Genomic DNA, 72,089 nt, shown 5'->3' with positions numbered 1-72,089 from the left:
GCACTGAGATTATCACAGAACAATGTCATGACATTTTGAGTGACATTGTACTCAGTGAGCATCTGTTTCATCCAAACCGGTTGGGAACAACTGCTTCCAGCAGCTATGTATTCAGCCTCTGCAGTGGACAGAGAAACACAATTCTGCTTCTTGCTGAACCAAGATATGAGGTTGTCTCCTAAGAAGAAGCATCCACCTAATGTGCTTTTTTTGTCATCAGCACTCCCAGCCCAGTCAGCATCACAGTACCCAGATAGGACAGGCTCAGACCCATGTGAATACAGCATCCCATAGTCACAGGTCCCATTGATGTACTTGAGAATCCGTTTGACTTGATTCAAGTGGCTCACCTTAGGCTCTGCTTGATATCTGGCACACACTCCAACTACATAAGAAATGTCAGGTCTACTTGCAGTTAGGTACAGCAGACTACCTATCATGCTTCTATACAAGCATTGATCAACACTAGGCCCTCCATCATCTTTGGTCAACTTCAGGTGAGTGGGAGCAGGAGTCCTCTTGTGCCTGGCATTATCCATACCAAACTTCTTAACTATGTTCTTGGCATACTTGCTTTGGGAGAGAAACATAGAGTCCTCCATTTGGTTTACTTGCATTCCAAGGAAATAGGTCAGTTCTCCCACTAGACTCATTTCAAACTCAGACTGCATCTGGTGAACAAATTTTTGAACCATTTGTTCTGACATTCCACCAAAGACTATATCATCAACATAGATTTGAGCTATCATGATTTTGCCTTCTTCATCCTTCACAAACAAGGTTTTATCTATGCCACCCTTTCTGTATCCATTTGAGGTCAGAAATTCGGTTAACCTTTCATACCATGCTCTAGGAGCTTGTTTCAACCCATACAAGGCTTTCCTCAACTTGTATACATGCTCAGGTTGGTTAGGATCACAGAACCCTTTAGGTTGTTCCACATAGACTTCCTCATTTAGGTAGCCATTCAAGAATGCACTCTTCACATCCATTTGGAATAGCTTAAACTTCAGGATGCATGCTACCCCCAACAACAATCTGATGGACTCAAGCCTAGCCACAGGAGCAAATGTCTCATCAAAATCTACCCCTTCAACTTGAGTGTATCCTTGAGCTACTAGTCTTGCTTTATTCCTAGTAATTACTCCTTTCTCATCAGATTTGTTTTTGTAGATCCACTTGGTACCAATGATGTTGGTCCCTTCAGGTCTTGGAACTAGTTCCCAGACTTCATTCCTTTTGAACTGCTCAAGTTCCTCTTGCATGGCAGTGATCCAGTATTCATCAGTCAGGGCTTCTTTCACATTCTTTGGTTCAACCTTGGATACAAAGCAGGAATTTGAGTTTATTCCTCTTGACCTGGTAGTTACACCACTGGTGGGATCCCCTATGATAAGATCCTTAGGGTGGTCTTTCTGAATTCTGATAGATGGCACTTTGGTGGTTACATCTACTTCACATTCAGGAGGAGGTTCCTGTACTTCTTCAGACTTGACTGGACTGTCAGTTGAACTGTCAAGGAATGTTTCAACATCCTCCATGACATCGGTTCCTTCCTCTTTGTCGTCCACAATGACATTTATGGATTCCATCAGGACATTGGTCCTGTAGTTGAACACTCTGTAGGCTCTGCTGTTAGTGGAGTATCCCAGAAATATACCTTCATCACTTTTGGGATCTAGCTTCCTTCTCTGTTCACGATCTGTGAGAATGTAGCATTTACTTCCAAAGATATGAAAGTACTTCACAGTGGGTTTTCTGCCTTTCCATATTTCATATAGAGTGGAGGAGGTTCCTTTTCTCAAGGTGACTCTGTTGTGAACATAGCATGCGGTATTCATTGCTTCAGCCCAGAAGTGCATGGGGAGCTTCTTTGCATGAATCATTGCTCTGGCAGATTCTTGAATAGTTCTATTTTTTCTTTCAACTATTCCATTCTGCTGAGGAGTTATAGGGGAGGAGAACTCATGACTTATTCCTTCAGACGAGCAAAACTCATCAAACTTGGAATTCTTGAACTCCGTACCATGATCACTTCTAATCCGGACCACACAACTGTCCTTTTCCCTTTGAAGTCTTATGCACAGGTCTTTGAAGACATCAAATGTATCTGACTTCTCTCTAATGAAGCTTATCCACGTGTATCTGGAATGGTCATCCACCACCACGTATGCATATTTCTTCCCACCAAGACTTTCAACCTGCATAGGTCCCATTAGGTCCATGTGCAATAGTTCCAGAACTCTGGAGGTTGTGGGATGTCCCAGCTTCGGATGTGACATCTTGGTTTGCTTGCCCACCTGGCATTCTCCACAGACTCTTCCTTCATCAATCAGAAGCTTTGGAATTCCTCTGACTGCTTCCTTGGATATAATCTTCTTCATTCCCCGTAAGTGGAGATGTCCAAGACGTCTATGCCACAGCTTCACATCCTGTTCTTCCTTGGCTGAGGAGCATGTTGTGGAAAAGTTAGAGACTTCAGGTTCCCACAGGTAGCAGTTATCTTTGGACCTGGTTCCTCTCATAACTTCCTGATTGTCACCATTTGTCACAATGCATAGCTCCTTAGTAAACTGAACATGAAACCCTTGATCACACAGCTGACTTATGCTGATGAGGTTTGCAGTTAGTCCTCTTACTAACAGCACATTATTCAGTTTTGGCACTCCAGAACAGTCCAGTTTGCCCACACCTTTTATTTTTCCTTTGGCACCATCACCAAAGGTCACATAGCTGGTAGTGTGAGGTTGAATATCTACCAGTAGATTTTCCATACCAGTCATATGTCTTGAGCATCCACTGTCAAAGTACCAGTCTTCTCTGGTAGAAGCCCTTAGAGCAGTGTGTGCTATCCTAGCATACCATTGTTGCTTCTTAATGGGAACATAGCGCTTATGTGTTTTATGCTTAGGCTTAACATGCAAGGCTTGGTTAGGGAAACCATGAATCCAGTAGCAGAAGGCTTTTATATGCCCAAGCCTACCACAGTGGTGACACCTCCACTCCTGGTATTTCCTCTTCTGATGATCATTCATCCTAGTTCCTCGATGTTGAGACATTGGCTTTGACTTCTGCTTGAACTTCTGAACTTTAGCCTTTGGGCGTTTGTGTTCAGTTGAGGATCTTTTCCCAAATCCAAGGCCAGATTTGGTTCCAGACTGCTGTCCCACCTTTAGAATCTCTTCCAAGGTGTCAGTTCCCTTATTCATCATTCTGATGGATTTAGTCATCTGATTCAGCTTGGAGGTCAGCAGGGTTATCTCACCATTTAGACCCTCTATGACAGACAGTTGCTTCTGTCTCTCATCTTCCAGTTCCTTGATGAGTTTCTTTTGCTTTTCTCCTTGTGCACGCACTTCTGCACTGGTGGAACACAGCTTCTTATAGGCTGCTGCAAGTTCATCAAAGGTCAGTTCATCTGCACTTGAGTCATCTTCAGAGGCACAAACACTGGTTAGTGCAGTGACATGTTTGGCAGATTCTCCTTCAGATTCACTTTCAGAGTCTCCTTCAGACCATGTGATAGCTAACCCCTTATTTTGCAATTTGAGGTAAGTAGGGCATTCAGCTCTGACGTGTCCATACCCTTCACAACCATGACACTGGATTCCCTTGCCGTGATTGAACTTCTCATCAGAAGTTGATCTTTTCTTAATGTCAGACGGGATGTTCTTGACATTGGGTCTACCTCTTTGATCAATCTTCTTCACGAACTTGTTGAACTGTCTCCCAAGCATGGCTAAGGCTTCTGATATACTTTCATCACCTCCAGTATATCCTGCTTCTGACTCCTCTTCAGCATTAGATACAAAAGCTATGCTTTTGTTCTTCTTCTCAGCATACTCACCCAAGCCCATTTCAAAGGTTTGGAGGGAACCAATGAGCTCATCCACCTTCATGTTGCAGATGTCTTGCGCCTCCTCTATGGTTGTGACCTTCATAGCAAATCTCTTAGGCAAGGACCTGAGAATCTTTCTTACAAGTTTCTCTTCAGCCATTTTCTCACCTAGTCCACCAGAGGTGTTTGCAATTTCAAGAATATTCATGTGAAAGTCATGAATAGTCTCATCCTCTTTCATCCTCAGATTTTCAAACTTGGTGGTCAGCATCTGAAGTTTGGACATCTTCACCTTGGAAGTACCTTCATGAGTTACCTTGAGGGTATCCCAAACTTCCTTAGCTAGTTCACAGTGGTGTACCAGCCTGAAGATGTTCCTGCTGATTCCATTGAACAATGCATTCAAGGCCTTGGAATTTCCAAGAGCTAATGCCTCTTGCTCCTTGTCCCACTCTTCTTCAGGAATCTGCACACTGACTCCATCTTCACTTGTCCTCATTGGATGTTCCCATCCTTTGTTGACAGCTCTCCAGACTTTGCTGTCTAGAGACCTTAAGAAGGCTATCATACGAGGCTTCCAGTCATCATAGTTAGAGCCATCCAACATGGGTGGTCTGTTTGAGTGTCCTAAATCCTTGTCCATGGTACTAGAAAGTAACTTCCCTAGATCTCACCCAGAAATTCACAGGCAGGGTGCCTGCTCTGATACCAATTGAAATTCTAGTTATCAGACTTTGAATGTCACACTGGTTGTTATGACATCCAATTCTGCACAGACAGGAATTATGCAGAACTTAACAGTAAGTGCAGTAAATAACACAAGTAATTGTTTACCCAGTTCAGTCCAACATGACCTACATCTGGGGGCTACCAAGCCAGGGAGGAAATCCACTATTAGTAGTATCAATTCAAAGCTAAACTCACCCGTTTACAACTTATCACTTAATCACTACCCAATGCAATTTCAATCTTAACCTAAGATCAGAGTTCCTACTCACTCCCCCTCAATCACCTCAGTGATTACTATCTTTAAACACTATTAAAGACAAGTTGAAGTCACACTTCAAACAACTCTTGATTGTGCTTCACAGCTTTAATCAAGATACACAGCACTCACGCTTAAAAGCTTTGAGTGACACAACACTTACAACTCAATGAACACCCTATGCCAAAGCTATCATCTACTTGATAATGGCTTGGCTTACAAGATACGTCTAATACAAGACTCACAAAAATACAGCAGTGAAGTATGATGGACACACAAAATCTTCACGCCTCAAAATCCCCGAAACTGAATGAAGGAACGCCTTCCTTTTATATTGCAGTATCCTGGGCTTTTTCACCTGTATTCTCCTGAATTTAAGGTCACACGAGTTCCCATAAATTCAACATTTAGGTTACTAACAAATAGGCTATTTGTTAGGTTCATTGAATATAGCTTGGTTGTTGATTTCCTGGATTTTCTCTCAGTAGTTGAATCCCTGAAGAATAGCCTGAGAAAAAGCTGAAACAGAAAACTGAACAACCTACAATATAGCATATGCTGTCAGACATGAATGTCACGACATTCAGCTTGACATCAAGGTCCATATGCTGAGTCTGTTTTTCCAGAAAACAGACTGTACAATTTTGCTGACCTGTACATGATCAAAATGACCATACTACAGTAACAGCTTACATTAATAAATGTCAAAGTGTCCAACTTAACATTTACACATTTGGCCTTAAGTTAGTTCTGTTATTCTCTTGAAGAACAAACTAAGTTACATGCTGAATTATAACAGAACACCACTCTGTCTAATGTTCAGTAGCTGCTGTCAATGATGAATGTCATAACATCCAGTTTGACATTCAGTCAGTAGGCCTTATGCCAGGTCTGGTCTTTCCTTGATAACCAGACTGGAAATAAATACTAAGTTCTAACAGAACACCTGCTGTTCTATTCCTTAGTATCTGTTGACAGGTATGAATGTCACAGCATCCAGTTTGACATTCAATAAATCCTGTGTTAGCTAGTCCTGCAGTAACTACAATGTAGTCACACATACATGTCATGACATCAGTCAAGACATTAGTACCCATCTAGTGTTTTACCATATAATGCAGCCAATTAAGCACCTACAATAAGTCACGGGTCGAGAGATGCTAAGAAAGGAAAATAAAGCATAAAGTCAAAAGGAAAAATAAAAACAAGCATAAATAATAAATAATGGGAAATAAGTAAAGCAAACGGCATCTCTCAGTCGGTGACATCATCAATGCCCAGGGAATAATGGAGTCTCCTTAACTTCGGATCCTCTGAGCTCTGCAATCTGGTGTCTAAGGTCAGCGATCTAATTGTTCAGTATATCGGCTTCAGTGGCATGTGTGGCATCTGACACTTCGACCTGGAAAGCAACGTCAGCAAGCTCCTGGCGGAGCTGGGCTATCTCCATACGAAGCTTAACAAGCTTAGAATGCATGCTTGGACTCTGAAGATTTGGATTATTGGTGAGGATTTTGATTCTGGTAGGTGGGATTCTCTGCTCATCTACTGTCTCGCCTTGGCCTTCTATGGCATAGGCCCAGTTGGCCTGATTATAAACACAAGTTACCTGAGGGTCTGGTAAAGTAAAGTAGTGGATAGTCTCACCCTCGATTAGGAGCTTGTATTGGTCTGGGTGGAAAGAAGATCTCCTCGTGAGGCCACGGTCCAGACAGAAGTCAATATCCATCAAAGTATAACTGCAGTAAGATGTTAGGTGAAATAGATTTCTATCAAGTCCTAGGGAGGAGGCTATATGGGTTACCGTGCTTCCAACATGTATAGGACTTACAGCGGAGCGAGCATTAAGATAGAGACTCTCGATCATAAAATCTCCGCAAGCTACTGGGTGTGACTGAGTGGTACAGTACATGAAGAAAATCTCTTCAGCACTTACATGTGTATCAGTGTCACTCTTCCCCGGGAAGGTGTGAGCAATAATCATCTGAAAATATTTGAAAGTAAGATTATGGATCTTGTTAGAGATTTGGATGGAAGGGTCAGGGTTACCTCCACATGTAATGTCACTCAAGAACTTCTCAACGTCTCTACTCAGGAAATAGCTCATGGGGAGCTCAGATGAGGCATCATAAGTAGTCTGAAATCCAAGTAAGTCACCGAAACGCTTGTGGTTGAAGGTGTATTCTGTCCCAAACATCCTGAAATTAATGTAGCCGCCATCACTAGCGTGACCAACGTAGGGCTCGTAGTTCAGCGAGCTCAAGAACTCCAAAGTGAGGTTCCTATAAGTCACGTGCATCGCTTCAGTATAATCATCCCATTGCAGCTGACTGCATAAATGCCTGACACTAGGCTCAATGCCTAATGCTTCCATGCAGCTTGAATCAGGATATCTGGTGGGCAGCATTGGACGCTGGGAAAGCATGGCGTAGCGTTGCTTCTGTACTGGGTCACGAAAGAACACTGGCATAGTATCTAAATTCTCCATCCGGAAAAGTTAGGTTAAAAACAGAGGACACCTGAAATCGCAAATATTGCAACTGTTAGTCTAAACATATATATATATATATATATATATATATATATATATATATATATATATATATATATATATATATATATATATATATATATATATATATATATATATATATTATATATAATATATATATATATATATATATATATATATATATATATATATATATATATATATATATATATATATATATATATATATAACATATGAAAATAAAATTGAAATAGTAAAAGTGGAGTAAAGGAAAAAGATATCATAGGTTGCCTCCCATGCAGCGCTTTGTTTAACGTCGTTAGCTTGACGATTTGAATTTTATATATCAGAGGTAGGAACCAGAGGGTCGATCAGAGTATGGCCAGGGCAATTTATGGGGATGTCACCTCCTTGATATTGCTTCAGTCTTTGTCCATTTACCACAAACGGATTACAGGAATTGTTCCGGATTTCAACTGCTCCAGATTTGAGGATTTTGGAAACCTCAAAGGGGCCTGTCCATCTCGAACACAGCTTACTTGGAAAAAGTCGTAATCTGGAATTGAAAAGGAGAACAGAGTCGCCTATATTAAAGTCCTTTTTCACAATCCTTTTGTCATGCCATGCTTTGGTTCTTTCTTTGTCTATAATGGCATTCTCGTAAGCGTTCTGGCGGAGTTCCTCCAATTTATGGATATCGAAGATTCGCTTCTCGCCGGATGCTAGGTAATCCAAATTCAGGGTCTTTATGGCCCAATATGCTTTGTGATTAAGTTCAAAAGGTAAGTGGCATGACTTTCCATAGAGTAATCGGTATGGTGTAGTTCTAATAGGGGTTTTGTAAGCAGTTTTGTAAGCCCACAATGCTTCTGTTAGCTTTTCAGACCAATCTTTTCTGGATATTGAAACAGTTTTTTCCAAGATTTGCTTAATCTCTCTGTTTGATACTTCGACTTGACCATTAGTCTGGGGATGATATGGTGTTCCTACTCTGTGTTTTACTCCATACTTTCTTAAGAGTTTATCGAATATCCTGGATATAAAATGTGATCCACCGTCACTTATGACAAGTCATGGTACTCCAAATTTGGGGAAAATATTGTTTTTAAACAACTTGATGACTACTCTGGTGTCGTTAGTGGGTGAGGCTATAGCTTCTATCCATTTGGACACATAGTCGACAGCTACCAAAATATACTTGTTTCCCATCGAAGAAGGGAAAGGTCCCATGAAATCAATACCCCAAACATCAAATAATTCCACTTCTTGGATGTTCTTCAAAGGCATTTCATCGTGTCTTGAGATGTTTCCAGCGTGCTGGCACCGGTCACACTGGACAATATAAGTATGGACATCACGCCATAGTGTTGGCCAATAAATACCAGCTTGAAGGATTTTAATGTATGTCTTGGATGTGCTTGAATGTCCACCATAGGGTGAAGAGTGACAATGCTCTATGATATTTCTAACTTCTTCTTCCGGGACGCAACGTCGGAAGATGTTATTTGTTCCTCTTTTAAAAAGGAGTGGTTCGTCCCAATAGAAATGTCTTACATCTTTAAAGAACTTCTTCTTTTGTTGATAATTGAGGTCAGGTGGTATGATATCAGCGGCTAGATAATTCACAAAATCAGCGTACCATGGTACTCTGCTAATCTGAGAAACTGTTCCAAGGTTGTCTCTATCAGGTTCAAGGGGAACGGTATCTAACTTAGCTATCAATCTGTCATAGGTGAAATTATTATTTATAGGTAAACGGTTTGGCTTCAAATGCTCTAGTCTGGAAAGATGGTCAGCAACTACGTTTTCTGTTCCTTTTTTGTCTCAGATATCTAAGTGGAACTCTTGTAGCAAAAGGATCCATCTGAGTAACCTAGGTTTTGCATCCTTTTTGCTTAGAAGGTAACGGATAGTTGCATGGTCTGTATAGACTATAATCTTAGATCCGACAAGATAAGACCTAAATTTATCAATTGCAAAAGCTACAGCTAAGAGTTCCTTCTTTGTTGTCGTATAATTGAGTTGAGCGGCATCTAGGGTTCTACTAGCATAATATATCACATGTAATTTCTTATTTTTTCTCTGTCCTAAAACAGCTCCTACGGCGAAATTGCTAGCATCACACATTATTTCAAAAGGTTGAGTCTAATCCAGAGTTTGTAAAATGGGTGCTGACATTAGTGCTTGTTTTAAATAATTAAAGGCTTCGATACATTTTTCATTGAAAATGAATTCAACGTCTTTCATCAGAAGGTCGGTCAGGGGTTTTGTTATTTTAGAGAAATCTTTGATAAAGCGTCGGTAAAAACCGGCGTGTCCAAGAAAACTTCGGACTTCTCTAACAGTCTTAGGAGGGTTAAGGTTTTCTATCACTTCTATCTTTGCTTTGTCGACCTCAATGCCTCTTTCAGATATTATATGTCCTAATACTATGCCTTCTTTAACCATAAAGTGGCACTTCTCCCAGCTTAATACAAGGTTAACTTCTACGCATCTTTCTAGGATTTTCTCAAGATTAATGAGGCAATTCTCAAAGTCAAACCCACATACCAAAAAATCATCCATGAACACTTCCATGATTCCGTCGAGATAATTTGCGAAGATTGACATCATACAAAGTTGGAAAGTAGTTGGCGTATTGCAGAGTCCAAACGGCATTCGTCTGTAAGTAAATGTTCCATAAGGACAGGTGAAGGTAGTTTTCTCTTGATCCTCGGGGTGTATGGGTATTTGGAAAAATCCAGAATATCCATCCAGATAACAAAAGTAAGAGTGTCTGGCAAGACGCTCAAGCATTTGATCTATGAATGGAATGGGGAAATGGTCTTTCCTAGTTGCCTTATTTAGTTTCCTATAGTATATGCACATACGCCATCCGCCTTCTATATGTTTAGCCACATGCTCGCCCTTCTCGTTCTGCACGACTGTGATGCCTCCCTTTTTGGGTACCACATGTATAGGACTTACCTATTTACTATCGGAGATCTGATAGATTATACCAGCTTCTAGCAGTTTAAGGACTTACTTCTTTACCACCTCACTCATTACAGGGTTGATTCTTCTCTGATGTTCTCTGGAAGGTTTTGAATCCTCCTCTAGCGAGATCTTGTGCATACACACGGATGGGCTTATACCTTTTAAATCAGAGATGTTGTATCCTAAGGCAGAGGGGTATCTTCGTAAAACATTCAAGAGTTGGTTTGTCTCGTCTTGGTTTAAGGTGGCACTAACTATTACTGGGTGGTTCATTTCTTTATCCAAAAACTCGTATCTTAGGTTCTTGGGCAATTCCTTAAGTTCTTGAGCTGGTTTTTGAAAGTTTGGTGAAAGGTCTGGAGTAAGGGCCAAACATTCGTTAGTGTGAAGTTCTATTTCCTTTAGCTCGTCATCCTTTTCATTCAGGTTTGAAAATGGTTCGATCATATGTTCTTCTTGATCGAATTCCCTTATGCATTCATCTATGATATCAATTGCGTAAGATGTGTCTCCTATGATTGGTGCCATTCGGAACTTTGAAAGAATAAACTATATCTTTTCATCTCCTACTTCGAAACTTAATTTTCCTCTTCTAACATCTATTATAGCTCCGGCTGTTGATAAAAATGGTCTACCTAAAAGGATAGGGATATCGTCGTCTTCCTTGATATCCATGACCACAAAGTCTGTCGGGATATAAAGTTGACCGATCCTAACGGGGATGTCTTCTAATATGCCTACAGGATACTTAACAGATCTATCGGCTAATTGGAGGGACATCTTAGTTGGTTGTAATTCTCCTAAGTTTAACCTTTTACACACAGCTAAGGGCATTAAACTCACACTAGCGCCTAAGTCTAGGAAAGCTTTATCGATCACATGACTCCCTAGAATGCAAGGTATAGAAAAACTCCCAGGGTCTTTCTCCTTCTTAGCAAGTTTATTCTCAGAAATAAAGTTGCATTCCAAGGGTTTGGGATCGTCAAGCCTACGCTTGTTGGTTAAGATGTCTTTGAGAAATTTGGCGTAAGATGGAATTTGGGTGATGGCTTCGGTGAAAGGAATCTCTACATGAAGCTTCTCTATTACTTTTATAAACTTTTGGTATTGGTTATCGATTTTGGTTTGTTTAAGTCTTTGCGGATATGGGATTGGTGGTTTGTACGGGGGTGGTGGTTTGCAAGTTTTATCCTTGGCTTCTCCTTCTTGGTCTGTTTGTTTTTCGGGTTCCACTGGTTCCTCTCCTTGGTTGGTAGGTATATTTTCTTTAGAAGCTTTGGACTCGCTCATTGCTGGGTTATAAGGCCCTTCGTAAGCGGTCCCACTTCGTAATGCGATAGCGTTAGCTTGCCCTCGAGGGTTGAGTTGAGGTTGTCCAGGGAATTGTCCTCCAGGTGTAGTTTGTGGGGCTTGGTTTAGTGCTACCTGTGAGATCTGGGTTTCAAGCATCTTATTGTGAGTAATTATCTGATCAACCTTAGTCCCTAATTGCGTTATCAATTCGTTTACGTGAATGTTCTGGTTTAGGAATTCTTTATTTTGCTGAGTCTGGCCTGATATAAAGTCTCCATGATCTTCTCAAGGTTAGGCTTCTGGGGCACAGCTTGCATAGGTTGATTCGGTTTTTGGGCTTGAAGACCTTGTGGTCTTTGAGGTGCAAAATTTTGGATAGGGTTCTGTTTTTTATAGGAAAAATTTGGGTGACTCTTCCGTCCAGGGTTGTAAGTCTTTGAAAATGGGTTACCTTGGGCGTAATTCACTTGGTCGGTGTTCAGGTCGTTTAAAAGGTTACATTCTTCCGATTCGTGTCTTTTAGATACACAAAGTTCACACTCTGTGTGGACTACCGCTGCGGTGTTAGAGTTTGTAGAAATATGTTCGACCTTAAGAGCTAAAGCGTCCATTTTCACTTGCATCATGTCCATAGAACTTATCTCATGTATTCCACCTTGGGTCTCCTTTTTCTCTACTGATGCTCGTTCAGTTCCCCATTGGTAATGGTTTTGGGCCATTTCCTCAATTAGGTCACAGGCTTCAGGGTAAGGTTTGTTCATCAGCGAGCCACCAACGGCAGTATCGATGCTCATCTTTGTGTTATAATGGAGTCCATTATAGAAGGTATGAATGATCAGCCATTGTTCTAGGCCATGGTGTGGACAAACTCTTAACAGCTCCTTGTATCTCTCCCAAGCTTCAAAAAGTGATTCTCCTTGGTTTTGACTAAATCTAGTTATTTGGTTTCGAAGAACAGCAGTCTTACTAGGGGGAAAATATCTAGCAAGGAATACTCTCCTAAGGTCTTCCCAGGTAATTATTGAGTTAGCTGGAAGTGAATCTAACCACGAACATGCTCTATCTCTGAGGGAGAAAGGAAATAAACTTAAATGAATCGCACCAGGTGAAGCACCATTGGATTTAAAGGTGTCAGCCAGTTGGATGAAGACTTTTAAATGTTGATTTGGGTTCTCAGTAGCGAGACCCGCGAATTGGTTCTGTTGCACTAATTGTAGTAAAGATGGTTTTAGTTCGAAATTGTTGGCAGGAATGAGGGGGTTTACTATACTAGAATTAGGTTCCTCGTCAGAGGGTTGGGCAAATTCCTTAAGAGGTCTCCGGTCGCGATTCTCGGCCATAACTTTCTTAATTCGGACGAGTAAAAGGCGTGTATGAGTGTAACGTTCGGGTTCCACTAAAGGATCTACTAAATTTCCGGTACTACGGGTTCTTCGCATTTACCGGCTAATAATGCCTTATTCTAGACAGTGTAACAACAGGGTACGAAATTTGACGAAGTTGGTCCCCGGCAACGGCGCCAAAAACTTGATCGCTGTATTCGCAAGTGCACGAATCACGTTAGAGTAATATAAAAGATTATTGATCCCACAGAGACCAAATCGTCAATCTATCTTACTATTGTTACGATGTTTATCTAAGGCGGTACAAATGAGATATTGATGTTGCAAAATAACTGTAAATAAAGAAAATGATAAATACATTGCAGATAAAGATAGGCTTGAATATATTTCACGTCAATTAAACGATGCTTCGATTGTCTAAATAGAACTACTTATGGGATGATATTTTCTACTCTTGAAAAGAATCCATTTAACAGGAACTGTCGCTTTCGCGTATTCAGAACCGAGTTTACCCTTAAATTAAGGTCTTTTATTGTCACTTATAAAAGGTGCGCAGAACGCTAAAGTAGTAAACCTATTTTTAAGAAATAAGACTCGTAAGCTTAGTTGAAAAGTGATTTTGATTCGGAATGTTTACCCAAGGGGTTTCCCAATTTTAAATCTATCAACGCGTCCGAAAACAGTTTCAAAAATCGTTTTTCCTTAAAGTGATAAAAATTCCTAGTTAACTAAGCCAGGGTGCTTTCTCACTCCTTGAGTAGTTAAAATTAACCAAGGTTGTTTCAGAAAACTCGAATTAAAAATCAAAACAGCCCCTAAAGCATTTCTACATATGTAATATGTGAAACATCTCTTTAACCGCGATCCTTACATTCTAACCTTTGAAAGATTTAGCTAGACATGGTAATACAAACAAATACATCGATGTTGAAAATGATGAAAAGAAGTTTAGAATGTAAGGCGTGAAGAACAAGTAAAGCGTGTAAAACAATTAAAACGAGCAATAAAGACAATGGCAGGAAATTAAATAAAGTAAAGACAATGGCAGGAAATTAAATAAAGTAAAGACAATGGCAAGGAATTAAATAAAGTAAAGCATGACAAGGAATTAATTAAAGTAAGGCATGGCAAGTAAAATAAAAAGGTGATTAAATTAGAACTTGCTCCAAACAGAGGCTTTAAATCTGGTACAAGGAAGTAAATAAACCTTTGACTTTGAAAATAAAGATGACGGCAAAATCAAAGTGCTCCAACTCAATTACACTAAGGTGCGATAACCCCTTGATGTGACGGATTACCGCTTTTACAGATGATATTTATAGTCTTAGTGCTGTAAACTAAGTTGGATGATTTGGAATTGAACTAGAATGACCTATTTATAGAGGAACTCAACAGCATGCAAAGACCGGGATGCCCTTCAACTTCTCTTTAGTGGGAACGTGGAATTTAAAGGTGGTGTCCGCCACCCCTCCATGGTGCACGCCATGTGAGTAAATGGAAGTTAATGGGATCGTGGCAGTTTCCTCCTGATTGAGGGTTGATGTGTCATGGCTTCTCCTATGGCGGCCGCCATGCAGAACGCCACGAGTACAATATTTGCCGAAAACCCTAATTTTTTGTTCTTTTTGCTTCGTTTCTTCTAAAAAGGTCCTGAAAGAGCTAAATACCTGAAAACAACAAAAAAGAAAGCATAACACAAGCAAAATAATAATAAAGACCTAATAAACATGTGCAATCCGAGTCAAATATGCGGTGTTTTTCAGTGTGATCAGCCACCCACCTTGAATAAAATGCAGAAAAATAGGCCCTGGAGTTGATGGTGTTCTCCATAGGGGCGTGGCATTTTCCATGTCCCCCAGTCAGCCCATGTTCACCAAGTTAACACTAATGGTGTTCACCATGAGGCCATGGCATCCTCCATGGGCTTTAGGAGCTGAAAATAGCACCTGCGTGGAATGAGTTTCTCCCACTTCCCATACTTTTCTCCCACTTCTTTAGCACGAATTCTAGATGTTTTCTACTAGTTTGGAGCACTATATATAGGTATAATATTTTGGTTTGAGGCATCCAAGTTCTATTGTAATATTGTGCAAGTTCTGGAAATTTAGTTTTAAGTTGAAAACTAACCATTTTAAAGTAGTAGCTTTCTCACATTGGGGAACTACTACACCTTAGTGATTTTAGGCTTTTGTTATGTGTTTGGATCAAACAATCTTGTTGGCATTTGAAGTTCAATTACATTCTACTTCTTAGTTTTAATTTCAGGTTCATTTAATCACTTTATTTTTCTGCACTTGTCTACTTAGAATCATAATAATATTGTTTCTTTTATTGGGTTTGTTGTTCTAAATTTTAAACGAATATCAATATCATCATTATGTTCATGTCTCTACTTTGTATGCATAGTAATTATAAAATGAGTTTTGTGTCAATTATGTCTGGCTAAGTTATTTGAGTCTGGTATGTGAGGATCTTCATTCCGATGGGACTCAGTAAATCATTTGGCATTTGTTTTAATTTTAATTTATATCGGTTCTAAACTTTTGTTTTTAAAGTAAAACGTTTTGCGCGATAGCGAGAGCATTCAGATACCGGTCAATAGCGCGACAGTGTGAGACCGGTATCCGATCAAAAAAGTTTGTATTTTTTATTTTTTTAAACAGTGACAGCGCTTTATCAATTATTATGGAATTATCGATTTTCAAAAAAATTGTCTCGAAATTGCAGTTTGCAGAGCGAGAGTATAGCAATTGTGGTTTTGAGGCATAACGCAGGTTGCGCGAGAGTGAGTAATGTTTTTAAATCCGTATTTCCTCCAAAAATTATTTTAAACCAAAACAGAACACCAAGATTTATCTGAGTCCCCGAAGTACGATTGAAAATTACATTTCGGTCTTGTTTTCATTCGATTTTTCGAACAAAGTCCATTTTTAATTTCAGTTTACTTAAATTTTTGTCTCCCTAAGAATTGTAGCCTTAGATTTACATAGCACATCTAGATAATGATAAGTTTGACTGTTGGTGTCTCTGGGTTCGATATCTTTAAAACTACAACTGATTCATGTACACTTGTGGATTATCCACATCACAACACAGCATCCTCAGTAGCAACAGGCTGCACCTCAGAGACAAGTTGTTGAGGAGATTTCAAATTGATTTGGTACTAATGTTGAAGCTGACAGTTGTGATCTTTCTGTTCAACCAAGATGGATCAAGGTAGAGGGTTGTTGTTCTTGTATACTTGTAAGTACTTATCCATTTTTTTTAAAATGTATTTTTGTTTGCTAGTTATGCAAAATGTGTGATTGTTACATTTTAGAATTCTAACTCGGGAAATGATTCGGATATAGATTCCTTCCCTTTATTTTATATTGTCTATTCAATTTCTTATATACTTTGTCAATATCGGTGCCATGTAATATCATTGAACTAGATATTGATTAGAATGGGAATGGGAAGAAGAAGAGTGTGTTTAAGAAATATAGAAATGTAAGTACATATCTCATTTGTATATTAAATCATCAAACATTAAGTGGCCTAGGGGTAAACGATCTTGAACCTCAACTTAGGTATTCTTGGTTTGAATCCTAACTTAAGGCAAAATATTGGAAATTTTATTGGATTTTTTATGACCTTGATAATGAACAGATGCCACGCATATGAATAAATTTCCATGTCAGATGCCACTCGTGCAAAAATTGACGTCATTTGCAAAAATTGGACGGAAAGGACTTAAATGACATTGTTTGAAGATATAAGGGACTATATTGGCACTTTTTAAAATAAAGGAACCAAAATGGATCCTGAGGTAAAGTTAAGGGACTAAAAAGAGTATTTTGCCAAAGGGAAATTATGAGAAGTGGAAGGGAGGAAGGGTAAGAGGGATAAGAGTTGGGTCAGAATTTTAATTCTAGAAAGATTACCCTAATGATATAATTTAAGAGTCAAACCTAGGTTTAGTAGCTTTTTGGATCAGTGCGTAGAAAATTAGAAAAAAGGAGAAAGAGGCAAGGGAGAATAGAGAGAAGACTAGGAGTTGAGAAAGAATGATCAATAAAACCTGAATTTTACCAAAATGCTACTAGGAATTAAGGTAAGTGGGAGATGTGCTTCTCTAATGAGTGTTAAAGTATGAGGGGTATAGTGGAGGTACCCTTAACCTCCCATATGGTTTGTTCTTCCTTTGAGTTATAATGAATGTGATGAATAACATGATTGCAGTTCTATTTTTATGATATGATTACTTGCAAATTTGTGTACTTTATTTGGGGTAATTATATTGTATGATATGTGTTCAAAAACATGAGTTTTGTTATGAAATTGGGTTTTTTAAAGTATGAACAATTCTGGGTTTTTTTAGTTAAATCAGTGTAATAACATGTTAGATTAATATGAATTAACATGCTATTGTATGGTATTCATGTGTTATAAGTTTATGGATGTTTGGGGATGTTTGGGATCGAATTTAGGAAGGTTTTGGAGGTTCTACATTGTAGAATCGCGTTTCTGGGTTCAGTCAGCTTCGTCGAGCGAGCCCCAAGCGAGCTGGTCTCGATGGGTCTTCACCAAGAGAGGACAGGGTGTTTCGCTACTGACTTGCTCGCCCCTAGCTCTCTCGGTGAGCATGATAGCAGAGAGTTGTTATTTGCGACTCAAATCATCGTAACTTGAGTTCTGGGACTCGAATTGAGACGAAGTTCGAAGTGTTAGAAAGCAAACGCAATTTACCATCAAATGGAATTAGTTTTAGTGGCTAATTGTGTCATGATAACATGAATAATTAATGAGATTTGTGTTTAATTGTTGATGTTATCTTTTGATGATGTTATGATGCTGAGAATGTTAATCACAATTGGTTAACAATGTAAGTGTTGAATATTGATGATGTTGTTATAGTGATGTGGTTATAATAACATTGTGTGGAAGATGTTTATATGTGTCTATAATGAATTGTTGAGCATGAATAAATGTGGTGATTGTTAAAGATGTTGCATATTTAATTATAAATATGATATGTTTATGTTGATTATGTTGTTGGTGGCATACATGGTCAAAATATGGGTCAATGTGTATGTGTTGTTGTTGCATGCTAAGAGTCCATGCATTCATGTTGTCATAACGTCGGTTCTTTTGGTGAGCCTCGATTCTATTATGATGGATCGGGTGTGAGTAGCCAATTCCTATTATGGGGGATTAGTGAAGCATTGCCTATGATGATGATAGCGATTTTGTGTGCTCTAGTTCCAAGAGAGAATCTGATCTTATGGTGGGGATCGGGGAGAGAAATGAACCTGAGTGTTCATATTTGGTACCATGTGCATAACGAGTCGGTGTTGAGTACATTGTATAAGTGTTACATTTGTATTGATTGTTGTTGATATGTTTTTTGATGGGACTACTTAATATGTGTATGTTGTTGTTATGTGATAATCTACTTCTGCTTGTTTTCACGTTAATTATTGAAGTGTATTCCCACCCCTTATGTTTGAATGTTGTCTTTACATGGGTATTATGCAGATACTCAGGAGTAGCATTATTGAAGTAAGTGGAAGATAGCTCTTGGAGTGGCTTCCATTAGTTTGTCGTTTTATTAGTAGGGTCTTGCTCTGATCATGTAACATCGGGCTAGGAACGTTTGCTTTCACTTGTTTTATTTTGTTGAAGTTACTATTTTGTTCTAATGATCACACTTTGGCTCAACTCCTCTTATAATTCTCACTACTCTTATTATTTCTTCTTAGTTTTTTTTTTCACCCAAAACCTTTATTTTCTATTTACTTTAATTAATTAAAAACAACAACTAATTCTAATTATTTTTAATTATTCTAATTATTCTACCAACCCACCAATACTCTCATTGTACCCCACCATATACCACATACCACTCATAATATATTTAATAAAAGTGTATAACATACGAAATAATTAAATAAAAACACTAATAATTTGATTAAATATATTAATCAAATTTCGAGGTGTTACACATGCCCATAGACTAAAATTCAGGAATAACTAAAGAGAAGCTTAAATATCATAATCTGAAGGATCAGAAGCTGAAGACCAGACTCTAAAGGAGTCTACTTCTGAAGATCAATCTCTGAAGAATTTAACGTCTGAAGACCAGACTCTAAAGAAGTCAACCTCTGAAGACAAGACTTTGAAGAAGTATGCTTCTAAAGCTCATAATCGGAAGCCAATCAAAGCGCAAAGATCAAGGTGACTCTGATAGATCATTGTCAGGCTCTATGGATAGTTTGTCTTCTTCTGATCACGTGAAGACTTACGAAAAATCTCAAAGACAACTGAGATGTAACATATAATTCCTTTTGTAGCAAAGGGATTTCAAATGAGCTTCAAAAGACATTAACCATTTGAAGAAACATCTCAATGTCTCTATTCAAGATTCTCAAAGACTCTCTTGTGCAAACTCTCCAACAAATCTTTTCCTTCTCTATTTAAGGAACTTAAGAATTGAATAACAACAATGAACAATTGACATTCAAAAAGGAGTTACTCTATTAAAACAAAAGCACAAGTAGACAATGGTATGAGAGATTGAGTAATTTTATATCAAAAAATGGTTTTCAAAAAGGTCAACTAGAAACTACACTCTTCCGAAAGACACTTAAAAATGTTATCTTAATTTTCCAAGTATATGTGGATGATATTATCTTTGGTTCTACTAATGTTTTCCTTTGCCAAGATTTTTCTAAGTCAATGCAGGCTGAGTTTGAGATGAGTATGATGGGAAAGGTGAAGTTCTTCCTTGGTATTCAAATCAATAAATGCAAAGATGGAGTTTATGTTCATCAGTCAAAATATACATAGGAGCTTCAGTAAAAATTCAAGCTAAATGATTGCAAGATCATGACAACTCCAATGCACCCAACCTACAATGTGAGCAAAGAGGAAAGTAGCACCAAAGTCCGTCCAAAGTTGTATAAAGGTATGACTGGCTCTTCACTTTATTTAACAATTTCTAGACCAGATATTATATTCAGTGTCTGATTGTATGCAAGATTTCAGTCAGATCCTAGAGAGACTCACTTAACTGCTATTAACAGGATCTTTAGGTATCTGAAGGGAATAACCAATCTAGGGTTTCTTTATAAAAAAATCCCTAGATTATAAGCTAGTTTGATTTTGTGATACTGACTATGTTGGGATAGAATTGAAATAAAATCCATTAGTGGAAACTGTTAATTCATAGGTGAAAACCTTATATCATGGGATAGTAAAAGACAAGCAAGTATTTCTTTGTCTACAGTAGAAGCAGAATAAATCTCAGATGCAAGTTGTTGTACACAACTACTCTGGATGAAATATTAGTTGGAAGACTATCAAATATGTGGAAGCAGTATTCCTATTTTATGTGATAATACTGCTACTATATGTCTGATAAAGAATCGTATTCGACATTCTAGAACCAAGCATATAGAAATAAATCATCATTTTATTAGAGATTATGTTCAGAAGGGATTTAGATATACAGTTCATTGATATTGATCATCAATGGGATAATATATTTATCAAACCTCTTGCTATTGAAAGATTTGATTTTATCAAAAAGAATCTGAACGTGCATTTTTTTTAAAGAATAATGTTTGCTTATGAATGGAAGATCACACTTCGATGATGATTAGAAGATACTACGATCAAAAGCTATGAACTATCTTCTAATGAATAGTAGCCTCTTAAGCATCTCAACCTCTGATTCTCAGAATATGATTAGTTACCTCTGATAACATATAAGTGGAAAAGTTCAAAACTGCTTTTTCTAACATATGACCACTTATGTGTCATGAAATTGAAAGGTCTTCTGACATATGGATTTTTAATTGTTGAGTATTAACCTTTAGTAGTTGTACAAAGGTGATATATCTCAGGTTGTATAGCCTCTGGATGTTTAGTTTGTAATTTTTGGTTATTTGACTTTGATCCAGTTAGTTCTCTGAGTGAGATGGTTATCTGAGTCAAAAGGTCCTAAGTTAGAATCCCTTTGGAAATATTTCGTCTTATAGACTCTGAACTATGTTTATGGGTATAACCAAGCATTTTGTTAAGGCAAAGAAGTGTGACATTTGTCATATGTATTCTTACTACTGTCAAAAATATTTGAGTAACCTTTGGGAGTTATTTTCTTGGGTAAAATAAAATCATGTTCTGGCGCCCCCTAGGTCATCATTTTTTTTAATATTGTGTGATTCAAACAATTTTCAAAACTCACTATATCACTCTTTTCACACACAATGCAACTCATACTTGAACTTTTCAACCTCAAACCCTAAAAACTCAATGGTTGTTCAATAAAACATGGCTGAAATGGTTGAAAAATTCTATGAAACATCTTTACTGGTGGCTCGCTGAAAGGATGTTAGTGGCAAGAAAATCATAATCAAATGCAATTATAAAAGGATAATTTTTTATTGATCAAGAAACAATTACAAATCCAGAATCATTCCCAAAAGCTAATAGATGCACTACAAAGATTACAGCTCTCAGATTATGTCAGGATGAAAATTACCCATTCTAAGGAAGGTCATATAGTCTTCATCAGTGTATGATCCACTTTCATCGGCTGGATCCTTCTTTTTCTTGAGATTCTTCATCCTTGACTTTGAAGTCCTTCCTACCATAGATGTTCCTACAAATGCACCAGACTATGACTTTACACCTTCATAGTTCTTGAGCCTATCATCTTTGTGCTTATTTCCCTAAGCATCACGAGATTTCAAAATATCCTTGATAACCTCTTGGGAAGAGCCCTCCTTATATTTCTTGGACAATTTTCTCATATTATCAGTTATGAGAAGAACTTGATGGAAGAAAGAGGAAAGTGACCTTACTAGTAACGAAACCTCTCTTATATAGAGAGTTAATGATAAATTAAACTCAATATTGTTTATTCTGCACCAATGGACATAGGATAGAGATATACTTTTGGTCTACAAGCACATCTCCCCGACTGTGACTGCTTTGTTTCTCTCAAATGCTCAGTTGTCGGAATAAGACTTGATCATCTTAAGAATTGAATGGTTATTCACAACCCTTCTAGCCAAATTTCAACAACATTTCTAAAATTTTCTTTTAGATTTATTACGTCTTCAAATGATTTCTATTCATTGATGACAAAGGGGAAGAAACAAACATGATTTTGATTCATTTTTATCTAGATTTGATAAAATCCCAAACATTTAAATCTGCGGAATTGTTTATAAGATTAATGTGCTTCTGACAATTCTCTTTTGTATTTATTACTTGTTTTTTCAGTATCTTTTCTATTTATGTTAATGACGTGATGGGGAGTAGATATAGAAGTATTTAAGCACCTGAATTTGACAGTTATTATTTATGCTTAAATTCTGAAGACTTTTTTAATTATGCTTTAAAGTTTAAAATAAATAATATGGAGCTTAACTTAGGGGGGGCTTACAAACCTCACCCTCTAGATTATTAGACTTATGGGGAGCTTACAAACCTCAGAACCTGAAGTCAGTTTGTTAATTAAACTAACAATCATTGTTCTTAAATACTTGTGTTCGTAATCATCAAAATGGGGGAGATTGTTGGAACAAAATTGGTTTGTACCATATCCTCTAGGTTTTGATGATAACAAATTATTTAAAGAACAATTGGGTATAGTAATATTTATTCAAGTGTGAAAGACCATAGACTAAAAATTCAGGAATAACTAAGTATTGGTTTTGTTTGTGAACATCTAAAGAGAAGCTTAAAGATCATAATCTGAAGGATCAAAAGCTGAAGACCATACTCTGAAAGAGTCTATTTTTGAAGATCAGGCTCTGAAGAAGTCAACGTCTGGAAACCAGACTCTGAAGCAATCGGCCTCTAAATACCATACTTTGAAGAAGTCTGCTTCTGAAGGTCAGAATCTAAAGCCAATCAAAGCGCAAAGATCAAGGTGATTCTAATAGGTCATTGTCGGGCTATATGGCTAGTTTGTCTTTTTATGATCACGTGAAGACTTAATAATAAGACATCTGAGATGCAATGTATAATTCCTTTGTATCAAAGATATTTTAAATGAGCTTTCAACGATATTAACCATTTGAAGAAACATCTCAATATCTCTATTCAAGCTTCTCAAAGACTCTCTTGTGCAAACTCTCTAACGAATTTTTTCCTTCTCTATTTAAGGAGCTGAAGACTTGAAGAACAACAACGAATGATTTATATTCAAAGAGAAATTACGCTGTCAAAATAAAAGCACAAGTTTAACTTAGGATTTTTTATCCTTGTATATCTTAGAAATCCTTAAGTTGAATAGAGTCTTCTTGTATTGTATTTTGTCTACACATCTGATTGTATATCAATTCCATTACCCTCAAACAATCTTTTATCTGTTAGGTAGATTATTAGAAGTTCCTTACTTAGTATTTTAGCATTTGAAGTCTACTCCTTTTAACCCCTTGCACATTAGTACAGATGTGAGAACCACATCTAGTATCTAATACACATGAAGCATAAGTAGATAAATTTATTTCTATAACAAAAGTATTTACTCCATTCTTCTTATTCTATAGGTACTTTGGGAAGTTTCTCTTTCGGTATTCGGTCTTACCACAATAGAAGCAAGAGTTTGTCTTTATTATACCTCAATTAGGCTTCAAAGCATAAGAAATAGGTTTGGGTCTGGCAACTTCCTTGCCTTTTTGTTTACCATCCTGCTTGGTGGGACTTTTGTTCTACTTCTTTCCATTACTAACCATCAGAATGGACTTCCCTTTTAACTTTAGATTCTGCTTAGCAATTTTTAACATGCCTAACAGCTTTGGAAGACTTTTGTCCATATCATTCATATTGAAATTAAGTACAAATTGATTTAAGTTATTCGACAATGATTGCAAGATCAAATCAGTTGCAAACTCCTTTTTTTAGGGGAAGCCCCAACCTTTCAAGGTTCTCCACATACCCAATCATCTTGAATACATGGAGACCTACCAGGGATCCCTTGGCTAGCTTTCCTTGAAAAATGGATTTTGAGACTTCAAATCTCTCATGTCTCGCCTGCTCTTGATAGAGCATCTTCAGGTGTTTGATCATATAGAACACTGCCATGTTTCTATTTTGTTTTTGCAATTCATAATTCATGGTATTCATCATGAGGCAAGCAATTTCATTGGCATCATCAATGTGCTTCTTATAAGCATCTATTTCAACCTTAGAAGCAGAACTAGGAGGCTCTTCCTCGGGAAGAGGTGTTTCTAAGATATACAGCTTTTTATCATGTTTGAGGATAAACCTCAGGTTTCAGTGTCAATCCAGAAAATTTATCCCAGAGAATTTTTCCTTATCAATTATTGATCGTAAAATGTTGTTAGAGATGTTTATTGTCATGGTAATCTACATGAAAATTTTGAAAATATAAGTATCATTAAAACCAACATATTCAATTAGGCCTTTAGTTAAATACATTCCCACTATTTTACTCAAACCAAATGACCCACATCATTTGATTCAGAAAATTCAGTTGGAAGATTTTTTAGTGGATCGAGATCCATATTTCACTTTGTTTTAAGTTGGCGTTATGATTATTACACAAAATTAGGTTATTTAGGTAGGAATTCCTTCCAATTGTATCTAATAAAATTTCTCGAATAATATCGGTTAGGTGAATAACTGCTTATTCTAATCCATCATATGGATTGCTCCCAACTCTTGCTTCAAAACATATGTAATATTATTATAATTTGTTTAGTTAAGTTCAACCCAATATTTTAGCAATTGGATATTACATATATCTCATCACTCTTTAAATATAGAAGATGCATCTCGCGTTAGGCGAAACCTACATTATTCGATGATAGTCTTGATGAGTGTTATAATTTGGAAAGTTTAAACTTAATATTTGATTTGAGGGCAATTTTGATTAGTTTGATATCACCGGCTTATTTATTGAATAAATCGTCTCTCAAATACGTACATACATTCACATGCATCAACATACATATAAAATTAGAATGATACTGTTATGGCCCTAAGCGTAATTGTTCCATCAAGTCAATGAGAGAATCTAAGCTAAACCCAATAATGATATACGCTTCTTCAAGCTAGATTCCATGGTTGTCCTCCTTTGATCTTGTCTTCATTGTATTACATTACATCAAATAATACTCGTTTTGCATACGAGGGAGTGAGATGAGAAAAGAAGTTACATAAAGTAAGTAAAGAGAAAGGCATGACATGCAGGTCGTATTTAAAATTCCCAAAAGAAAATAAAAGAAAACTAAGGTCATAACCGCTCACCACAAAACAACAATAATAAATATATTTTATTATTATTATGAATTTAAATTATGTTAATTAAATCAATTAAATTAAATTTTGACAATTAATCATACTATATAAAATTATTCAGGATTTCGCTGTCCGATTAAAACGTATATCAAATTATTTAAATAAATAATATAACAATTTATTATTAAATAATTAAATAGTAACATGATACTTTATCATGTTCTTTTGAAAGCGTTTCATTCTAGCATTGATACAATAATGTGAAAAAATTTCATTCTTTTGAAAACATGTTTGTTTGACATCCTTAGGCATCGTAGAGTAAGCATTATGTAACCGTAACACTTAATTTCACGTTACCATTTGCACTGTATATCCTTTTTATAATAATTATTATTATTATTATTAATATTATATTATTGTTATTATATTATTATTATTATTATTATTATTATTATTATTATAAAAATAACAAAACTTATAATAATAATAATAATAACAATTATAATTATATTATAAAATTTTGTGAACTCTAAAATTATAACTCTTGACAACATAACTTTTGTGTCGTCATAAACTTCAATACAACACATTCATACTATCAAAAATCTAATGATCGATTATGCAATTTGAATAATCTAAATGTCATTGATTCATCATACAAACATCGGATTCCGAAGTTGAATGAACATTGACCATTCATATGAAACACAATCATCACACTAATTGAATCGGTGAAATAAAAGGCATATCAAATATACTGCATTTGCATCAAAAAGTTTCATATCTTATATGAAATGGATCGGTCACTTTTGTGTAACTTATGGATGATCGATGTATCGCTGCTTCACCATACAAAAGTCGAATTCCGAAGAATAGTCAACATCGATTCATCCAAATCGTACACAACATGATGCCAAAATTTAATTTATTATTATTATTTAATTTATTATATGGTTTAATCGAATTAATACACAAATTACATAAATTAAACAAATATCCAATCATGGTTTAATAAGTGACTCTGATATCATTGAAGGGAAAAAACAATTCAAAATGCAACAGAAAATAAAATAAAAAAATCATTTAGTTGATCCTTACAAATGATGCATAATCAGTGATAGAACAATTATCTCTTGTGGTGATTAAAAACTTTGATGCAGATCCGGATGAATGATCACAAGCAATGATCGAAGATCAATGCCTCTACTTAACTCATACGAACATAGTGTCTTCAATCTCAGTGCTAGCTGCTATGAATACATACTTTGAGAGAGAAAGAGAGAAATTGTGGCGAGCTTTCACAAACCTAATTTTATCAAGTGAGAAAGCTTATGCACAGGGGTTCTATTTAGTGAACCACTTGTGTGAGTTGCAAGCTAAAAGGTCCAACTTAAGTGTACCGTATAATAATTATATTATTATATTATCAAAATAACTATTATTATAATAATAATAATAGTAATAATAACTATTATTATTATATTATACGGTGTTTCATATTCCATTTAAGTACACTGTATCTTACGGCGTTCCATAATTCTCTCAAGTATATCGTACCTTACAGCGTTCTTTATTTATTCTATCTTTCATCAATTTATTTTTATGTGTGTGACCCTGTAGGTTCTCGCGATGTTGGCAATCATATTAAATCAGACATTTGACATAATAAACAATGAGCAGTATCTAACAACAAATCACTGTTACACAAGTCACGAAAATGTCATGTGATTTGATAAAACATTTTCATAATAATATTATTACGTAAAATTACCATTTTTCCCTCGTGTCTATATTGAACACAAGGCATAGACCGTGTCACCTTGTCCAGTTCAATATTGGCTCTTAGATATTTATCATGTTGCGCAAGATGGACAAATTTCATTTAAGTCACTCATGTCCCTCAGCATGTTTTGTGGAGTATCCATCAACTATCTTTATGGTCTTTCAGTTACAGACAACGTTTGATCAACAATAAAGTATTTGACTCCACATCTAGGTTTCATAGTAGTTTCAGGTCAAAGGGTGGTATACATCACTACCACTATGTAAATAACTTATGACATTTTGAATAACATTCTATGTAGTATTCTTAAAATGGATCCATCTGGTATAAATATGACTCCTAATATGCATACATATGGTAAGACTTATAACTCTTATACATGATCCATGAGACGTGATCATCAGTATATCTTCATAATAGTCGCAGTGTTTTAATGTTGTCTCACTTCACGATAAAGTTCGACTATGGATACTTTTAAAATATGTCCTTATATTTAATGGAATCTCATGATTAAACTTATCATTTCATTAAATGGACTAACTATTCTTTGAACTTTATTATTTAAAAAAAACATAATAAAGAAATATTTTATTATTATTAATAAATAATTCGATACAAGTACAAAAACTATTGGCCTCTAGGACTTACACCAATAATTGTTACCTTCTCTATCTTTTAATAATATGTCTCAGGTCTGGCCAAGGCTTTAGAAATAAAATACATCAGACTCTGAGTGAAACACATCTCTCTTATGAGGAAGGCACTAACTGCTGTAGTAGAGACAGGCAAATAAAGGAATAAAACTCCCCCCACAACTGGTCGGGATAGAACTGGCAGGGTTTATAGGGTCGTCTGTAAGGATGTGAATGTTTGTTCATACTTTGCGACCCACTCGAAGTGTGTTTCCTTCCTCAATAACTTGCAGAACGGTAAAGCGTGTTGGGACGATTTATAAATGAGCGTGTTTAAAATCATCGACATCTCATTTAGCTTCATTACTTCTTTCTTTGTTGTTGGCGTTACCATCTTGATGATTGCCTTGCATTTGTCTGAATTCTCTTCTATGCATGTTTCAATCGGTAAAAGCCCATAAATTTGTCGGTTATGACTCCAAAGATACATTCCTCTATATTGAGCCTCATGTTATACTATCAAACTCTCCTGAATACGCAAGTGAGGTGCTTATCATGCAGCTCTTCATCGTTGGACTTTACGATGTCATCCATATAAATTTCTAGTGTTTCACCTATCTCTTCCTTGAAGACTTTGTTCATCATCCTCTAATATATTGACAGTTGACTCACTCAGTCATAAAGGTTGTTTCTCTCTATTCGGCTCATACATGGGTATCTCGTTATAACCAAAGTACACATCCATGAACAACAAGAGTTGGTAAGCGGCTTAATTATCTACTAGTTTGTATATGTTTGAAAGTAGATATGAATCTTTAGGGGATGCCTAATTCAGGCAAGTGTAATGAGCACACATTATTCACTTTTCTGAGGTCTTCTTTACTAATACGGCATTAGAGAGCCATTCGGTTTACCTTACCTTCGGAGATAAAGGTTGTATACACAATTGCTTCAGTCTTCTTGGGTGTTGGGTAATGTTTCCTTACTCGTTGGGTCATATCTCAGGCAAAAGTTTAATAGACGGCATGCTACATCCAGATCTATGTCGGCACCGGTACCAGATCTATGTTCGGCGCCGAGGACCGATCGCTTAAGGCGTCGTCTTATTCTCCCTGTCTACCGTTTGTGACGTTTCAAAGTTGGGAAATTAGATGAGTCATGCATCTACCACACGGCTACCGGGCGGAGTAGTTGGAAAGTCTTGTGATTCTCTTTTCATTAGACAAGATTTTCTAGTTTTATTTTTAACAGTATTTTCACTCTATTTAAATCAAACTTTGACTTGGGAATAAACTCTTACCAGTACAATTTCATGTGATAAAACATTGTTTCAACATTATTGAGATACAGCATTTAGCCGAAACGTATTCTCTCATAAAGACAAACCAACCTTGAGTACTCAAAAATACTAAACATAATCAAACCTGCATTTGAGAATCTGTTGATAGCATTTTCCTTTGACAATATCAAGATATAATCTTATAAACAGCATCTCAATAGTAGACTTCAGGTTCGACCATCTATTTTTTCCCTACTTAATCATTTGCTACATTCAACTGTATGCATAACTTACACGGCTTGAAAGAACATATATAGAAAATGAAGGTTCGGAAGTCTAGTTATGCTTTTACATATTAACAGACATCATTTGTGATTCATTGTCAAATGCAAACCAATCCCTAGTCACATCATCACTGAAAGCAAAAGCCAGGGGAGTATAAAACATGATTATGTTATTCTAACCCCAACAAACGCACAAAAAAGAAGAAAAATGTTACAATGAGAATAAAGAATTAAGAAACAAAAGAAGCTTCAAACGAGCATAAACTCAGTGCAACCTTGTCAACTCTTCTACTCTCTTGGCTAACTCCTCTACTGAAACATCCATTGCCTTGGAAATCTCATCCATCTTGTTGCGGTTAAGATCAAGAAATGATTCAATTAAATCCCCGTCCAAAAAATTTCTGGCTTCTACAGTTTTCTTCTCATTGTTAAATGATCTCCATTGCTCATGGCTGAGTCCTCCAACACCTTTAATCACCTTCCTCAAGCTTGACTGAAGCTTCTCTAAGAAAACATACTGCTCGTGAGGAAGAGAGGCAATTACCCCAATAACACCATTAATGGTACCAAATATAACGGTTGGAATCTGGCCTACTTCGGAATCTGGCAATCGCATAACAAGGGAGCCGTGCCGGAATCGATTGACAAATTCTCCAAGGTGATACTCACCAGCCACCTCAAGACGGCCCCGTTCTTCATCAGTGGCGCCTTCGCTATTTTTCCGAACAGTGAAGAGATTGAAACTATTTTCTGCACCAAGGTATATGTCATCATCAAGGATTTCAACAGCTGACATCCAATTTGCATTATAGTCCCGAGCTCTCTCCTCAATAGCACCTTCTTCATGCTAAAATTATAAAGAGCAACAATGTATTATTCCAAAAGAAAACTCAGAGCTCAATATCCAGAAAATTAGATATTCATCCACAAGAACTCAAAATCAAAGAAAACCCAACCAGAAAGTACGGTTATGTCTTTAAGAGAGGAAGGTAAAAGGAAACAGTAACCTTGGAAAATGAACAGGTAGACAATGACAGAAAACTTCAGCATTATGACAAATCAGGCTTACCTTATACATTAACAATGAGATTGACTTCATCAGATCACCAACTACGATAAAATCTCCTCTGGTTTGCACATATAAAGCCAGTATGTGCCCATGGTGTCCACATTCAGACTGTAATTCGTGAGTGCCATCTTCCCGGAGCACCCACTTGTACAGCTGAATCTTTTGATTAATAGCAGCAAGCAATTTACCATTAAACGCATTCAAGCAGTAAACAGCTCCTTTTGTTTCTTTTTCGGCAATTAGTTGTAGCTTTCCCTCTTCAACTGAAAACACAAGAATCCTTCCCTACACTCGCATTGAAATTTAAAAAGGAGTTATATCAGGAGCTTTGACTAGATCAATACCAAAGAATACACATTTATCAATTTACCTTGGTTGGCTCATTTTCCTCTGGCAATACATATGCAGTTCCAACACAGTAATACACGTTATTATCATCTGAGAAGGAGCAGCTAATTATAAAGCAACCATACTCATAAGTGTCAAGTGAATAAACTGATATGAAGTCAAAAGTCTGGTCATCCAGCAAGCGGACAAAATGCATTTCAGATTCTTCAGCACTTGCAGAATTGTACTTCAAACTACAAATAGCAAACGTCCTGGTTTGCTCCTGGTGGCAGATTCTTCGTGCATGCTCCCCAAGTGGAATAGAACGAATATGGAGTTTTTGTATGTCATCAATGGTGCCAATAGTAAGCTCACCTTCCTTTGCGATTGCTAAACTGTTAAAGTTAAGAACAGTATTGAAGTACAAGACCCAGAAACAACAATAGGGGATAAATGCGGAGCAACAAAAAAAAACATACCTGTCTGGAAAAGCAGCAGAGTTGAAAGGGCACATGTGACTCACTTCCTTCAGATTTACATTACTATAGAGTAACTTTTTGTTACTACTATAAATCACAGTTGGCCGGTCAGATGCAGCAAATACATGGGTAGTATTCTTGGATGAGAAAGTCCGGAGAGTAATAGGTTGAGTCCCAAGAGAGACCTTTTTCCTATCTGTTAACTCACCAGTACTTGTGTTCAACATAAAGTTTAAGAGATGACCATCACCAAGGGCACATAGCAAGTAAGATATCTGGAGAACAAAATGATAAAAGCAATAAACTTTATTACAATGTTTTGAACTAGGAAGGTAACCACCATTAAATTTATGAAAAATAATTGTTTGAAAATTACAAAAATATTTAGCACAAGCAGAACTGTAAAAAGATATCAATACATATCCCCACAACTATTAGCATGTATGAAAATTCAAAAATGCTACTCTAAAAATTTAACTTAAAATGAAAGTGATAAGCATTTCAAATCATAATCAGTACAGAAGGAAAATAACCAAAAGCAGAAGTGGAAAAACAGAACATAAAAAGATAGCTCAAGGAAAGCCTACCCCTTCAAAAGCACAGAGAAGAACAGATCTAGGTATTATCTCTCCGCCCAAATGCTCCTTTGTGATGAGATTAAGGTCAGGAAGAGAAAAAAGTCTAACACTTATGTCAGTCCACATTCCAACTGCTGCTAGATGACTCTGATTGGGGTTTTCACCAATGGGATTTATGTCTAGGCACGAGATTTCATACTCCAGTTGGGCATGTTTTACTTCCTGTAATACACCTTCTCCAATTTCAAGGTAAACTAAGTGCCCACCGCCTGTAGCCAACAAAACCTGTCTCCATGTGTAACAAGAATTACTAACTTCACTGCAAAATGCGTGTTCTAATAGTAAACCCATAAAAGGAAATTTGCATAACATAAAACTGCAAAAATAATTAACGAGTTAAGCAGATTGATTTAGATGGTAACTTTCAAAACGCATGATAGGATACTCTACCAAAACTATTTGTAGAGAGATTCAGAAATAAAATCAGAGAACAAATTGTGAAGATGCAGCCAAGCACAATATTAGTTTCAAGTCCCAAGCAACACTAAAAAAAGTTACCTTCGGTCAAATTAGTTCCAGTGTTTGGATATCAATATATACTATTTACAAAAGTTACTTTTGAGTGAACGGTCAGAAATTTAAAACTACTTTTAAGGGAAGTCGCAAATAAAACTACTTTCGAGTGAACAGTTAAAAATATATAACCTACTCTTCCATGATCCACCCATGCAAGGATTTTGACACAAATTATATCACTTAGGTCAGTACCTTGAAGTATTTCAATCAGAAACTCTACCCTTTAGGGAAGAGCATGATAAGTATCTGAGTACTTTGGGAACCATCCCTTAAAAGCTAACTATGAAGGAGGAAGAACCAGGCCACTTAAATACTCCATGCACCCCATGCTACTCAATATGGGACTTGCCCCTCACCCAAGTCCTTATCATAGTACCTAGCCATAACTAACCATTGCTCAAATAAATTTCCAAAAAACTAGTGGCAAATGTTTCACAACCACTATTTCAACATTCCTATTGGCTATTTTTCTCCTTTTATCTTTAGATTTAACCCTGGCAGCTATTAGCATTACTTTCTACTTCAATGGTCATATAACTTCTTTAAAAAGGTAGCTTTCCTCCATTAAGCAGTAGCAGTTACTAGCAAAACAGGTATTCTATATAATCAAAATAAAATAAGGAGCTGCTCATTGATGACTGGCTTTCAACATCTTGGCAGCTAAGGTATGTCATGACACTTACATGGAAAAGTAAGTGAGAAGAAACGTAACAGATTTTGTAATTCTGACTCAACTTTGAAAAGCCACATTGCAATTAGAAAACCATGCAAATATCATTTACACTTTTAGAAATCAAACCTGGGTAGCATTGGCAGTAGCTACATTTACTGAAAAGCCTGATGGTGCATTCCATTCATTCAGGAGCTCTCTAGTTGTGGAACTGACAAGTCTTGCAGAGTTCGATGTGACCTGTTACATTGGTTTATTAGCTAATGATAGGTGACTCCAACTCAACACCGATAAAGTATAAGAAATGTGGAATAGTTCAACAGAAGAGTATCAATTTATGGTATCAACTTACAAAAATTACTCATATCATAGCATAGCTAAACTTCAAAAGAGAATGCAAAACTAGAGCTTTAACACGAAGCTTCAAGAATATAAACACATTAAGCATACTTCAAAACTTAGGCTCTTACGATTTCAACAGATTTCGATTCTTTTTGTTTGATTTAGATTTCGACTTATCCCTAATCTTTGTATTCTCCTATGAATAACTTTGACATTAATTCTTTTTTTTAAATACTAAAGGAAACCGCGGCGTTAACTAAACTTTATCCCGCTTAATGGGGTCAACAAATCTATACACAAGAGAATACTACCTATGTCCAACAATATAAATCATTTTGGCCAAAAATAAATCATCACAATACTGGTTACAATATCCATGAAGTATTAAAGTCTCTTATCCTACAATATATTGTATTATTTATTGCTCTTATTTTTCAATTCTTGTAATATTATTTTCACATACTATTAATGGAGGGTAATTTTGCTTGTCAAAAAAACGAGGGGTAATTTTCTAAAGTCGTAAATTTTAATTCCCATACAAAATTAACAATGTCTCTAATTTCGTGTGCCGTTTGCTAAAATGACATGTTTTGAGAAAATTTTAAAATTAAATAAATAGGTCATGTAGAAAATATAATAAATGAACAACCAAACAGTAACATTTGATTGTAAATCCATTGTTTTACGGCTATGAACAGATTTACTTATTTTACAATAAGAATTGCTTTGTTAACGTTCATATTTCTAAAATTAAATAAAGATGTAAGTACTAAATCAACCAAAAACAACCATAGTGGGAAAATCAGATCAGAACCTACTTGTACAAGTTGATTGTGAATTGCATCATGGCAAAATAATGTCTGTACTTGAGAACAGAATCCCTCAATCTCAGTTTCTTCCAGCTCATCCTCAAGATTCATTGCTAATATTCTTGTTTCACTTATAAAACTTACAACCAGGAAAGTGTCAAAAGGATCATCAGTTGAGGATCTTAGCGACCACATTCCTTTGATACCTTGAAGTTCTACTGATGCCTAAAAAAGAATGAATTTGAAAATTAATATTTTGCAAAGCATGTGTTGTTTAATGTAAAAAATTTGAATTTAATTTTTCTTTTCGCGGCGCCTTGGGATCAGAAGTTCCACGGAAGGACAAGGAGAGCTTACCTGTTCATTGATACCTATTCCATTACGAACAACACGGAGAGAGCCATCCTTGTAAGCTCCAGAACAAGTCACAACCTGACCTTGGCCTTGCCTTTCAAGGTCTACCACGCAAAAGTCAACAATGGGCCCCAAATTGACATACCTTTCCAAGACTTCCACATAACAACCTTTTGCATCAGGTTGTAGATTTAATTTTATGAGCTGTATTTCACCCATCAGAAATTGTTATTAGGCATGTCTGAATTTGGAAGTAAAAGTAATCAGCAAGGACATGCTATAATATACTTTAAAGGCTTCAAAGCAGTATGACATAGCAATCAGAGAAGAAAACATTTGAAATATTGCAAATCTGCCTAATAGATTAAGGAGACAGTTTCCTGTTTGTATTGTTGTATAGACTTATGTTTTTACCTTCTTTTTCCATTTGCTTTGTCATGAAGTCGGAATATTAAATATTTGTCCTAAATATGCTGTTAAATTATGGTTGTGTACTAGGATATGCTTTTTAAGAATCATCTCAAAAGTCTCTGAGATAAAACTTTATCAAAATTCAGTTTGATAGCCTTGCAGAATACTGTAAAAACAAAAGCATCCCTATCAAAACTAGACTTAAACCAGTACTTTCGAGAGTTTGAATTTTGATCGCAACATAACTCCATACTATGTTCAAAACTAGTACTTCAGGGAGTCAGAAGTTAAGATAAAATCAACTTTCACATATGAAATGAAAATTTATAAAATCATTTTCAAGTTTATCACTCCACCTGTGAATCTCCATAGCTTGAACCAATATAGACAAATGCATTATCAAGGTATGAAATTGTAGATGCAATGGAAGTCTCCCCAAGGGGCTCTATTTTGAGAGCAGTAACCCTACAAAATTAAAAAAGGCATATAAATCACGCCATTTGGTGGCTAAAATAAAAATACTGACTATCTCCTTAGTCAATATATGGCTAAAATAAATATGGTAAGCCAACATTGAAATAGCACAACGAGAGATTACATACTTTTCTTTCTCATGGGTTATAACAAGTAGACTCAGTGATCCTGTATGGTCACCAAGTAAGTATCTAGAACCATCAGGATCAACTCTTCCATAGGCTTTTGTAATTGACTGAAAAGTACACCAAAAGGTATAATTTAGACAAGCTCAAGAACTTGACAAATAAGTAAAATTCGTGAATATTTGAAAATTCACATCACATGATTTAAATGGAATGAGAAGATACTATTATTTAGCATACAGGTCTGATTGGAATAGCTTTAAAGCCATCAGCACTGCAGTATACTATGGTTTCTTCTCCGATAATAAGCACGCCACAAAGAGGCGAGGGAACCGGTATCAATAAATCAGCCCCATTATCAAGATTGTTGTGTGACCACGGACCCTCAACAAAGTCTTTATCCTTCAGAGCAACCTCGTATGTTTTAACATGACGGGCGTCTTTGTTATCCTGCCATTGATGAAAATATAATATCAAAGTCATCAAAATGTTATGATAAAGGCAGTTATGGTTTCTGGCCAAATATATTACATAAATGAAATGGGGAAAAATGCGGCAGACTTTTTATTAACAAGATATCGTCCCAAAAGTGAGTAATTAAAGAAACGCAATTGTACGAGTAAACCCAACCATAAACTGAAATACAACAGTACAACTATGACATCGGGCTCTGAAATCATACACACATCACCTCCAATATTGTATAAACACTGGTCACCAATTGTGGTATTTACAGTTTCCATTTTCATGTGTGTTTTCATTTGTTCATCTTGTAAGGAGCTAGTCTACAGCCATTGTCTTAGCCCTATCCCCGTGTTAGGAACTAATACACCCAAAAAAATAGGTAAAATAAAGTTAAAAACCTGGTAAAGAACCACAATAGTAGGCTTTGGACAACCATACAGAAATTTGATGTCCAAAACTTGGAGCTCCTCAAGCCTGAAAACAAACGAATCATATTTTTAATAAAATTATATCAGAAATAGAGGGGAAAAACTAGGTAATAAGATCTATGTAAATTTCTCAAGTTTAAAAACAATTAACAGTGGTATGTGTTTAAAAGAGTGGTTATTTGTTGCTGTTATGAAGCCAGAGAAACTGAAATAAAAAAAATGAATTGCTGAAAACTCAATAGAAATGAGGCATATATCCACCCCCCACCCCCCAAGGGTTTCCGCTAATCAGGGGATCAATCTTTTCACTTACAAGAAATCAAAGGCATAGACGTATTTCCTTTTTCTTTACTTCTCTTATGAATACATCTTCTCTACCTAACCAATTACCCAAATACATGCTGTTTTCAAGGAAAATTATTTGAAGACATGACAATATCTAACATGACGTAAGTTCAAAGGTCATGCTTACACAGTTAGGATTGTGGTAACAACCGGTAAACATTAATCAAGGTAATTGACTCATAGTTATTACATTTATGCATACTTAGTGAAGAACAGATTGAAATTAACATACTGTGTAGACAATCAAAAGAATAATATAATATGATTACCTGATATTAAAAGCTTCCTTGAGCTGTCCTTTATTGTCAAATGGAATAACCTGGAAGATCAAAGAACAGTTAGTTATTCAAGTCATGAAATGAAAACCTAAATGTATGGCTGTTCCATTCTATTCTTACAAGATAAAGAATAAGAATAAGTCACGCACTTTAAACAAACCGTCATACAAGTGGAGTCCAATCAACCTACAATCAGGGTCTATAATGCCAATCTGCATAGAGAAAAAAGGGATAAATGCTTAAATGAACTAAACAATTTTCATCTAATCCTAGACTATCAAGCATTGATGTTCTTAAAAATAGAACTGGATGAACAAATAACCATTCAAGATTTATTAGAAGTGTAATGATTTTAATACCTGACCATTATCCGTTGGTCGTCCTATACGATCAGAAACATCCCCCATTGATCTGTATGACAATGGAACAGAGAATCCAACAAACAAATTAATCATTAAGGAATTATAGATTAAACAAACTAGTCAATCTTTAAGGGCGACGGTCTATAGTTAGATAGTACAATCAGAAACATCTTACTATGGATTTTGATTTACATATACACGGTTCAGATGCATTGTTCAGAAGGAAAAGGATCAGCAGAAAGTCTATAAGTAAGATAGTTAGATTAGTTCGTTAAAAGAAATCAATAAGATAAATAAAGGAAAAACATATATAGATTCAATATGTAACTCAATAGCTTTTCGGTTAAAGGAGAAATGTTTGAGAAGGGGAAATCCTTCAAAAGACCTTTTCCTTTCAGTTATAAATTTTAATCTTCAATGAAATATTCATCCTGTTTTTTCTATCTTCTACTATATTCTTCAATTACTCATTGTTGATCCAAAACAAGGTTGGTCCGACTTGGCAAAAAATTTCAGATCAGAATGAATAGGAGTGAACAAGGATATCAGGTTGCTGAAATCAGACAGGATGTGGGGACCTAAGGTGACACAAAGAAGATCTGTGTGGTGGCAAAATGATGATGACATGTATGAAAAACATGAGTGCGGTGGGGTCCCGACACCTAAGCATAAGTCAGACACTATGGACAAAGATTCCAGCGACTCAAACGACAAGAGCAGGGGTGGATAAATAACTAGGTTGGTCCGACTTGGCGAAATTTTTAAGATCAGAATGAATGAGTGAACAAGGATATCAGCTCCTTGAAATCAGACAGGATAACACAGAGAAGATCTGTGTGTGGTGGCAAATTGATGATGACATGTATGAGAAACATGTGTGCAGTGAGGTCCCTACACCTAAGCATAAGTCAGACACCATGGACAAAGATTCCAACGGCTCAAACGACAAGAGCAGGGGCGATAAATAACTACCCCGTTACATGAATGCCAAGATCCTTTAGGGTAATCACAATGAAAAGGACCTGGTATTGACATGAAAAGGCCTAGCTGTTGCCAAACACAATGATTCAGAGGAAGAAGCTCGAGTAATATGAGCAACTCCAAAACAATCAAACTGGATTTTTGAGTTCAGCATTCCAACAAGAAAGCATTATGTCACACATGAGCATTAGTTGAGTGGTCTCAACTATCAATCAGGTCCCTCAACGCAACTATGGGCGTCCAACCAATTATTCAAATGGGAACCTACAATTAGACAAGGGGCAACACGTCTCATCCAACATCTAAATCATAACAACACTATTCCATTGAGAAAACAGATGGGCTCAGCAGCCTCTCCAAAATGAGTATGTCATTGCGCGAAATGAACAAGGATCTTAATGGAGTGGCTAACCATTTTTTCCCATGCACAAATTCCTAGAAGAAGAAAAAAAGATTGTCATAATCTTGATAGAAGATGAACAAGCGACTGAGGATGGGGAAAGTGTCAACATTCCTGAGGAGGAAGAATTCTCAAGGGCAAGGTGGATTTTCTAGTACAAGTGGGTGTGATATTCTCAAGAAGGGCAATTAGGACAGAATAAGGGTAGCAGTTATTTTGTTGGTTAGTTAGAAGTTAGAACTTAAAAGGGATTAGTTAAATAGAAAGATACCAGAGTGTAGGGATAAATTATGCAAATCTACCACTTGTGTAGGAAATAAGAGATCTTTTGAGGAGCAATAACCTTTGGGAGAGTTTCATTATACATTCCCCTATTCAGCTTTCAATTTTCAACAGGAAACTTGTTTGTTCTTACCCTTTCCAGTTCCCGCCTTCTATTTTATCATTTGATTCCTCGTTGTTAGTTTGTCACACAAAAAACAATTCTAATTTAGAAAGGCACAACAAACTTCAAATTTGGGATTCCATTCTTAATGAGTTGTGATTCCCAACTTTTAACTTTTAAAAAGTCCTTGGTCCCAGATGACTCAGACATGACCTATATAGAGATTTTGTTTAGAAAGGTTTTAATCTTCATTCTTAACTAAAGTCCCAGCTTGAACACTCAGTTCGCTGTCCTTGAAACCAAAAAAACATTACTCGCTAATTCCATTGTAAAGAAAGTAAAAAAGGGTGTCCAAGTGCATGAGAGTGAATCTGGAGTTAGATGTTTGTAACTTACACAACAAAAATGGAAATCGATCAAAATAATAATTAAATGTCTTTAGTCGCTACTAAATTACACCTTTTAGAAGTTCACTCCCCTACATAAACTGGGTCTAATTTCGGTCCTATTTAAAAAACAAATTACAAAAAAAGTGTTTTTAGTCCCTATAAAAGAAAAATAGGGACAAGAATTGGAAAATATATATATACTTGAGGACAAAACTTAGAAAACCGTGAATTTTATAGGGACTTAAAACATATTTAACCTTCAAAATACTAAGCAGAGCACCCATTGGGAACACTACTTTCTCCTCAAGCCTTTAGCCAATGGTGACACCTAGAAGCATTGCCCTGATTATTGCTTAACTAGTTAATTGGAAATAAGCATTTCAATCCTTGTAACTAAAAACATGGATTTGAAGTTATGAACTCATTCTTTAGACTGCATATGAACTGTTAACTCCTCCATTCTAAACTAACTAACCAAGTGAACTAGTACGTCACTAAATTCACAGTGCAAATGTTAATACAGCCAAATGGTATTATTATTAACCACAGTTGATTACTGGTTCAGCCCTACTAAACTACATCAACAGTTGCTGAACATTTTTTGAGAAGAAATTATTATGTCAATATGTACAAAATAAATCATAAACATAAGACTGCTCTAAATGAAAGAATGTGTCTTCTCATGCATACCGTGTAACAAGCTCAGAAGTCTCGGTATCCCATTGAAGAACACAGAATTTGTATCTTTCAGTAGCAATAAACAGAAAATCCTGTGCTTCACCCTGTTTGAGCCCCAGACAAAGAGGATAAAAATAATCCATGAACACTTTAGTATATACAAACAAAACTAAATATTATATAGCATCCAAGAAATAAAGATGCTTTATTCTCACATGAGGGCGAAAAAGCTCAAGTGTAGCAATTCTTCCATATAATGGCACATCCAATATAGACTGCAAAGAGAAAATCCATTCTATTACACAATCAACCGAAATTTAAAACATGAAAAGTAACAACATGTTCCAACAAAATGATTGAGTTCAAAATCGAAGGATTGAGTTCAAAAATCCAACGATCGAGTTCAAAATCAAAAAAGTTCTAGTAAAAATAGATTGTGTATACCTGCAAGCCATGAGCAGTAAGCAAGTGAATCTCGATGCGAGTGCATTTCCTGGATGAAAACAGAACAAAAAGAGAAATGAATCAACAAATTGAAACCAAATAGTGAAATTGAGAAAGAACCCTAAGAAAAATGAAAGAGTAAATACGCGACGATGAGATTGAGGTCTTGAGGACTGGTGAAATTTCCGACGCAGGAGTGAGTAACGTTGGTAGGTTTGTGAGCAGTGACAACATAGTTCCATGTACTCATCTTTCTCTTCTCTTGAATATTCTCTTCTTCTTCGCTCTTCACACTTTCTGTGCTAATCGCTACTAGTTTTTACAGTGAGAAATGCGAAAGGGTTTGCGTTTCTCGCTTCTCGCAACTACAGAGTGCTGCTGTTAACCACGGCCACTTGCTAGCTCGGTCGATCGCTTGTTTTGTTGGGCCTTTACGACGGCGACGCCACTCTCTCTGAGTTCTCTAACCCCAAAGCCCTCGTCTCGTTATAGCTTCTGTGTTTTCGGTTTTTGCCCTTTATGGTTAGGTCCTAGAGAAATTATGCTCGCTAATTTTTTTCTTTCATTTCATTTTAGGTCTTTTTCTTACAATTTTACTTCACTCCGCGAAAGCAGATTTATTTTATTAAAAAGAAAATTAGTTAGAAAATATTTTTGTTTTACACAGTAGCAACAACAACAACAAAAAATAACTTTTTTAATACTATTTATTTATATTTTAAATTATATTTATATATTTATAGTATATAAAAAATTATAATTGCAGTTTTGGTCTTTTTTATCAAAAATTTTAATAATTTAAATTATAATTATATATTTATAATATAAATATAAAAAATTGCAATTTCAGTCTCTTTTTATCAATTGTTTATAATTTAAATTACATTTACATATTTATAATATATAAAAAAAAAAATTGTAGTTTCTTTTTTATATTTTTTTTTGTGTGCCAAATTCTAAAATTAAACTCATTTCTTGGCACAGCTAAATCTTGTATGACAAACTATTTAATATCTACATGGCACACATATAAATAAATTATTATTGTATTTTTTGTTTTGATATAATTACAATTAAATGTTTATTTAAACTCTTGATAAATAATTAAGTAATTAAAAATTTGCTAATTCTCTCAATTAAAATTTGAAAAATAAATTTTAATATTGTTGTTTATCTCCTTCGATTCCTCATTCAAGTTCGATCCGTCACAATTTCTTGTTTCATATTTGTAATATTAAGATCTAATTTGTTAGTTAAATTTTTTGTTGTTTCGTAATCAATGAAATTACAAATGGATTGTTATATGTATATTTAATCACTCGTTCTTACAAATTTCGTATTTGAGGAGTTGTTGATTATTATATATTTGCTTAACCATTTCGTATTTATTGGTCTCGTGTTTGAGGGTATGTGATTGTTATGTTTCAACCCAAGCCCAACAAATGTTAATAGATTTGGCTCATTAGTCAAACATCTCGTAAGTGGGACTGAGAGTACTAAAAAGAGGTAGGGTGAGGTCGTTAACATGTTAGACGTATGGAGATCTCTGCTTCATAGAAGGTGACTCGTCAAGCATGTTCCAACAATTGAAATGATTTTCTTTGTCAAAGCAAGTTAAAAGCAAGTTAAATGACATGTTTCATGCATTAAAAGGATGACGCACCCACTACTTACGCTACTTAGTGAAAACCAAATTACATGTGACCAAATTTATAAATTAAAGAATCAGTCTCCCATGGGGAGTGTTAGTTGAATATGGTGGTCAAAGTCTAAAAGGGGTTGAATAGACTAATTCCACTTATTTTAATTTTCAAAATCAAAGTTAATTTTCAGAAGTCAAATTGGTGAAAAACATTTGAAAAGGATTTTACGCAGTTTAAAGTGTTGTATGCAATGAATCAAAAGCAGGGAACTGGTCTGAGTTGGTTGGATCAAAGCAGGGAATGAATATCTTGATCGGGAAAAGTAAGTGGCATTCAATTGGTAATGTTTGTGATTTATTTCTGACAAAGTTTTAGTGTGCAGACAGGTTACTTAAGGACGGACAACAAAACAAGTTTGGGATTGTGATGACATGTTGTAATTGCACGTCATTTAGCAAGAAAAATTGAAACAATCGGACTAAAAATGAGCGAGTTAGAAGCAAAGGTGTAGAAAACGCATGGAAAAGTGGCAGGGTGAAGAAAATGACTTGGTGTAAAAATTGGTTAAAAAAGAACAAAAACAAGTTAAAGCCACTATAATCGATGTGTCCGCGCCACTTTAGAGTGCGTCGTGTTTTCACCATCATTACGCAACGCGCCCACGTTGCTCCTCAGCGTGGTCGCGTTAGGACACTTTCTTAACACTCTTTGTGGGGCTTTAAAAGGAAAAATGGATAACAAAAATGAGGTTCGATTTCCTAGAGAGAAAGTGACGGATTTGGGTAATTTTGGAGCTTGTGGAGGCCATTGGAGAGCTTTTTCTTCGGTGATTCTTCATGATCTTTGAGTCTACGCTTATAGCATTGATTAATTCCAACATGAATAGCTAGATTTATCTTAGGTTATGTCTTATTTGATGATGAACCTATTTGTATTTGACCGGAACATATGATTGAATGACATTAACGTAATTGTCTTGACTCTTTGTTATTATTCAGTTATATATTGTGTTCATTGTCTATTGTTTGTTACATTATTCAGTTTTATTTTTATAAGTAATGAGTACTGACTCTAAGACTATTTATCTAAACTACTATAACTATTGAATTCGCTAATTGACTAGGAATGGGATAATTAGTAATTGTGACTTAGGGACTAACACGCTTTGTTGCCCAATCTGACAATATAATTAGCCTGAGGGGTCGGGGAAATGACGTCTAGACTAGTGAGTTGCATGTCAAGGGATTGGGTGTAATGGTAAAGTTAATTTATTGTGTAACTATGTAGTCATTTCATGTCTGTTAACGTGTGTTTCATCAATCAAGTAGAAATAGAGGATTTTAATAATAAAGAGTCGATCGCCTTTATCATCATTGTTATGAAAACTATTTCTTGCGTTTTCGACCAAATAATTCTGAAAAACCCCTCGTTTATTATTTTTACTTACATCATACAATATTCATTGTTCTAAATTTGCAATCCATGTGGAGACAAATTTATTTTATTACTTCGATTACAATGCTAGTACACTTGCTAGTCAATTATCATCATGTTTTTGGCACCATTGTCGGAGGTTGTTGATATTTTCAACAAGGCCTAGTGTGCGACTTATTTTGTTTTAGTTTGTTTATTTTAAGTTATAGTATTTTATCATTGATTGTTCTGTTAATTTATGTTTTATAATTTTGATTTTTGTTTTTACCTTGTTATGTGTTGAACAATGCTACTAAGGTATTGCTTTATGTGTTTATGCGATGTTCGAGTCTGACGATTATACCGTTGGATTTACAGTTAGGGAGAAATGCACGAGCACTCCGTAAAGCAAAGATTGAAGCCTTGTCAACATCCAAACATCAAAAAGAGGAACCTAGAATGGAAAATCCATTGCGCTAGATGTTGGGGGATTATTGTAGACGGACAGATGGTGGTAAAATCTCACTAGGATTCCAATCGGTGAATTCAATGAGTTTGGATATTAAGAATTTTGTGTTGTAGGGCCTGCAAGATAACTCGTTTGACGGGCAAGCCATTTGTGACCCATGGGAGCCCCTTTTTAAGTTTTATAAGACTTGCCCTATGTGAAAACTAATAAATGTGACTGATGCAGGTGAAATTGCGTTTGTTTGGATTTTTATTAATTGGTGGAGCGAAAGAGTGGTTGTAGTGCCTTCCCAATGGGACGATCTAAACATGGAAGGAGTTAGAAGATAAGTTCTTAGAGAGATATTTGCAGTTTGTCGGAAGGAAAGCTGCAGTTTCAAATTTTAGCTAGAAGGAGAGTGAATCCTTGTAGGATGCGTGGGAAAGATTCAAGTTGTTACTCCGTAAGTACCTAAACTACAACATGAGTTCGATGGAGTAGATGATGCAATTTATAAGCGGATTGATAATATCCACCTGAATGCTTCTTGATGCCTCATTTGGGGTTACATTGAGAGCAAAGACTAATGAAGAAGTTAAGATACTTATTGAAAATATGTTTCAAAACAAGTACCGCTTGAGTGAGCGAGTTGTGAAGGGAAAATGTGTGTTAGTTGTTGACACATAAACTGCATTACTAGCTCAACTAAAGGCTCTCACCAAACAATTGGCTGCTTCTTAGTTGACCCAGGCTAATGTGAGCCAGATCAAAACTCTGAGATATGATTTATATGGAGGTGAGCATTTAAATGGTAATTATGTTCTAAATCTGGATAATGCGGAATTTCGATATGCAAACTTCCAAAGGAACAATCTGTACTCTAACACATATAATAACAAGTGGAAAGATCACCATAATTTTAAGTGGAGCAACAATAATCAAACATTAAATGATGGTTAAGGTGCACCTCGAGAATCTTAAGCACCTTAGCGAAAATCGTCTATGTTGGAGGAAACACTCAAGGGGTTCATGATTTCTACCCAAGAGAGTTTTCTAAAAGTAAGTCATGTGCAACAAAAGATGATGCAAAGAAACAAGAACACAGAGGCCTCCATAAAGAATTTAGATGCAATAATTGGGCAGTTGTCTAAGAAAATAACGGCTCACACTACAAAAAAATATCTTTTACCTCGGGTGAAAAAGAGGTCTTACCTCAGTTTCACAAGCGAGGTAACGAAGGGCGTCATGAAAAGTACACACTTTACCTCTCAGTTCTTAAAAAACCGATGGGTATTGTGTAAAGGTCATGGGTTTAATCCCCATGGATACCTTTTTGGAATTCTGAAATGGCCAAAAAACATGTCTCATCGGTTTTGACATTTCAGAGACGGGTATACCATATTTTCACCTCGATTTTCTCATAAAAATGACGGGTAAAATAATTTTGAGTTTATTAAATATAATGTGGATTTCTTATTTCACTAAACCCTATATTGAACATATAAATTCTCAAATTTGGTTAGAAAAAGAATTATATGAACAATTGTGTTATATTTGAAGAACGACTTACATTGACTAATGATTTTGAAGCATCTTGTAACTCATTGCTTATCTCAAGTTCTTTCATGGTTAAAATTTCTTCAATATCTCAAGTTCTTTATTCAGCATTTACTTTTCTACTAATTCATTCTTGGAATAATAAAATTTGATGCTTTGAGAAATGAACAAATATGGAAGAAATTTGAACAAAAACTAGAAGTACTAGAGAGATTTTAACCATGAAAGAGCATGAGATAAATGATGAGTTGCAGAATGATAGAAAAACATTAATCGATGTAAGATACGTTTCTAATACAATATAATTTTTTATATGATTGTTTCCAAAATCAATTTAATAGGTTATATATTCAAATAGGGGTTAGTGAAATAAACAATTGACATTAGATATAATAAACTCAACTCGGTGGAACAAGATGTGTGCGGCATAAAGAATCACAAAAAACATAATATCAATATCAATATAAATCTCAAACTCAAACACAATATCAATAACTAAACTACAACATGTATATTTAATAAACTCAACTCAAAAACAACAACCTACATTAAACAACAACAACAAAAATTAACAATAGCAATAAACAACCTCTAGGATTTAGGGTCTCAACAACAAGAGCAACAATATCAACAAAAACTATATCAATAAACCTATAACTTAAATCTGTTTAATTAGCAACAATAATAATAAGATTAAGCCTCTAGGATTTAAGGTCTCAACAAAGAGTCTCAACAATAACAACAATATCAACAACAACAACATCGATAAACCTATAACATATTTCTTTTTAAACAACAAAAACAACAAGAGAAAACCTTTAGGATTTTGGATCTCAATAACATAACAACAACAACAATATGAGTAGTGATGTTTGACATACTAGATCTCTGAAGAAGAAGTAAAAGAAAATATTTTGGATCTCTGAATAAGAAACGAGAGTCCTAAACACATAACATCTTCGTATTAAAGATGATATGTGTTTATGGTTCTCGTTATTTAGGGCTCTTTTGTTAAGGATTTTTCGTTAGAGTTTTGTTTGTTTTGTTTATACAAGTGAAATTGAATACTACAAGCTAAAGTTATATATATATATATATATATATATATATATATATATATATATATATATATATAAATATATATATATATATATATATATATATATATATAGAGAGAGAGAGAGAGAGAGAGAGAGAGAGAGAATTCAAGAAGGCGTCACTTTTAATGAGATAAAAAGATAATCAGAAGTTGCTGAGAAATTAAGCATGTACACTAAATAAGTTTACCTCTCAGTTTTCAAAATAATCGATAAAATCTATTATATTTTTTTACTCAAATACCCCATATTTTCAACAAAAAAAATCCCAAAATAACACAGTTTTCAAATAAATTCTCAATCTACCCCGATTTCAAAATAAATAAATAAACTTAAGGCATAGGCGTCAGACCAATTGGCACATACCCTTAATTTTTAAGAGGGGTGCCAATTGAACTGGCAACAGCACATGGTGCTGTCAATCCAATTAACGCCCATGTGTATAAAGTGAGAGGAGGCGCCAATTGGTCTGACGCCTCTTTGTAATGTGCATTTTTTTTTATAAATAGAGGTGTTGTGTGATTCATTTTTCCATATCTCTTTTCGTCATATTGCGAACATGTTTGGTGTTTGTCACCGCTACGGAAAAATGATTTATTCGAGAGACAAGACTCTGATATTGATGCTCTTTTGGAACATCTGTCGTTTTGATCAACTAAAGAGGGAGTTGGTTCGTTGGTTAGATGGAAAAATACCAGAAGGGGGAAAATTAGAAGTATTAAGAGACTCGTTAGTATATTTGGTTGAGTGCGAGTAAAAATTGATAAGGATGCTAGGGAAATGATGTTTGGACCAGATGACATCAGTTTGATTGTTGTAATCAGTTAGAAAAGTTGTTTTTAAATATTGCGGTTAAGTATTTTCATATGTATTCAATATTTGTTTTTTGTGTTGTTTATTTAGACTTGTTCTGTTTTAAGTATGCTTATGTTTGAGTGATGTTTGTTGTTAACCTTGTTGTAACAAAAAGTTAATGTTATATAAAAATCCAAGGTTACAAAAATTGAAAGGAGGTATTAAATTATGATGCAGATGTTGCTCCTAGATTGAGACATTTGTTCTTATTGTGTCCGGGTTGACGACATATACTACATAATCTTATCATTTTATCAGTCGTATCCATTTATGTTCTAATATGTGTGTTGTTTGGCCGTCCTTTTTTCTTTCTTCGCATCTCATCGTTGTACCAAACTATGTAACCTTCATATGGAGGTCAGTATTCCTCCAGTGCTAGCACTGAGAAGCTTTTACTATAAACATTCATGACGCTAATGGCCTTGTAAACATCAGATAGATGGTTGTAAGCGTCTTGGCGAGTATGTGTGCATGCCGCAATGATATGGGAGCAATGAATACGAAAGGCCTGGAACTTTCCACAGTTGCACCAACTTATGTTTAGTCTGACGTCATATGATAAATTTGGCATCCCCTCGTTGTGGTCCATTGTTTCCTATACACTGGAGTTTTGCCTATGACGGTCAAAGATTATAACCGCATGTGTGCTAGCTTTTATAGTTTTCTCTTTCATCACTTTCATACAACATTTACTGAAAAATTGACCTGACATTAACACTGCACTCCATCTTTCACCTCTGGTTGCGAAGGTATATGTCAATCTAAAATAGGTTGTTCTGACCAATGCGGTTATTGCTAGATTTCTAATGCCTTTAAATACGTCGTTCATGCATTCTACAAGGTTTGTTGTCATGTGGCCCCATCGACAACCTCTATCAAATGCCCTTGTCCACTGCTCTAATGGTATGTTATCCACCCACCTTCCTGCATCTGCATTAAACAATCTAATTTCGTCACGGTAATGTTGAAATGACAATTGAGTTAAAGCATACCCTGCATTCACCACTTTTTTGTGAAGGTTCTTGTCTTTGATTGCACGCATGAAGTTTTGTGCAATATGTCTAATGCAATAGACATGGATGGAAGGAGGATCATGTCATTCATTATCATGGTTATTTAAGCACTCTCAATGGCAGCATGTCTATCTGAAATCAAACATAGATTGGCTTGTTGAGTGATATGTGTTCTTAGATGACAAAGGAAGAAATCCCAACCACCAGCGGTTTCACCTTCAACCAGAGCAAAGGCAATGGAAAAGAAATTATTGTTTTCGTCTTGTGCAATATCCATAAACAAATTACCTTTGCATTTGTCGTATAACCATGTTCCATCAATTTAAATAATAGGTTTGCAGAATGCAAAACCGTTGATGCATGGTTGAAACGCCCAAAAAAGGCGGTGAAAGATTCTATTTCCAGCAACATAAGTTTCGTCTAGCGTAAATTCTAGCAATGTCTCCATGATTGCAACAGTTCATGGTGTGTATGTTTTAAGTGCCCATAAAAACCGTGACAATTCTTTGTATGAATCCTCCCAGTTGCCGAATACCTGTTCAACAACCTTTGTCCTTCCAATCCACACTTTCTTGTAAGATGAAGTATAATTATATCTTGTGACGATATGAGATATTACTATACTCACTTTCACTGATGGGTTTTTGTTAACAAACGGCAAAATGTCTTGACATGTCAATTCAGCGCTTAATTGACGGTGATCTTGTACAACATTACTGGCAATGCAACTGTGAGGTGGGTCTATAGAAGCCATCTCCCAGGAATCGCTTATCTTCTTGTGAGACACAACCAACCGAAACTTGCAAAGGATGTTACAGAATTCAATGACATACCTTCTCAAATCAATGCGTTTCACGGTAAAATCAGCAGAGTTATTCATGTGAGATTTTTTGATAGCTCACACACATTCTTCTTTAGTGCGGAACATGTCTCCCACTTTTAACTTACCTTATGATCGTGGATACGGGTTATAAAAAACACTGTTGGATGTTTCGTCGTCATGTAGATCCATGTTTGTCATATGTTGAGGCAGATTATATACATGACTTAGAGGTAATGGTGCTGGATGATCGTCATTTTCAATGTCGTGGTTCAACATATGATTGACCTGTGTCTCGGTTTCTTCTTCTTCTTCATCGACGATGTTGACTTCTGCTTCTACTTCTAGGTCGGCCTCATATGAGTTTTCTGAATCAAATTCATCAGATTCAACTTAATTAGTTATTTGAGATTGCTGAGATGGTATACTTTATTGAAGAGTAATATATAACTCAATAGAGTTGCAACCAGAATGCTCGTGACTAACAAACATATATTCAACATCTTCATTGTCTCGTGCCTTTAGCGGGTAAAATTTACATTGACTGTTCTCGAAATAAATTGGATTTTGATATGTGATTTGTGACACAAGACCAGATCATATGCATTATTCATACTAATGTCTCCCTTCAATCGTCCTGGTCGCCCTTCAATAACTCAAACACAACCCAACTACTATGGCATGGGTCATGAACTCGGTTATGGCGGTAGCCCTTTAATGCATACATAAGACTATGCTGATTTGTCTGAATATCTCATGCAATCTCCTGCGGTTGGTGGTGATGTTCCTGGCCCCTCAGATACTCAAACACCTATGGTGAATCATCAATGTGGGTTAGGGCCACGAGTTCGGGTAGCTAGGGGATGTAGGACTGGAGGTCGGTTAGGTCATCCCGGTCAACGACATTAGTCTTTTTGTGTAAACGAGTATTAATATGAATTGGTCCGATTTCGACTTTATCTAAAATGTACAATATTTTTCAAAAAAAAATTACGAAACACACACAGGTGTCAGACCAAATGGCGCCTCCTTTAAAAATTAACACACAGACGCCAATTGGATTGGCAGCACTAGGTGCACTTGCCAATCCAATTGGCGCCTCCTCTCTAAGTTTAAGAGCAGACACCAATTCATCTGACGCATCCTCTTCAAAGTGGTGTATTTTGGGAAATAATCTGAAAAGTGGGTTATTTTATAAAAAAATAGGGTTATTTGGGTAAAAAATTCAATATATTATATACTTTTTTTATTTTAAAAAGGGTGTTCTAGGAATTTTACCTTAATTTTTAAATATGTGAGGTGAAATTATTGTCATAAAAAGTAGTTTCTCTAGTAGTGTTGTCTAATTTGGAAGGGGGATTCAATGGTAACATTGTTGATAACCCAAAGAATGAAAATTGTAATATTGTTGGGTTGAGGAGTAGAGTGGTAAGTACACTCGCACAAGTTAATGAGGAGAAGAAAAAAAAGTGAATATGAGTAGAAAGAAAGTGAAAAGGAAGTGGTTGTAGAAGGTGATGTTGAGAGTAAGAAAAATGAGGGAGAAAAAAGTGAGATTGGTAGTAATAATGATATTAAGGGTTGGATTGTTGAACAATTTATAGATAAGAACTCACCATGGAGAAGGACCAAGAAACAAATTCTTAATGATCCTAACCATGTACTCCCCGATTATATCAAAGCACACTACCCTTTTCTTAAAAAATAAACCTGAGAAGAAAGATGAAAAAGAAGAGTAGTTCTAAAAGTTCAAGGAGATGTTGCAAAAAATTCAAGTCAACATTCCCTTCTATGAAGTCACAGACCAAATGTTGGTGTATGTTAAGTTTATGAATGAACTACTCTCTAGAAAACGATGTTTGAGAGATGATGAAAACATTATTTTGGCCAATGATTATAGTGATATCATTCAAAAGAAGCTTCCACCTAAAATTATCGATCCTGGTAGGTTCGTTATCCCTTGATCTAGTGGGCTTGTAAAAGTTGGTCAAGCTCATGGTGGTTTGGGGCAAGCATTAATCTAATGTCGCTCTCAATGATGAGGAGGTTGGTTTGTGGAGAGCCTAAGCCTACCTAGAACATCCCAAGTTTAGTTATCTATTTTTAATTGAATTTTATATTAGTTTATTTCATTTAATTTTATTAGATATTATAAATATTAAGAAAATTAGAGATATTTTAGAGTTGGGAGAAAATAAAAGTTTTACTTAAAATTAAAGAGAATGAGGTGTTTTGAGTAAGGAGTTTAGGGTGTGGTCAGATTTAGTGAGAATAATGGAATTATTATTTTAATTAAGATAATTGAATTTATTTGAGTAATTATATAATTATATAATTAGAATATTGTTTGAGTTGGAATAAAATAATTATTTTAGAATTTTATTTAATTAATTAAATAATAGAAATTAAATAGAAAATAGAGTTTCAATGAGGGTGTGAGAAGAGTTTTAGGGGTGAAAGAAGTAATTGAGACTTTTAGGTTAAATAAATAGATAAGTTGGATGAGATTTTGGGAAGAATGTGAATTTGTGGGAAAGAGATAGCGGTAGAAAAATCTAAGGAGAGTGATCATTTGGAAAGAGGCATAAACAAAATCTCAAACCCAAAATTTTCATCGATCGTTAAACGTTGAGGTAAGAGGGAGAAACTCATATATTTTTCCTTCTCCTCTTATGTTTTATGTTGTGATCATGGTTTATGGTCAAAAGGGGTTTGCACAAAATCCTTTGGGTATATATTGGTAGACTTCCCTTATTTTCATGAGTATTTATAAATTTATAAGATTATTTCTATTGAACCTAATTTGATTGCCTTGTTGTTGTATGATAATCTATGGTTGTGCCCTTGAGGCAAATTATAATAATTGAGTCTGTTGTAAATATTGATTTGCATCAATCGAGTCGCGAAAGTTAAAAATGCCTTGAGGCGGAGCTGCGAGTTAATTGATAAATATTGTTGAGTTATTTATTTATTTACAAATATTGTTAATAGTTATTATTATTTTAAAAGAAAAGAAAATGGACTCAATTACGGTATAGTAACATGATATTAGTTTATCACGTTAGTAATTCTATTTTTACTCGCTACAGTAACATGACCAAAAATTATTGAATGATACTCCTGTTGAAAAATAGTATTATTATGCATGCATACAAAAGTATAAAAAAATAGAGATTTAGCATACCAGTAATTATATTCGTACATTTTTTTTGCATTTGAACAATGTTATCCGTACGCTAATATTATTTCCAAATAGTCACTATGGAATATTTGGTATCATGAAATGTCAGATCGAAATACAATGGTAAGATTAGTTTTGATAATATACATTATTATTATTATTATATTAATTGATAACGTTAGTTGAATTTGATTACTTTAAAGTTATATTTTAAGTTTTGAGTTAAAGTTAAAATATATTGAATAAAAGGAGCTAACTGACTAATTAGAGTTATAATTTGATCATGTCAGAGTTGTCAATTGAGTATTTTAAAGTATTTTAGAATACTTTAGAGTCATTTTATTTATTTATTTTTAGTAATTATGACATTTTAGTTAGATTTATTTTCAAATTGTTTAGAATTAAATCTAGTGAACTTTATTTTATAATAATAAAATAATAATAATAATAATAATTATTTAATATTATTAATTATAATATTTTAAAGTTGAGTTGGAGATATTTATCAATTAGAGTTATTTTAGAGTTGTAGAAATTGTTGAAGAGTTGTTCAGAGTTTGCCTTGAGCACTCTATTGAATAAAAGTCAAAAATTATTAATCTTAAATGAGTCGCGGGTATAAAATAAATTAATTATTACTCTATTGTTATATTTCGAGCTTTTGTTGAATTGAGGTGTAAGTTAGAGTTATTGAGTAATAATATAACCTTACTCTATTATTTTTAATATAATTGTTGATATTTAATTATATAGTATTCTTTTCGAGTTGTATAGTTTAGAGAGAACTATTGTGTTGGTCTTGCATTGGCAAATTGTGGTTCAAAGGGAACCTTGTCCAAAGAGGACTTTGTTCAGAGAGAATATTTTACGAGATTACGAGATTTTATCTGTTGATTGATTTTGAGTTGCGATTGATATTATATGTTCATGCATTCATGTATATTGGAGATAGATAGATCCGACAAGGTCCAGTGCTCAGAGAGAGCCAATGACAGTCTCCTTGTTCAGAGAGAACATTTTCCAAAGAGGAATTGGAGACATGGATAATTCCGTAAAATAACTCGGACATCCAAACTTTTGGTACCACGTGCATTTTTTGAGGAGGAGTACATTGCATTAATACATTGCATTGTGATATGTTGTTGTTGTTTGTGTATGATTGTGTTATGTCTATGTATGTTATCCTTGCTAACTAATACACTAATAGATTATATAAAGGTATCCTCATCCTTTTTTGTTGTTATGTGGCTCGTTATGCCTATGTTGTAGATACAGGTAGCGGGTAGTAGTTATGAGTTGGAGAATGACGCATATTGTCTTCTTCTTTACTTACATTTTCGAGTTTCTTTTGGTTTCGTGTTGTCGCTCTGATATGTAACATTGGGACGAGATTTATTTTTGAATTGTGTTTTATTTTTTCGAGATTGATGGGACTATTTTCCCTCATGTTTGAGTATTGAACCATGTATTTGGATTTATTCAGTTAAACCTGTTGAGATTATACGCTACGTATTTTTGAAAAAGTTTTGAGAAGCATATTGTGTTAAAGAGATGTGTTACACCCTTAGTGGTTAATTATGTTTATTTGTATCGTTTTTAATTAAATAAGAGTCATGGGGTTTCAGGGTGTTACTTAGTTGGTATCAGAGCAGGCCGGTCAATCTGACCAGGTTTTATGATGTTGTTCATTCCCTAGTATACAACGAATGTGTGAATGTCGTCGATACAATATTTCTTCTAATAGTTGTTTGATGTTGTAATAGAGAAATGGCTTGAAGAAATGGTCATGCAATCGCTGATGCCTTGGCAGCTTTGACTCGGGTTTTGCAAGCTCAGTAAAATCCACTGGTTGAAGATGCTGAATCTCGTGGGTTAGACAGGTTTTAGAGAAATAAACCACCAACCTTCAAAGGAAGGTATGACCCTGAAGGTGCTCAAGTTTGGTTGCAAGATATCGAGAAAATATTTCGAGTGATGGCTTGTGTGAACGCTCATAAGGTTTTTTATGGTACTCACATGTTGTCAGAGGAAGTAGAGTACTCGTGGGATTATGCTAGACATAGATTTGATGCTAATGGTATTGCGCTAACTTGTGCTATATTTAGGGACGCATTCTTGAAAAATATTTCCCAGTTCATATACGCAGGCCTGGCCTTGTGCAAGTGCTGCAGCACAGGGCCCGAAGTTTTAAGGGGCCTCCGAATTTATTTTTTTTATAAATATTGATAAAAAAATATATATATATATATATATATATATATATATTATTAAAAAACTTCAATAATTAAAAGAAATTATAATAAAAACTCAATACATACAAATATTAAGGTTGATCAAAACTCAAAATAATTATAATTAAATTAATTTTTTATTAATACATAATTGTACTTTTGATATATATATTTTTTTAATTATTATAATTGTATTTTTTTAAAAATTTGGACCCATTTTAAAAATTAGAACGGGGCCTCTAAGATGATTGGGTCGGCCCTGGATGTACGTAGCAAAAAAGAGATTGAATTCCTTGAACTTAAGCAAGAGAATATGACGGTTGCATATTATGCTTCTAAGTTTAAGGAATTGTCTAGGTTCTGCCCTCACTATAATGTGGTAGAAGTTGAAGTGTCCAAATGCATTAAGTTTGAGAATGGACTTCGCCCAGAGATCAAACAGTTTATTGGGTATCAGGAAATTCATTAGTTTTCCACGTTGGTAAATAATTGTCGTATATATCATGAAGACAATGGTGCTAGATCTGCTCACTACAAGAGTGTTAGTGAGAAGAAGAATGGAAACCAGAGTCGTGACAAGCCGTATGTGACTCCAGTTGCTAAGGAGGATCACAAGACTCATCAAAACACTGCAAGTGGGAAAGGAACAAGTAGGGCATGTGCTCATACTCCTATTAAGTGTTTCAAGTGTGAAGAGTTAGGTCATCATACTTCATAATATAAGTGTTTCAAGTGTGGGAAATAAGGACATCGTGCTAATGAATGCAAGAGTGTAGTTGTGACATGTTTCAATTATGGAGAGCAAAATCATATCCGTACTCAGTGCCAAAAGTCGAAGCAAGCTCAATCAAGTGAAAAAGTTTTTGCTTTGATTTGATTCGAGGTATGTGTTTCACAATGATATCTCTTTTGTTGCAATCACCATTGACGGTGGCGTAATATATGGGTTAGAAAACCAGTTGAGGGAGTCTTAGCTAGTGATGTTTAGTAAGAGATTTTTGAGGGCAAAAATCCTTTTAAGTGGGGGAGAGTTGTAACACTCAAAGTTTAGTTATCTATTTTTAATTGAATTTATATTAGTTTATTTCATTTAATTTAATTAGATATTATAAATATTAAGAAAATTAGAGATATTTTAGAGTTGGGAGAAAATAAAAGTTTTACTTAAAATTAAAGAGAATGAGGTGTTTTGAGTAAGGAGTTTAGGGTTTGGTGAGATTTAGTGAGAATAATAGAATTATTATTTTAATTAAGATAATTGACATTATTTGAGTAATTATATAATTATATAATTAGAATATTGTTTGAGTTGGAATAAAATAATTATTTTAGAATTTTATTTAATTAATTGAATAATAGAAATTAAATAGAAAATAGAGTTTCAATGAGGGTGTGAGAAGAGTTTTAGGGGTGGAAGAAGTAATTGAGACTTTTAGGTTAAATAAATAGATAAGCTGGATGAGATTTTGGGAAGAACGTGAATTTGTGGGAAAGAGTTAGCGGCAGGAAAATCTAAGGAGAGCGGTCATTTGGAAAGAGGCATAAAAAAAATTCTCAAACCCAACATTTTCATCGATCGTTAAACTTTGAGGTAAGGGGGAGAAACTCCTATATTTTCCCTTCTCCTCTTGTGTTTTGTGTTGTGATCATGGTTTATGGTCAAAAGGGGCTTGAACAAAATCCTTTGGGTATCGATCGGTAGGTTTCCCTTATTTTCATGAGTATTTATAAATTTATAAGATTAGTTCTATTGAATCTAATTTAATTGCCATGTTGTTGTATGATAATCTCTGGTTGTGCCTTTGAGGCAAATTATAATAATAGAATTTTTAATCGCTACAGTAACATGACCAATTTTTTTTAATGATATTCCTTTTGAAAAATAGTATGATTATGCATGCATACAAAAGTAAAAAAAAATAGAGATTTAACATACCAATAATTCTATTCATACACTTTTTTGCATTTGAACAATGTTATCCGTACGCTAATACTATTTCCAAATAGTCACTATGGAATATTTGGTATCATGAAATGTCATATTGAAATACAATGATCAGATTGGTTTTGATAATATATGTTATTATTATTATTATTATATTAATTGATAACATTAGTTGAATTTGATTACTTTAATGTTATATTTTAAGTTTTGAGTAAAGTTAAAAGATATTGAATAAAAGGAGCTAACTAACTAATTAGAGTTATAATTTGATAATGTCTGAGTTGTCAATTGAGAATTTTAAAGTATTTTAGAATACTTTAGAGTCATTTTATTTATTTATTTTGAGTAATTCTGACATGTTTAGAGTTGTGAGATTTGTTTTCAAATTGTTTAGAATTAAATCGAGTGAACTTTATTTTATAATAAAATAATAATAATAATAATAATAATAATAATAATAATAATAATAATTTAATATTATTAATTATAATATTTTAAAGTTAAGTTGGAGATATTTATCAATTAGAGTTATTTTAGAGTTGTAGAAATTGTTGAAGAGTTGTTTAGAGTTTGCCTTGAGCACTCTATTGAATAAAAGTCAAGAATTATTAATCTTAAATGAGTTGCGGGTATAAAATAAATTAATTATTACTCTGTTGTTATATTTCGAGCTTTTGTTGAATTCAGGTGTAAGTTGGAGTTATTGAGTAATAATATAATTTTACTCTATTATTTTTAATATGATTATTGATATTTAATTATATAGTATTATTTTTTAGTTGTGTAGTTTACAAAGAACTATTGTGTTGGTCTTGTATTGGAAAATTGTGGTTCAAAGGGAACCTTGTCCAAAGAGGACTTTTCTCAGAGAGAATATTTTGCGAGATCACGAGATTTTACCTGTTGATTGATTTTGAGTTGTGATTGATATTACATGTTCATGCATTCATGTATATTGGAGATAGATATGACTTCGGTCCGACGAGGTCCAGTGCTTCGAGAGAGCCAATGAACGTCTCATTGTTCAGAGAGAACATTTTCCAGAGAGGAATTGGAGACGTGGATAATTCCGTAAAATAACTCGGACATCCAAACTTTTGGTACCACATGCATTTTTGGAGGAGGAGTACATTGCATTAATACATTGCATTATGATATGTTGTTGTTGTTTGTGTATGATTGTGGTATGTCTATGCATGTTATCCTTGTTGACTAATACACCAATAACTTCTATGAAGTTATCCTCATTCTTTTGTGTTGTTGCGTTGCTCGTTATGCCTATGTTGCAGATACAGGTAACAGGCAGTAGTTGTGAGTTGGAGAATGACGCATATTGTCTTCTTCTTTACTTACATTTTCAAGTTTCTTTTGGTTTCATGTTGTCGCTCTGATATGTAACACTGGGACGAGATTTATTTTTCAATTGTGTTTTATTTTTCCGAGATTGATGGGACTATTTTCTCTCACGTTTGAGTATTGAACCATTTGTTTAGATTTATTCAGTTAGATCTGTTGAGATTATCAGCTACATATTTTTGAAGAAGTTTTGAGAAGCATGTTGTGTTAAAGAGATGTGTGACACCCTTGGTGCTTAATAATTTTTATTTTTATGGTTTTTAATTAAATAAGAGTCATGGGGTTTCAGGGTGTTACATAGTTGGTATCAGAGCAGGTCGGTCCATCCGACCAGGTTTTATGATGTCGTTCATTCCCTAGTATACGACGAATGTGTGAATGTTATCGATACAATATTTATTCTAATAGTTGTTTGTTGTTGTAATAGAGAAACGTCTGGAAGAAATGATCATGCAATCGCTGATGCCTTGGCAGCTTTGGCTCAGGTTTTGCAAGCTCAGCAGAATCCACTGGTTGAAGATGCTGAATCCCGTGGGCTGGACAGGTTTCAGAGAAATAAACCACCAACCTTTAAAGGAAGGTATGACCCTGAAGGTGCTCAAGTTTGGTTGCAAGAGATCGAGAAAATATTTCGAGTGATGGCTTATGCGAACACTCAGAAGGTTCTTTATGGTACTCATATGCTGTCAGAGGAAGCATAGTACTTGTGGGATAATGCTAGACAGAGATTTAAGGCTAATGGTATTACGCTAACTTGTGCTATATTTAAAGATGCATTCTTGGAAAAATATTTCCCAATTGTTGTACGTAGCAAAAAGAAGATTGGATTCCTTGAACTTAAAAAAGAGAATATGATTGTTGCATATTATGCTGCTAAGTTTGAGGAATTGTCTAGGTTCTACCCTCACTATAATGTGGTAGAAGCTGAAGTGTCCAAATGCATTAAGTTTGAGAATGGACTTCACCCAAAGATCAAACAGTTTATTGGGTATCAGGAAATTCGTTAGTTCTCCATGTTGGTCAACAAGTGTCGTATATACGATGAAGACAATCGTGTTAGATCTGCTCACTACAAGAGTGTTAGTGAGAAGAAGAATGGAAACCAGAGTCGTGGCAAGCCGTATGCGACTCTAGTTGCTAAGGAGGATCATAAGACTCATCGAAACACTGCAAGTGGGAAAGGAACAAGTGGGGGAGGTCTTCATACTCCTATTAAGTGTTTCAAGTGTGATGAGTTAGGTCATCATACTTCAGAATGTACTTCTATGAAGTGTTTCAAGTGTAGGAAACATGGACATCGTGCTAATGAATGCAAGAGTGCAGTTGTGACATGTTTCAATTATGGAGAGCAAGGTCATATCCATACTCAGTGCCGGAAGTCGAAGCAAGCTCAATCAAGTGGAAACGTTTTTGCTTTGATTTGAATCGAGGTATGTGTTTCATAATGATATCTCTTTTGTTGCAATCACCGTTGAGAGTGGCGTAATATGTGGGGTAGAAAACCAGTTGAGGGAGTCTTAGCTAGTGATGTTTAGTAAGAAATTTTCGAGGGCGAAAATCCTTTTAAGTGGGGGAGAGTTGTAACACCCCAAGTTTAGTTATTTATTTTTAATTGAATTTATATTAGTTTATTTAATTAAATTTAATTAGATATTATAAATATGAAGAAATTAGAGATATTCTAGAGTTGGGAGAAAATAAAAGTTTTACTTAAAATTAAAGAGAATGAGGTGTTTTGAGTAAGGAGTTTAGGGTGTGATGAGATTTAGTGAGAATAATTGAATTATTATTTTAGTTAAGATAATTGAATTTATTTGAGTAATTATATAATTATATAATTAGAGTATTGTTTGAGTTTGAATAAAATAATTATTTTAGAATTTTATTTAATTAATTGAATAATAGAAATAAAATAGAAAATAAAGTTTAAGTGAGGGTGTGAGAAGAGTTTTATGGGTGAAAGAAGTATTTGAGACTTTTAGGTTAAATAAATAGATAGGCTCGATGAGATTTTGGGAAGAACGTGAATTTGTGGGAAAGAGTTAGTGGCAGAAAAATCTAAGGAGAACGATCATTTGGAAAGAGGCATAAACAAAATGTGAAACCCAAAATTTTCATCGATCGTTAAACTTTAAGGTAAGGAGTAGAAACTCCTATCTTTTTCTTTCTCCTTTTGTGTTTTGTGTTGCGAACATGGTTTATGCTCAAAAGGGGTTTGAACAAAACCCTTTGGGTATCGATTGGTAGGTTTCCCTTATTTTCATGAGTATTTATAAATTTATATGATTATTTCTATTGAGTCTAATTTGATTGCCTTGTTGTTGTATGATAATCTATGGTTGTGCCCTTGAGGCAAATTGTAATAATTGAGTCTGTTGTAAATATTGATTTGCATCGGGAAAGGAAAAAACACCCTGAGGTGGAGCTGCGAGTTAATTGATAAATATTATTGAGTTATTTATTTAATAACAAATATTGTTAATAGTTATTATTATTTTAATAGAAAAGAAAATGGACTCAATTACGGTACAGTAACATGATATTAGTTTATCACGTTAGCAATTCTACTTTTACTCGCTACAGTAACATGACCAGAAATTATTGAATGATACTCCTGTTGAAAAATAGTTGATTATGCATGCATACAGAAGTAAAAAAAATAGATATTTAGCATACCAGTAATTCTATTCATACACTTTTTTGCATTTGAACAATGTTATCCGTACGGTAATATTATTTCCAAATAGTCACTATGGAATATTTGGTATCGTGAAATGTCTGATCGAAATACAATGATCAAATTAGTTTTGATAATATACATTATTATTATTATAATAATATTAATTGATAACATTAGTTGAATTTGATTAGTTTAAAGTTATATTTTAAGTTTTGCTTTAAAGTTAAAAGATATTGAATAAAAGGAGCTAACGGACTAATTAGAGTTATAATTTGATCATGTCAGAGTTGTCTATTGAGTATTTTAAAGTATTTTAGAATACTTTAGAGTCATTTTATTTATTTATTTTGAGTCATTCTGATATGTTTAGAGTTGTCAGATTTATTTTCAAATTGTTTAGAATTAAATCTAGTGAACTTTATTTTATAATAAAATAATAATAATAATAATAATAATAATAATTTAATATTATTAATTATAATATTTTAAAGATGAGTTGGAGATATTTATCGATTAGAGTTATTTTAGAGTTAAAGAAATTGTTGATGAGTTGTTTAGAATTTGCCTTGAGCACGTTGTTGAATAAAAGTCAAGAATTATTAATCTTAAATGAGTTGCGAGTATAAAATAAATTAATTATTACTCTATTGCTATATTTCGAGCTTTTGTTGAATTGAGGTGTAAGTTGCAGTTATTGAGTAATAATATGATTTTACTCTTTTATTTTTAATATAATTATTGATATTTAATTATATAGTATTCTTTTCGAGTTGTGTAGTTTAGAGAGAACTATTATGTTGGTCTTGCATTGGCAAATTATGGTTCAAAGGGAACCTTGTCCAAAGAGGACTTTGTTTAGAGAATATTTTGCGAGATTACCAGATTTTATCTGTTGATTGATTTTGAGTTGTGATTGATATTACATGTTCATGCATTCATGTATATTGGAGATAGATATGACATCGGTTCGACAAGGTCCAATGCTCAGAGAGAGCCAATGATGTCTCCTTGTTCAGAGAGAACATTTTCCAGAGAGGAATTGGAGACATGGATAATTCCGTAAAATAACTCGGACATCCAAATTTTTGGCACCACATGCATTTTTGGAGGAGGAGTACATTGCATTAATACATTGCATTGTGATATATTGTTGTTGTTTGTGTATGATTGTGTTATGTCTATGTATGTTATCCTTGCTGACTAATACACCCATAACTTCTATAAAGTCATCCTCATCCTTTTCTGTTTTTGAAAAAGTTTTGAGAAGCATGTTATGTTAAAGAGGTGTGAGACACCCTTAGTGCTTAATTATGTTTATTTTTATGGTTTTTAATTAAATAAAAGTCATGGGGTTTCAGGGTGTTACATAGTTGGTATCAGAGCAGGTAGGTCCATCCGACCAGGTTTTATGATGTTGTTCCTTCCCTAGTATACGACGAATGTGTGAACATTGTCGATACAATATTTCTTCTAACAGTTGTTTATTGTTGTAATAAAGAAATTGCTGGAAGAGATGATCGTGCAATCGCTGATGCCTTGGAAGCTTTGGCTCACATTTTACAAGCTCAGCAGAATCCACTAGTTGAAGATGCTGAATCCCGTGGGATGGACAGGTTTCAGAGAAATAAACCACCAACCTTCAAAGGAAGGTATGACCCTGAAGGTGCTCAAGTTTGGTTGCAAGACATCGAGAAAATATTTCGAGTGATGGCTTGTGCGAAAGCTCAGAAGGTTCTTTGTGGTACTTACATGCTGTCAGAGGAAGCAAAGTACTTGTGGGATAATGTTAGACAGAGATTTGGGGCTAATGGTATTGCGCTAACTTGTGCTATATTTAGGGATGCATTCTTGGAAAAATATTTCTCAGTTGATGTACGTAGCAAAAAGGAGATTGGATTCCTTAAACTTAAGCAAGAGAGTATGGCTCTTGTAGATTACGCTGCTAAGTTTGAGGAATTCTCTAGGTTCTGCCCTCACTATAATGTGGTAGAAGCTGAAGTGTCCAAATGTATTAAGTTTGAGAATGGACGTCGCCCAGAGATCAAACAGGGTATTAGGAAATTCGTCAGTTCTCCATGTTCGTCAACAAGTTTCGTATATATGATGAAGACAATCGTGTTAGATCTGCTCACTACAAGAGTGTTAGTGAGAAGAAGAATGGAAACCAGAGTCGTGGCAAGTCGTATGCGACTCCAGTTGCTAAGGAGTATCATAAGACTCATCAAAACACTACAAGTGGGAAAGGAACAAGTGAGGGAGGTGCTCATACTCCTATTAAGTGTTTCAAGTGTGAAGAGTAAGGTTATCGTTCTTCAGAATGTACTGCTATGAAGTGTTTCAAGTGTGGGAAACGGGGACATCATGTTAATGAATGCAAGAGTGCAGTTGTGACACTTTTCAATTGTGGAGAGCAAGGTCATATCCGTACTCAGTGCCAGAAGTCGAAGCAAGCTCAATCAAGTGGAAACGTTTTTGCTTTGATTTGATTCGAGGTATGTGTTTCACAATGATATCTCTTTTGTTGCAATTTCCATTGAGGGTGGCGTAATATGTGGGTTAGAAAACCAGTTGAGGGAGTCTTAGCTAGTGATGTTTAGTAAGAGATTTTCGAGGGCGAAAATCCTTTTAAGTGGGGGAAAGTTGTAACACCCCAAGTTTAGTTATCTATTTTTAATTGAATTCATATTAGTTTATTTCATTTAATTTAATTAGATATTATAAATATTAAGAAAATTAGAGATATTTTAGAGTTAGGGGAAAATAAAAGTTTTACTTAAAATTAAAGAGAATGAGGTGTTTTGAGTAAGGAGTTTAGGATGTGGTGAGATTTAGTGAGAATAATGGAATTATTATTTTAATTAAGATAATTGAATTTATTTGAGTAATGATATAATTATATAATTAGTATATTGTTTGAGTTGGAATAAAATAATTATTTTAGAATTTTATTTAATTAATTGAATAATAGAAATTAAATAGAAAATAGAGTTTCAGTGAGGGTGTGAGAAGAGTTTTAGGGGTGAAAGAAGTAATTGAGACTTTTAGGTTAAATAAATAGATAAGTTGGATGAGATTTTGGGAAGAACATGAATTTGTGAGAAAGAGTTAGCGGCAGAAAAATCTAAGGAGAGCGATCATTTAGAAAGAGGCATAAACAAAATCTCAGACCCTAAATTTTCATCGATCGTTAAACTTTGAGGTAAGGGGGAGAAAATCCTATCTTTTTCCTTCTCCTATTGTGTTTTGTGTTGTGATCAGGGTTTATGGTCAAAAGGGGTTTAAGAAAAACCCTTTGGGTATCAATCGGTAGGTTTCCCTTATTTTCATGAGTATTTATAAATTTAAAAGATTATTTCTATTGAACCTAATTTGATTGCCGTGTTGTTGTATGATAATATGTGGTTGTGCCCTTGAGGCAAATTATAATAATTGAGTCTGTTGTAATATTGATTTGCATCAATCGAGTCGGGAAAGGAAAAAACGCCCTGAGGCGGAGCTGCGAGTTAATTGATAAATATTATTGAGTTATTTATTTATTTACAAATATTGTTAATAGTTACTATTATTTTAAAAGAAAAGAAAATGGACTTAATTACGGTACATTAACATGATATTAGTTTATCACGTTAGCAATTCCTTTTTTACTCGTTACAGTAACATGACCATAAATTATTGAATGATACTCCTGTTGAAAAATAGTATTATTATGCATGCATACAGAAGTAAAAAAAAAATAGAGATTTAGCATACCAGTAATTCTATTCATACACTTTTTTGCATTTGAACAATGTTATCTGTACGCTAATATTATTTCCAAATAGTCAGTATGGAATATTTGGTATCATGAAATGTCAGATCAAAATACAATGATCAGATTAGTTTTGATAATATACATTATTATTATTATTATTATTATTATTGTTATTATTATTATTATTATTATTATTATAATATTAATTGATAACATTAGTTGAATTTGATTAGTTTAAAGTTTTATTTTAAAAAAGATATTGAATAAAAAGAGCTAACAGACTAATTAAAGTTATAATTTGATCATATCAGAGTTATCAATTGAGTATTTTAAAGTATTTTAGAATACTTTAGAGTCATTTTATTTATTTATTTTGAGTAATTCTAAAATGTTTAGAGTTGTCACATTTGTTTTCAAATTGTTTAGAATTAAAACGAGTGAACTTTATTTTATAATAATAATAATAATAATAATAATTTAATATTATTAATTATAATATTTTAAAGTTGAGTTGGAGATATTTATCAATTAGAGTTATTTGAGAGTTGTAAAAAATGTTGAAGAGTTGTTTAGAGTTTGCCTTGAGCACTCTGTTGAATAAAAGTCAAGAATTATTAATCTTAAATGAGTTGCGGATATAAAATAAATTAATTATTACTCTGTTGCTATATTTTGAGCTTTTGTTGAATCGAGGTGTAAGTTGGAGTTATTGAGTAATAATATAATTTTACTCTATTATTTTTAATATAATTATTGATATTTAATTATATAGTATTCTTTTCGAGTTGTGTAGTTTAGAGAGAACTATTGTGTTGGTCTTGCGTTGGCAAATTGTGGTTCAAAGGGAACCTTGTCCAAAGAGGACTTTGTTCAGAGAGAATATTTTGCGAGATTACGAGATTTTATCTGTTGATTAATTTTGAGTTGTGATTGATATTATATGTTCATGCATTCATGTATATTGGAGATAGATATGACTTCGGTCCAGTGCTTCGAGAGAGCCAATGAAAGTCTCCTTGTTCAGAGAGAACATTTTCCAGAGAGGAATTGAAGACGTGGATAATTCCGTAAAATAACTCGGACATCCAAACTTTTAGTACCACATGCATTTTTGGAGGAGGAGTACATTACATTAATACATTGCATTGTGATATGTTGTTGTTGTTTGTGTATGATTGTGTTATGTCTATGTATGTTATCCTTGCTGACTATTACACCCATAACTTCTATAAAGTCTGTAAGAACAAAAACTGTTCTACAACAGATTCCAAGATTTTGATGATAACAAAGGATGAAACCAAAAATGGCACTCTAACGAAAAGTTTCTAAGTGTGCAAGACTCTAAACAAAAAGAAAGGAATCTGATTGCGTCATCAGATACAGAATCATATCAGATGCAAATTACCAGAAGATCAGAAGCATCTAAAGTAGAAACACGCTCAAGAAGTTCTAACTCTGAGCAAAACAGCAGAATATCAGAAGCATCTGAAGAAGGAGTGCACTCTAGAAGTTTCGACTCTGAACAACGGTATATCATTCCAGAAGCTCTCAGCGTCATCTGAAGACATCATCAGAACTCTTAAAGATTCCCAGAGCCACGCAGACTCTGATTATGGACTTCCTTATAGAAAGAGTAACGACAACTTCAATCTCAAATGGAAAGAAACTATTATTGGAAAGAAGTTATTCAGGGAGACAAAGTTGTTTTGGCAAGAAACAACAGAAGTTATGGCATTAATTCCTATTCAATACAAATCATCTGCCATCAATTTCAACGGTCCTTTCACCCCTATATAAAGGACATCAAACAGCATTGAGAGATACACCAACGCACATAAACGTTTTACTCTCTCTCTCTCTCAATCTTTCACGAAGCTTTTGCTTAGAACGTGAAACATTCTTTTGATCTTACTGTTGTAATATTTTGCTTATCCTAGAAGCACTATAGATTACATTGTTTTTTATCTATTGTTTTATTTCCTCAAGTGACTCTGCGCAGTCTGTATACTTGAGAGGACTAAGAGATCTTTCTCTTAGACGTTGGTTGTAAACTATCTTTCAAGAATAGTGGATTAAGTCCTTGTTGAAGGCGAAATCACCTTGGCCGGGTGGACTGGAGTAGCTTTGTGTTATAAGCGAACCAGTATAAATTCCTTGTGTGGTCTTATTCTGAAAAAGCGCTTATTTTCCAAAACAATTCAAACCCCCCTTTCTTGTTTTTCTCACCTTCAATTGGTATCAGAGCTTCGGCTCTGTTATTGATTTTCTAATCAAACACTTAACAGTGTAGAGAGATCCAGAACGAGAAAAACTATGGCCCACACAAATGAAAGAGACAGTTACAATGCTAAGCCTCCTGTCTTTGATGGAGAGAAATTCGATTACTGGAAAGATAGAATTGAAAGTTTCTTTCTAGGCTATGATGCTGATCTCTGGGACATTGTCATAGATGGATACAAACCTCCCGTCTCAGAAAATGGAGTTGAAGTTCCCAGAAGTAAGATGTCAGAAGATCAGAAGCGTGTCTTCAAAAATCATCACAAGGCCAGAACCATTCTTCTCAACGCTATATCTTATAACGAATATGAAAAGATCACCAACAGAGAAACAGCAAAAGACATACTTGACTCTCTGAGGATGACTCATGAAGGAAACTCTCAAGTCAAAGAGACAAAGGCTCTGGCGCTTATCCATAAATATGAAGCTTTCAAAATGGAAGATGACGAAGCCATAGAGGTAATGTTCTCTAGATTCCAAACTCTAATTGCAGGTCTCAAGGTTCTAGACAAAGGATACACAACTGCAGACCACGTCAAAAAGATAGTCAGAAGTTTGCCAAAGAAGTGGAGACCCATGGTTACTGCCCTGAAGCTGTCAAAGGATCTGAACAATATCAGTCTTGAAGAGCTTGTCAGTTCCCTCAGAAGCCATGAGATAGAACTAGAGGAAGATGAGCCTCAGAAAAAGAACAAGTCTGTAGCATTAAAGTCCAGATCTGAAAGACGCAAATCTGACAGAACTAAAGCATTCCAGGCAGAAACTGAAGATGCTGATGACTCTGAACCAGAAGATTCTGATGATGAAGAAGAATTGTCTCTCCTAACCAGAAGAGTTAAACAACTATGGAAAAAGAGGAACAACAATTTCAGAAGACCAAGACCCAGAGGGGATCGATCAGAATCAAACTCAAAAGGTAAAACTAACAAAGATATTACTTGTTATGAATGTAAAGAAACAGGTCACTACAGGAATGAATGCCCCAAGCTAAAGAAAGACAGTTCCAGAAAAGAAAGCTTCAAGAAAAATACCTTCAGGACAAAGAAAAGATTAATGGCTACCTGGGATGATAGCGAATCTGACTTATCAGAATCTGACTCTGATGAACAAGCCAATGTGGCATTCATGGCCACCACATCCAGGAACAGTTCAGATGAAGAATCTGAAGAGGTATTTTCTGAACTCTCTCGATCTGATCTAGAATCATGCTTGTCAGAAACTCTTAGCTCATATCAGAAATTAAAACAAAAGTTTAAAGCAATAAAAGGCTGTCTTGAAGCCAAATTTGAAGAATGTGGCCAACTTGAGATGACAATTCTAAAACGAGAAGATGAAATCAGATCTTTAACATTACAAAGAGATGGAGCAATTAAACATCGTTTAGAACTGGAAGAAGCGTTATCTCAAGCTCCACAGACTTCAAATACGATAATTTATAAATATGAAGAAGCCTTTCAAGAATTTCTGAAAAATGGGATAGGAAGGAGTGTTATGGCATCCATGATTTATGGAGTCAGTCAAAACAATAAAAAGGGAATTGGGTATGATCCTAAGGAAGATAAAACTTCTACTAGTGACCAACACAAATCTCCTTTTTCATATCACTGCACACACACACAAGAATAAAAATTTGAAAATGCTAGAAAACCCAAGGTTATAAGAAACTCTGGGAAAACTAATCAGAAAGGACCCAAGAGACTCTGGGTACCAAAAGATAAGATTGTTTATGTTGCAGATATCCTATGCAGCAAAGTTCAAACACCAGTCATGGTACCTGGACTCTGGATGCTCGCGACACATGACGGGAAGAAAGTCTATGTTCCAAAGCCTGGAACTTAAAGACGCTGGATTCGTAGGCTTCGGAGGAGATCAGAAAGGAAGGATCAGAGGCTCCGGAACTATTGGTAATGGTACTCTTCCCTCTATATCTGATGTTCTTTACGTAGAAGGATTAATGCATAATCTGTTATCCATAAGTCAATTAAGTGATAACGGTTATGACGTGATCTTTAATCAAAAAACATGTAAAGCCATAAATCAAAGCAATGGTTCAGTCCTATTCACAGGCAAGAGGAAAAACAATATTTATAAAATTAATCTTTCTGATTTAAAAGAACAAAATGTGAAATGTCTGATGTCTGTTCACGAAGAGCAATGGGTATGGCATAGACGCTTGGGCCACATTAGCATGAGAAAACTATCTCAGCTAAATAAACTCGAGTTAGTCAGAGGCCTACCTAAACTGAAGTTTTCTTCAGATGCTCTATGTGAAGCATGTCAGAAAGGAAAATTTTCAAAAACATCTTTCAAAAAGAAAACTATTGTTACTACCTCTAAGCCTCTGGAACTTCTCCACATTGACTTATTTGGTCCTGTGAAAACAACATCAGTCAATGGAAAGAAGTATGGACTAGTCATTGTTGATGATTTCAGTCGCTGGACATGGGTGAAATTTCTAAAACATAAGAGTGAGTCTCACTCTGTATTCACTAGTTTCTGCTCCAAAGTGCAAAAAGAATTTGACTCTAAAATCATCAGAGTCAGAAGCGATCATGGTGGGGAATTCGAAAATAAATCCTTTGAAGAATTATTTGACTCTAATGGAATATCCCATGATTTCTCCTGCCCTAGAACTCCTCAACAAAATGGAGTTGTAGAGAGGAAGAATAGGACACTCCAAGAGATGGCCAGAACTATGATCAACGAAACTAATGTGGCTAAGCACTTTTGGGCAGAAGCTGTAAATACAGCGTGTTACATTCAGAATAGAATCTCAATAAGACCTATTCTGGAAAAGACTCCCTATGAACTGTGTAAAGGAAGGAAACCAAACATTTCATATTTTCATCCATTTGGATGTTCTTGCTTTATTTTAAACACTAAAGAACATCTGAACAAGTTTGATTCCAAAGCACAGAAAGGTATTATGTTAGGATACTCAGAACGCTCCAAAGGCTACAGAGTATACAATACAGAAACCAAAATTGTGGAAGAATCAATTCATGTCAGATTTGACGATAAGCTTGACCCTGAAAAGTCAAAGCTAGTTGAAAATTTTGCAGATTTAGAAATCACTCTTGCAGGATCTGATAAAACTCCAGAAGCAACTGCCACTCAGAACTCTGAGGAAATTAATTCCCCAGTAATCCCAAAGAAAGCTAAAAGTCGTATCAACGTATCTGAAGATTTGATTCTGGGCAACAAAGACGAACCTGTCAGAACCAGATCTACCTTCAGGACCTCTGAAGAGACTCCTCTGGGACTAGTGTCTCTGATCGAGCCTACGTCCTGTGATGAAGCACTTCAAGATAACGACTGGGTTTCAGCTATGCAAGAAGAGTTAGATCAATTCACAAAGAATGATGTCTGGGATCTTGTTCCAAAGCCCAGAAGCACTCACGTTATTGGAACCAGATGGGTATTCAGAAACAAGCTGAATGAGAAAGGAGAAGTCGTCAGAAACAAAGCTCGACTGGTAGCTCAAGGTTACAGTCAACAAGAAGGTATTGACTACAATGAAACCTTTGCTCCAGTCGCAAGGTTAGAATCTATTCGCCTTCTTGTATCTTTTGCTATTAATCATTCTATTAAATTATATCAAATGGATGTCAAGAGCGCATTCCTTAATGGTTATATATCAGAAGAAGTGTATGTCAACCAACCTCCAGGTTTTGAAAATCCAGATTTTCCAAAACATGTTTTTAAACTTAAAAAATCTTTATATGGACTTAAACAAGCTCCCAGAGCTTGGTATGAACGTTTAAGTAATTTTCTTCTGGAACACAATTTTATCAGAGGGAAAGTTGACTCCACACTCTTCTGTAAGAACCTTAACAATGATCTCATGATATGCCAGATATATGTTGATGATATTATTTTTGGTTCTGCTAACGCCTCTGTTTGTCAAGAATTCTCTGAGTTAATGCAGGCAGAATTTGAAATGAGCTTAATGCAAGAACTAAAGTTCTTTCTAGGAATTCAAATTAACCAAACTTCAGAAGTCACGTACGTTCATCAAAGCAAATATATAAAAGACGTTCTGAAGAAATTTGACATGGCTGAATGCAACTCTGCAAAGACTCCCATGCATCCAACATGCATTCTTGAAAAGGAAGAAGTCACTAAAAAGGTTTGTCAGAAGCTCTATCGTGGTATGATAGGCTCCCTACTCTATCTGACTACTACTCGACCTGATATTCTCTTTAGTGTCTGTCTATGTGCCAGATTCCAATCAGATCCTAGAGAAACTCACTTAACAGCAGTTAAGAGAATTTTCAAGTATCTGAAAGGAACTCCTAACCTGGGCCTGATGTATGAGAAAACATCAGAGTATAGACTTTAGGGTTACTGTGATGCAGATTACGCAGGAGATAGATTGGAACGAAAAAACACATCTGGAAATTGTCAGCTCCTAGGAAACAATCTTATATCCTGGGCCAGCAAAAGACAGTCAACTATCGCTCTATCAACTGCAAAAGTAGAATATATCTCAGCATCACTGTGCACAACTCAGATGCTCTGGATGAAGAATCAGCTAGAAGATCTGCAAATCTTCGAGAGTAACATTCCTATCTTTTGTGATAATACTGCTGCCATTTGTTTAAGTAAGAATCCCATTTTACACTCCAGAGCTAAGCACATTGAAATAAAACATCATTTTATCAGAGATTATGTTCAGAAAGGAATAGTAACATTGAAGTTCATTGACACAGATCATCAATGGGCAGATATATTTACTAAGCCTTTAGCTGAAGATAGATTTCTTTTTATCTTAGAAAATCTGAACATTCAAAATTGCCCTGAATAAATTGTGCCTCTGAAGATGTAAAATGAGACTCTGACATAAACAAATGAGCTTCTGCCTCTGACTCTGATACTTCTACCAAGTTAAGAAGATATCTGAGTTAGAAATCTCCAGGAACCAATCCCTTGGTATTCCTGAAGATCAGATACATCAAACCACGTGGAGCACGTAGCGTCTAACCTTGGAACTTCTAGACAGCTGTCCAGAAGAAATTCAAAGGGCAGACGTTTGAGATCTCCTCGAGCAGTGTGCATACTGTTGGGATTAGACATTCATTAATGAGCCATAATCATTTCTCCCTCTAAGCGTGCTAACTTGATTTTTGTGCTAACGTTGTTTTATGTGTCGTTTTGCATGCGTTTTTGTTTAGGGTATTTAAACACTCCCCTCACACTTCACACACTTTTCACTCTCACTCACTTTCTCAAACTAGTTCTCTGAAGCATTTCTGCAAGCAGTTCATCTT

At 35.0% G+C, this 72,089-nt stretch overlaps 1 protein-coding gene and 1 non-coding gene across 2 annotated transcripts; one reads left to right on the top strand and one right to left on the bottom strand.

The window, feature by feature from the left end:
* Positions 1–12,453: 12,453 nt before the first annotated feature.
* On the top strand, positions 12,454–12,560 carry LOC127109908 (small nucleolar RNA R71). Its single transcript, XR_007797154.1, has one exon. It is a non-coding gene; the product is annotated as a small nucleolar RNA R71 (small nucleolar RNA).
* Positions 12,561–29,189: 16,629 nt separating this feature from the next.
* LOC127101557 (DNA damage-binding protein 1a) lies at positions 29,190–41,111 on the bottom strand. Its single transcript, XM_051039003.1, has 19 exons — positions 40,699–41,111; positions 40,553–40,601; positions 40,324–40,383; positions 40,121–40,212; positions 37,273–37,324; positions 37,063–37,125; positions 36,905–36,954; positions 36,261–36,336; positions 35,638–35,847; positions 35,401–35,507; positions 35,155–35,263; positions 34,391–34,591; positions 34,043–34,258; positions 33,012–33,122; positions 31,646–31,921; positions 31,059–31,333; positions 30,623–30,974; positions 30,253–30,537; positions 29,190–30,030 (listed from the first exon to the last, which is right to left on the bottom strand). Exons 1-19 carry the CDS (start codon positions 40,800–40,802, stop codon positions 29,449–29,451), a joined length of 3,270 nt encoding a protein of 1,089 aa, XP_050894960.1. The 5' UTR covers positions 40,803–41,111; the 3' UTR covers positions 29,190–29,448.
* Positions 41,112–72,089: the final 30,978 nt, after the last annotated feature.

This window comes from Lathyrus oleraceus, chromosome 7 (genome assembly GCF_024323335.1).
Source record: "Lathyrus oleraceus cultivar Zhongwan6 chromosome 7, CAAS_Psat_ZW6_1.0, whole genome shotgun sequence".
NCBI lineage: Eukaryota > Viridiplantae > Streptophyta > Magnoliopsida > Fabales > Fabaceae > Lathyrus > Lathyrus oleraceus.
This window is presented reverse-complemented; position numbering and strand designations above follow the sequence as displayed.

Bases quoted from the DNA above. Each gene is read 5' to 3' on its own strand.
- LOC127101557 (XM_051039003.1), bottom strand. From the start codon at position 40,802: ATGAGTACATGGAACTATGTTGTCACTGCTCACAAACCTACCAACGTT. The intron at 40,384-40,552 runs GTATACACAATC...TTCTCTTTGCAG, and splicing joins TTACTGCTCATGGCTTGCAG to TCTATATTGGATGTGCCATT. The intron at 34,259-34,390 runs GTAAGCTCTCCT...ATTCTTTTTTAG, and splicing joins GAATAGGTATCAATGAACAG to GCATCAGTAGAACTTCAAGG.